The sequence below is a fragment of the Cetorhinus maximus genome, chromosome 18 (assembly GCF_964194155.1).
Source record: "Cetorhinus maximus chromosome 18, sCetMax3.hap1.1, whole genome shotgun sequence".
NCBI lineage: Eukaryota > Metazoa > Chordata > Chondrichthyes > Lamniformes > Cetorhinidae > Cetorhinus > Cetorhinus maximus.
Window position 1 is genome coordinate 86,284,996 of NC_135896.1, and position 60,948 is coordinate 86,345,943.

The following is a 60,948-nucleotide window of genomic DNA, read 5'->3' on the forward strand; positions in this document are numbered from 1 at the left end:
GCCTCCCTGGTGCCAGGGTCAAGGATGTCACCGAGTGGCTGCAGGACATTCTTCTGGGGGACGGTGATCAAAAGAGGTCATGGTCCACATTGGTACCAATGACTTAGTGTCATGAAGCTATTAATGTATATAATGTTATTGGAAATTATTTTTTTAAATAGAGGTTTAGCCTGTGGGTGTGTCCGTGTGTGTTTTAATTGGATTAAAACCAGCTAGTCTGGGTGCTTTGATGTATTGAGATGTAAACAGAGAGGTAGAGGTAGAGGTAGAGGATGCACTGTTGGATCTGGTCCTTGGAAACCAGGTGGGCCAAGTAGATCAAGTGTCAATGGGGGAATATTTGGGAGACAGTGATCATTGTATCGTAAGGTTTAGGATAATGATAGAAAAGGACAATGTGCAATCCAGAGTAAGAATAATTAACTGGGGGAGAGCCAACTTTAATGGGGCAAGAACAGAACTAGGCCAGATAGACTGGAACCAAAGGTTGGCAGGAAAAATTGTAGCTGAACAATGGGTTACTGTAAAGAAGAAATGGTTCAGGCACAGTCAAGGTATATTCCCTAAAGAGGGAAAGGTAGGGCAAACAAATCCAGAGCTCCCTGGATGATAAAGGAGATAGAACTTAAGACAAAGAAGAAAAAGTGTGCTTATGACAGGTGTCAGGTAGAAAATACAATTGAGAAACAAGCGGAATGTAGAAGGCTCAGAGGGAAGGTGAAAAAGCAAATAAGAGAAGCAGAGAGAGATTTTGAGAAAAGACCGGCAGCCAACATAAAGGGCAATTCCAGAATCTTCTATTGGCACACAAACAGTAAGAGGGTGGTAAAAAGAGGAGTAGGTCAGGTTAGGGACCAAAAAGGGGTTTACACATGTAGGCAGGGGGCATGGCTGAGGTGTTAAATGAATATTTTGCATCTGTCTTTAACAAGGAAGCAGGTGCTACCCAGGGCATGGTGACAGAGGAGGAAACTCTGTCACTAGAAGGGTTCAAAATTGATAAGGAGGAAGTGTTGAATAGACTGTCGGTACTTAAAGTTGACAAGACCCTGGGACTGGCTGAGATGCATCCAAGGGTATTGAAGGAAGTAAGCAAGGCAATTGCAGGGGCACTGGCGATAAACTTTCACTCTTCAATAGGTTCAGGGGAGGTGCCAGAGGACTGGAGAATTACAAACGTTATGCCCTTGTTCAAAAAAGGTTGCAAGGATAAGCCTAGCAATTTCAGACCAGTCAGTTTAACTTCAGTGGTGGGGAAGCTTCTTGAAACAATTATTCGGGATAGAATTAATAGTTACATGGAAAAATGTGGATTGATTCGGAAGAGTGAGCATGGATTTCTAAATGGGAAATTGTGTTTAAATAACTCGCTGGAGTTTTTTGAAGAGGTAATAGAGAGGATTGATGAGGGAAATTCTGTTAATGCTGTGTACATGGACTTTCAAAAAGCATTTGATACAGTGTCACACAACAGCCTTGTGAGAGAAGTTATAGCTCATGGAATAAAAGGGACAGTAGCAATGTAGATACAAAATTGGCTGAGTAACAGGAAGCAGAGGGTAATGGTCAATGGATATTTTTCAGCCTGGAGGAAGGTTTGTAGTGGAGTTCCCCAGGGATCAGTATTGGGACCCTTGCTTTTCCTGATATATATTAATGATCTAGATCTTGGTGTGCAGGGTATAATTTCAAAGTTTGTGAATGATACGAAACTTGGAAGCATTGTAAACTGTGAGGAAGACAGTGTAGAGCTTCAAAAGGACATAGACAAGTTGGTGGAGTGGGCAGATAGGTGGCAGATGAAGTTCAGTGCGGAGAAGTGTGAGGTGATGCATTTTGGTAGGAGGAGCATAGAGAAACAAAATAAAATAAGGGGTACAATTCTTAAGAGAGTGCAGGACCAGAGGGATCTGGGTGTATATGTGCATAGATCATTGAAGGTGGCAAGACAGGTGGAGAGAGCAGTTAATAAAGCATCCAGTATCCAGGGCTTTATTAATGGGGGTATAGAGTACAAGAGCAGGGAGATTATCCTAAGCTTACATAAGACACTTCTTAGACCTCAGCTGGAGCATTGTGTACAGTTCTGGGCGCCACACTATAGAAAGGATGTGAACACGTTGGAGAGAGCGCAGCAGAGGTTTACAAGAATGGTTCCAGGGATGAGACACTTCAGTTACAAAGGTAGATTGGAGAGGTTGAATCTGTTCACCTTGGAGACGAGAAGGCTAAGAGGAGATTTGATACAGGTATTCAAAATCATGAGGGGGCTAGATAGAGTAGACAGGGAGAAGCTGTTCCTGCTCATAAAAGGATCAAGAATTAGAGGGCACAGATTTAAAGTGATTTGCAAAAGAAGCAAACGTGATGTGAGAGAAAACTTTTTCACACAGCGAGTGGTTCGAGTCTGTAATGTACTGCCTGGAAGTGTGGTGGAGGCAGGTTCAATCGAGACATTCAAGAAGGCATTAGATGATTATTTGAATAGAAGCAATGTGCAAGGGCACAGGGAAAAGGCAAGAGAATGGCACTAAGTCATAATGCTCATCTGGAGAGCCGGTGCAGACATGATGGGCCGAATAGCCTCCTGTGCTGTAATGTTCTGTGGTCTGTGATATTTCAGAGCTACTATGTACAACTAGCATTGAGCCAGTGAACGTTTTAGTCAGGATCATTTCATAGCCGAAAAGCCACAGTATTAACACCAAATTCATTTCCACATTGTAGGACTCATCTGTTTTTCCACTGGAAATTTAACTGAAGTTACCAAAGTCCTAAGGGATACCATTGGACGCACCACCTGACTCATTCCCACTCTTGCCCGTACTGTCAGGCTAAACAAAGGCACGTTTCACGCTGGGCAAGTCTTAACTGGCGACCAGCGTGAAATCGCATTGAGGGCACGACCTCACCTAGAAGCAGATTCCACATCCGCTTCCGGGCCCACCGACTTCGCGTGCACGCGAGAGTTTGTGTGTGTGTGAGAGAGAGTGAATGTGTGTGCGGCTCGCTCCCAGTGTCAGGATTCTCACTCACCCTCACCCCCACACACCAACACATACTTTCACCCACTCTCAGTGGGTGAGGGTGAGTGAGTGAGCAGCCTGAGATTGGGAGTTAGCTGGACACATACACTCTCACCATCTCATGATCATCTTTATAAATTACTCTTTTTAAAAAATTATCAACCCCAGCTATGCCTGTCTCTTTATGGGGTATGTGGAACATTCCTTGTTCCAGTCCTACTCCAGCCCCCTCCCACAACTCTTTCTCCGGTACATCGATGATTACTTCGGTGCTGCTTCATGCTCTCATCGGGATCTGGAAAAATTTATTAATTTTGCTTCTAATCTCCACCCCTCCATCATTTTCACATGGTCCATCTCTGACACTTTCCTTCCCTTCCTTGACCTCTCTGTATCCATTTCTGGTGATAGACTGTCCACCAATATCCATTACAAGCTTACCGACTCCCACAGCTACCTCGACTACAACTCCTCACACCCCGCTTCCTGTAAGGACTCCATCCCATTCTCTCAGTTCCTTCACCTCCATTGCATCTGTTCTAATGATGCTACCTTCAAAAACAGTTCCTCTGACATGTCCTCCTTCTTCCTTAACCAAGGTTTTCCACCCACGGTCGTTGACAGGGCCCTCAACCGTGTCCGGCCCATCTCCCACGCATCCGCCCTCACGCCTTCTCCTCCTTCCCAGAAACATGATAGGGTCCCCCTTGTCCTCACTTATCACCCCACCAGCCTCTGCATTCAAAGGATCATCCTCCGCCATTTCCGCCAACTCCAGCATGATGCCACCACCAAACACATCTTCCCTTCAACTCCCCTGGTCCACTCCTCCATCACCCCCTACTCCTCAACCCCCATCTATGGCACCTCCCCATGCCCACACAGAAGATGCAACACCTGCCCCTTCACTTCCTCTCTCCTCACCGTCCAAGGGCCCAAACATTCCTTTCAAGTGAAGCAGCATTTCACTTGCATTTCCCCTAACTTAGTCTACTGCATTCGTTGCTCCCAATGCGGTCTCCTCTACATTGGAGAGACCAAACGTAAACTGGGGCGACCGCTTTGCAGAACACCTGCGGTCTGTCCGCAAGAAAGACCCAAACCTCCCTGTCGCTTGCTATTTTAACACTCCACCCTGCTCTCTTGCCCACATGTCTGTCCTTGGCTTGCTGCATTGTTCCAGTGAAGCTCAATGCAAACTGGAGGAACAGCACCTCATCTTCTGACTAGGCACTTTACAGCCTTCCGGGCTGAATATTGAATCCAACAACTTTAGATCTTAAACTCCCTCCCCCATCCCCACCCCCATTTCCGATTCTTCCCCCTCCCTTTTGTTTTTTCCAATAATTTATATAGATTTTTCTTTTCCCACCTATTTCCATTATTTTTAAATCTATACCTGTAATGCCCTGTCAGTCTTTCCACCCCACCCCCACTAGAGCTGTACCTTGTGTGTCCTGCCATCCATTCTTAATTAGCACATTCTCTCAGATAATATCACCACCTTCAACACCTCTTTGTTCCTTTGTTTGTGACATCTTTTGATTATCTGCTCCTATCACTGCTTGCTTGTCCCTACTACCACCCCCCCCCACTCAACTTCTCTCCCCCCCACCCCACCCCCCACCTTAAACCAGCTTCACCCCTCTCCTAACTTTACTCAGTTCTGCTGAAGGGTCATGAGGACTCGAAACGTCAACTCTTTTCTTCTCCGCCGATGCTGCCAGACCTGCTGAGTTTTTCCAGGTAATTCTGTTTTTGTTTTGGATTTCCAGCATCCGCAGTAGTTTTTTGTTTTTATCAATTTATTGCTTTGACATTGCTTTACTTTTAGTCAGCGAGTTTTCTTTTGTTCAGACCTCAACTATTTTTTGAAATGCATGTTTAATGTTGTGCCAAACTTTATCTTTCTGAAATTTGGTCATTGGCCTCTTGAGTGAGAAAAAAATGGAAATGTGCCCCCCGCACAACCCGCGTAAAAAGCTTGGACAAACCTGCTCTAGAATATTCATCCAACTCAAGTATTCAACCCTTGCTATAGTAAAGTTAAATAACTTGAGTATAGTAAAAATAACCAACATAATATCGCAGTGTTTGATTAGTGCCATTGAACTCATTTCACCATCAATGTGATGTCAGCCTGGCCCAGCTCAGCTTATTTCATTACCGCCCCTCTGTGCCAGTGACAGCAACCTCCAATTAATGGAATTTCTGCTGATTGGGGATGGCTAAAGAGGTGTTGAGTGAAAATGCCTTGGCTCCTATTCAATTTACACAAAGGACTGGATTTTGCTATAATGATAACGATAAGGCTATCAGCGTTTGCCGTTATTACAGGAAAAATTTGATGGCAGCTTCTGGTATCTGCTCATAATTCCAGTTAAATCTGGAAATTAGAAGCTTCGGTAGAAATACCCTGCTACTCCGCTGGGTGCACTGTTGCAGTCTCACCAATAGACTTGGCATTAAAATGACCGTAATCACATGGATTTGTTCTCACAGCCCATTAGGTTCGCATTAATAATAGCTGAGAAAGTTAGGGCTGGTACATTTAGGAGCAAGTGAACTTTTAACTGTAATAAATGAGAACTTTGAACAACCTCTGTGGCCCTGAAAATTAATTTTAGAGTGTGGAATCTCATTCCTTCAGAATTAAACTAATGTTGCATTTTTAAAAATAATAAAAATTAAAATTATTTTCACAAAGGTTTTGCTATCTGTCTCTTATCTCTCTTTCTTGTTCCCTCTGTATTTCCTTATCTTTATTTTGCTTCCTGATTTAAATGTAATTTATACTTTCTGCTTTTTAAACTTGTTGGTTTAGACTGCGTGGCTCAGTGAGGTTGCTTCAATTTGATTGGTTGATAAGCTACTCTGTTGCTTGCCCTGTTTTCAGATGCCGCAGATCCCCTGTAAGAAGGTGTTGCACTGGGTCAGATACCAACAGACTGAAAGTCTCTGCTGACAAGCTGACAGAGAGTATGTGGGCAACTGCATATGAGCTGAATGGAGAAAGCCATTCCTCTGCAGAATAGTTTATGAAAAAATGTTGGGAGTTATTTTGGCCAAAGGTTGAAAACAAGTATCAACTGGCTCTATGCTAAGTCTGGATTTGGCAGACAATTTGGTCCTTTTGCTGATAGCCATCATTTGAACTTGCTTGGAGATGCTAAACAGACACCTGCAGGTTTAGAACTCGAACACTGATTAGATACTATTTTCACGGAGCAGTAGATGTAGACTCGTTACACCCATTTCCACTGAAAGTGTGGAGTGTTCTGGCCAGTGCACAGTGTCAGGCTGCAGGATAGCTCAGGGATTGAAAGGGAGGGCACACAGGTTATTAGATGTGACATAATAAGTCCTAGTGGAGGAGGTCCAGGAAGGGTCAACGTGTTGTACCCATAGGATAAGAAGGGCATCAACTTTTCAAACATTCTTAAAACCAATCACAGATCCCACAGACATTTTAAGGAAGTTACAAATTTTCCTTACTGTACTGCTTCCTGATCAAAGGTTCCCCCAATAACAAAAGCTAACATACAATTTGCCTTCCTAATTATTTGCTGTACCTGCATGTTAACAAAGATGCTCTGAATACGACCATTTCCCGGTCTCTGACTGTTCAAAGACTATTCTGCTTTTTAAAACGTGTTTCCTACCAAAGTGGAGAACTTTACACTTCACCACATTTTATTGCATCTGCCATGTTCTTGCCCACTCCCCAAACCTGTCTATATCCCTCTGCAGCCTCTTTGTGTCCTCCTCACTGCTTACTTTCCCACCTAACTTTGTATTATCAGCAAACCTGGTTATACTCAGTCCCCTCATCCAAGTCATTAATATAGACTGTAGAGCACTGAGGCCCAAGTACTGATCCTTGCAGCATCACATGAGTTACAGCCTGCCAATCTGAAAATGTTTTGTTTATTCCTACTCTGTTTTCTGTCCATTAACAAATTCTCAATCCATGCTACTATGTTACCCCCAATCCCATGAGACTTACATTTTTCAATAATCTCTTGCCTTATTGAATGCTTTTGGAAAATCCAAATTCACTGCATCCATTGGTTCCCCTTATCTAAACTGGTAGTTACATCTTCAAAAAATTCTAACAGATTTGTCAAACATGATTTTCCTTTTATAGATCAATTTTGACTCTGCTTAACCATATGATTTCCAAAGTGCCTTGTTGCCACATTCCTAGTATTCAATTATAGCATTGTGCCTGCTACTGACATTAGGTTAACTGGCCTGTATTTCCCAATTTTCTCTTTTCCTCTGTCAATCAATAGTCAGGCTATTGTTTGCTACCTTCCAAACCTTGAGAACTACTCCAGCATCTAAGGAATTCTGGAAGATCAAAACCAATGTAGGGTGTATCTTAAAGTATATTTGATGCAAATTCTGTATTAATTCTTTAAATGTTAGCCATTGCCTGTTTACCATAATTTTTTTAATGTAATTTCTATTTCTACCTTAGCCAACTCTCAAACTTGTGTAGTTTGCTTTGTTTAAATTTAAGATTCTAGACTTAACTAAAACATTTTCAATCTCAATATAAAATTATAACATATGGTCACTCTTCCCCAGAGGATCCTTTACTACAAAATTATAATTAACCCTTTCTCATTGCACAATGCTAGTTCCTAAATAGCCTGTTCCCTAGTTGGGTCCTTGACACATTGGTGTAGAAAACTATCTTCTATACATTCCATGAACTCATCCTTCACATGATTAGTGCAAATTTGATTTGCCCAGTCTATATGAAAATTAACGTCCCCCCATGATTAACCTACCCTTGTTACATGCACCTCTGATTTCCTGATTTACACTTTGCTTTCCAGCTACTGTAAAGGGGGCCTTATAAATGGCAATCAGCAGTATAACCAGGCTCTGGGTGGCTATTCCTAGCAGTACTTTGCTTTACCAAGATGCGCCATATGTGAAACACATTTAAACCAGTGTTGCAGCTTAAGATCCCATCTTGACTATCCCTTTACCGTTTTGACACCTACAGTATTTGGTGAAAATTTGCCCTGTAATATTTGGAGTACACTTATGATGAGCACAAGGCAAGCTATTGTACTGAAATTCATTTAATCACTTCAGTCAAAACAAAAACAACAGAAACTGCTGAACAAAAATATAGCTTCCAGGGCTAAGTTGGCAGTTTTCTGTCCAAGCTGATGTTCAGCTGCATGCTGACTACATTGTAAGATTTTTAACCTTTGAAAGGTACTCGAGTTAAACTTAGAAAATTACTTGAGAATCAGCCAGTCAGGATTCAAGTGCAACCAATATGGTGGATGTTGAATTTTAATCAAGAGTTCACGATGGGACATAACATTACTGGTTGTGCAGCAAAAACATGCCACCATGAGAAGCAATGAGTGCAGTCCAGATCGGGCAAAATGGCTGGCATGCTCAAACAGCTCTCTCTTTCTTTCACTTTTCTTCTTGGTGCTGAGGTCTTCTTGAGTTCTGGAAACCATCAGGAGGTTTGGCTGGAGTCTTTCTTCAGCCCTTAAACCAGCTTATATTTCACCTCTTTTCTATTTTTACTTAGTTCTGTTGAAGAGTCATACGGACTCGAAACGTTAACTGTCTTCCTCTCCGCAGATGCTGCCAGACCTGCTGAGTTTTTCCAGGTATTTTTATTTTTGTTTTAGATTTCCAGCATCTGCAGTTTTTTGCTTTTATCTTTCTTCAAAGTCCTGGTCCATCACCCACTGCAAAGAACCTACCCAAAATCTCTCATTTTATGCCCTTTTTCAGGGATGAATGTCTGGATGAATTATTGGTTGTAGAAAGATTTACTTTATTTCAAAATACCTTAAGGGGCATCAAATTCTTTGTCTAAACTTTGGGTTAAATGTCTCACCTTTTCATATCAGTCACTTGTCTTTACTCTTTTGTACCTTTGCATGTGTTATATGGCCTTATTCAGTCAATTTTACCTCATTTCTTCCTTATCATCTCTCAAGCTGTCCTTTTCAGACTAGTTCCACCCTCCCATTCATTTCACTATCAATTATTCATGAGACCTGCTAACAAGCAGTCACAATGACCATTCAGTGCAGTTGTTTTTATCCCTTATTAGGCTGGTGCACTGGGCTATTACTCACTGCAGATATGTCTAATGTTCCCACTTACTACTGGATATTTGTACTTCAGCAAGCAAGATTAATTGAAAAGTCTAACACAGCTTCATACTAATTGTTACCAGTTCCAATTGGCATTTTGTTCAAACTAGCCAACCTTATCTAAGGATAATGATTTCTCTAGCCTGGTTTCCATGACGGTAAATCATTATGTAACTTTATATATATATATATATGTATGTGCATACATACATATATGCATATACAAACTCTATTCCTAATTTCTAAATATTCTTGATTTCTAACAGCACGTAGCATGCCACTCACTCAGCATTATAACATTTCTACTCTTTTTCTGTATTTAGGCAGACTTCTGGGGTAAAGACTTCTATATTATGAGAATAAAGAGGATGAGGTTTGGCCCATTGGGACTCCAGATCGAGAGTGATTGGTTGGATCTGTTTTGTTTTTATTCTCGAGTTAAGTGTGAACAGCTTGGTTTATTGATGTCCTGTTTCATTGTGGTAAATCAATCTATTGGCTTTCTATTGAATTAACGTGAATTGGAATAGAAGGGTGTTCGTTGATGTACTAAATTGGGGTCAATAGAGAGAGAGAGATCTAATCATATTCTATTTAACTAAGGTGAATTGGAACATGTTAGTTTATTGATAGGCTATTGTATCGGGGTTAATAGGAAGGAGTTGACCTTTGATATCCTATTTAATTGAGGTTAATGGGAAGGGAGCTATCTATTCAAGTGCTACTTGCTTGAGCTGAATTGGTAGTGCATTGTTCTATTGGAAATCTATTTAATTGGGGTGAACGGGAAGAAAATTGGTACATTGGTATTCTGTTTATTTGGAGTGAATGGGAAGGAATTGATCTAGTGCTGGGCTATTTCATTAACTAGCTACGGACACAGACATAAGCAAGCGTGCTTTGTCCGCCATGTGTCATTAGATATGAGAAAGCCTCTAAGTCTATTTCATTGAAGAGAACCAGAAGGGGAATCAGTCTATTGGTATTCTATCAAATTGTAGCGAATGGGAAGGGAATTGATATATTAATGTTTAATTTCAGTGGGGTGAATCAGGATGAAATTATTTATTAATACACTATTTAATGACAGTGAACTGGAAGGGAGTAGGTTGATTGAGATTCGATTCAATTGGAATGAAATGGAAGGAATTGGTCTACTGGTATTCTATTGAGGCAAATTGGAAAGTACTTCATCTGTTGGATTTTTAAAAATATAAATGGGAGGGGATTGGCCTATTGATATTCCATTTAATTGAGGTGTATGGGGAAGATTGGTTTATTGATATTCTATTTAAGTGGAGTTAAATGGTAGGAGCTGGTTTACTGGCATTCTATTGAAACAAAGAAGGCAGTGCTTTATCAGTTAGAGTTCTTATATTGATGTGAATGGGAGGGGATGGATCTATTAACATTCCATTTAACTAAGGTGAGCAGCTGCTTTAGCTACTTATAACAGTGATATTGCTGCATATGTCTCATCCTTACAAGTACAGGTCGAGTAGCCATTATCCAAAACCCTCGGGACTGATTGTGTTTTGGATTTCAGATAATTTCGGTTTTCGGGTACAGCATATAGGTCTAGGCCTACTTACGTTACGATGGCTGTAGCCTAGGCTAACTATAGGCTAAAGTAAATAAAATGGCTAGAAAAGTAAGATGTACCACTGAATAATAAATACGGGGTACTTGTAATAAGTTCCCACCCATGGTGCCGCCTGCGATTCTGCTTGCAGGAGAGGGTAAACAATGCAGATAAAAATCACAAGGCAGACAAACAACTAGACTTCCCATGCTAAAGGTCGGGTGCGGTCTGTGAGGTTCATGTCGGCTCAGGTCAGAGACTTTGCGCGCTAAAGGTTGATCAGGTTTTTTAAAAAAGCGCTGTTTTTGGATGTGTTTGGTTTTCAGATTAACGGGTACTCAACTTGTACAAGCTGTACTTGGATGGAGGTCCTGCAACTGAGTGCAGATCTTTGTGCTGAAGCTAGAAGAAAATCATTGTCCAACTAGATGATTTAAACATATTTTCCTTACCTGGTAAGGAAATTGCTGGGATCCACAATTGCAGGGATCGCTGCTGTTCATAATTTACATGAACAATTTGGACTTTGGAATCAAAAGTACAATTTCTAAATGTGTGGATGACACCAAACTGGGGAGAAATAGTCAATACTGAGGAGGACCACAACAAATTACGGGAGGACATTAATAATCTTGCAGAATGGGTAAATAATTGGCAAATGAAATTCATCACATAAATGTGGGGCAGTACATTTTGGTAGGAAGAATAGGGAGGTCACACATTACTTGGAAGGTACAAGTATAGGTGGGGTAGAGGGACAATAGAATCTTGAACTACAAATACACCAATCACTAAAAGTCATGTTACAGGTTAGCAAGGCCATTAAAAAAAGCAAACCAAGCACTGGGCTTCATTTCTAGAGGGATAGAATTGAAAAGTAGGGAAGTTATGCTAAACCTGCATCTTTAGACCACATTTAGGGCACTGGGTGCAGTTCTGTTCACTATTATTAAAAGGATATCGAGGCACTGGAGAGGGTGCAGAGAAGATTTACAAGGATAACATCAGAAAGGTATGGGTGTACATATCAGGAAAGGATTGATAGGCTGGGTCCCTTTTCTCTTGAAAAAAGGCTGAGGGGGTGACCTGATAGAGGTCTTTAAAATTATGAAAAGTTCTGAGAGTGGATACAGAGAGAATGTTTTCTTTTTTTAGGGAAGAACCTAACTAGAGGCTATCAATCCAAGATAAAAAGGAATACAATAGGGAATGCAGAAAAAAAATTCTTCACCCATAGAGTGGTGAGAATGTGGAACTCATTACCACAGGGAATGACTGAAGTGAATGGTATAGATGCATTTAAGGGGAAATTAGTCAAGCATTTGAGGGGGGGAAAGAATAGGCTATGATGGTAGATTTAGATGAGAAAAGTTGGGAGCAGTCTCAAGTGGAGCATAAGCCCTAGCATGGACTGGTTGGGCTGAATGGTCTGTTTCTGTGCCATTTATCCTATACAATTCTTATCTTTGAGATTTAAATTCTGGGCTCTTTTGATTTCTCCCTGTCTCAGCAATGGTGGCTGTGCTTCAACCACTTCCGTCTTAAGTTCTATAATTTTCTTCTTAAGCCTCTTCGCCTCTCTCCACACCACCAAGCTGCTCCTTAAAACCTAACTCAATTTGTCTTAATGTCTCCCTCTGTGCTTCTCTGTTAAACTTTGTCTGATTACACTCCAGTGAAACACCCTGGGGCTTTTTAAGCTACCTTTAAAGGTGTTATTTCAATTTAAAAGTTGTTGTTTTTGAGTGAACAGGAGGGTCAGTTATCAGCGTACACTCTGCCATTCTGAACAGTGGACTGGTGTGAAGTCCAAATTCTAATTAGTCTTCAGGTTCTAGCAGTTCCGATCAATCACGAGGGATTCAAAGACCTCACAGAGGTCTAAGCTCCAATAGGACAGTGAGTCTTAGTAAGGAGATGCCAACCAATGAGATGAAAAGAAAGACTTGCACTTAAGTAGCATCTTCCATGGCTTCAGGATGTCCCAATGTTCTTTACAGCCAACTAAGCACTGCTGGAGTTTAGTTAATCTTGCGGGAAATTTAACATCCCAATTTATGCACAACAAGGCCCTCACAAACAGCAATGTGATAATGAACAGATTATCTGTTTTGGTGATATTGGTTGTGGGATAAATGTTGGTCAGGGAGAACTCCCCAGCTCTTCTTTGCAAGAGTGCCCTGGAATCTGAGTGGACAGGTTTAACATCTCTATCAAAAGACAGCAACTCCAACAGTCCCTCAATATTGCACTGGGAATATTAGTCTAGATTTTGTTCTCAAACCTCCAGATTTAAAACCACAGCCTTCTGATTCAGCTACTTGGGCCATGAATGGCACTTATAGTCGAGAGAGAGACTTTGAGATTTTTATGCAGGATTGCTATATTTAAAAGGGCAATATAAGTTGTGGATTTGTATAGATTTAGTTTTAAAAAGCCTTTCAAATATTTATTTACTTTCCCAAAAGATTTATCCTCTCAACCAATGGCCTATAACAGAAACATTCAAACCGTGACAGTCTAAATAGGAAACTCAACTTCAGGCAGGGAATTCCTCCAGCGATTTGGCACCATTCCCATAGATTCCCTGCTTAAAATGACAGCCAAAATCTTACTTTCCTTACCCTGCCTAACTCCTTCCTTCCTTCCTTGCATCACACCCCACCCACTCCTGACACACACACACACAAACACAAAGACCCTTCCAAATGTCAATCAAATTCACAGCATCTAATACTTGGGATTTCCAAACACGCACACAATAAATACCTCGGACCAGAACAACTTCGGACTTCGATCCGGGGGTTTGGAAGAAGAACATTAAAAGGAACAGCGAAACATTTTTTTTTATATATATAAAAAGAGACGTTTATCTTCAGGAGCATCCCGCATAAGTTTGGTGGCTGGGGGGACGGAAATTGCTGGCGTCGAGACTGTCTGGGTCACATTGTTTTTGTCAGTTTCAGGATGATTCTTGGAGTTTCTGGCTGGATGATGCTGTGCATTTTGGAACTGGTTTCTAGTGCGGACCAGGTAAGGGAGTTTGTACCTGGGGAAACAGCCTAAAGCTATTCTGAAATGTTTCCTTTTGCATATATGCACTGTGTTTTACTCTTAACCGGTGTAAGAAAAAGAACGTAGTTTTATTAATATTTAAGACTTACAAAAAAAATGTTTCACTGCTAATCTTGTCTCCTGGGATTGAAAGCATGTGGGGGATTTGCATGCTGGAGGTGTACTTGGCTGGTTTCTCAAGGAGAGGGAAGAAAGGACAATCGTATCTAATAAATTTGCAATTTAATGTGACAGGCTCTGCCACTAGCGGTGAAGTGCATTGATTTTTTTTTAAATTGTTAGCAAATTAGCAACCCTTTCTAGCCAGCCTCTGGACAAGCGGACGTGTCCCTGAATTAAGTGATTTATCTCAGTGAATGAGTTAAACTGGCAGTTTGCCATTGCATTGGATAAACTCGGTTATCCTAAGCAGGTTTTTGTCCCCCGCCCGCTTTCCATTAATTCAGGGTGATTTTCTCAGGTTTACATCATCAAATGGATACAGCAACTCAAAACACCTCCAGTACAGCGCCCCCTGTTTCACTCGCATAGCTGCAGAAATGCACTTTGATAACGCTCTCAGTTGGCTGCCTGGGATCTTCCTTCTGAAAGCTCAATTTTCATCTCTGCCGCCCTTATTTATCAGGTAACTAATACAGATGTGGACAATTTCAGTTCTGATTGCACAGCCATGTGATGTTAATACCCACATTCGCAAACTCTTTGCTATTATTGAAGGTGCTATTTAAGGTATAATAGGAATCATCCTTCTGAGTTTGAAATAAATGGGAAGTTACTGCATCTACATCTTCAAGATTTTCTGCCAAAGACGAAGATACAGGTTTACAGTCAGCTTCAATATTTGTGAACTTTAACCTATTTTGAGCGTTTGTTGGTAAGTTGAAAGAGTGTACACGTCTTATTTGATCATTTGTAGCTGCTTTAGTTACTGAATGGTTGGTGTATTAAATACACACGCGTGAAGTACACTTGTGTGTGAGATTTCTACTAAAGTTGGTGCATGTGCACGCTTAAACAGTATCATACTAACTGTGCCCATGGCCAATCACAGATTAGACGACACTATTCTGATCATACAAAAGAGCTTTCTGCCCTTTTTGACTCTTTGTTCATTGGCAGTTAGTTGCTGATGAATGGATGCTCACATGCATATGCAGAGCCAGCTCCCTAGTCCCAGCTCACTTTAAGCAGGTACCAGACTTGAGCCAGTACCTGCAATACAACCGTGCCCTGTGTCCTCAGTTGTGTAGAGTGGGTGTAGGTGCATACATGTGTATACAGTACAGGGGCTTGTCTAAAAAATCTCTAGGTAGTGCCGCATTCCGGAACATGCAAACACAAGAATGAGAGCATTGTGCCACAACTGAGTAATTAAAGAGTGTATGTTTATGTGGAGTTTAAGGCATCATTTACTTTGGCACATAGAGAAGACTGGAGATAAGGGACAGTCAGAAGCTGTGATAAACATATGCAATTGGGCTCATTGCATTCAGTTGTAAAAGGCAGAGAAAGAACTTGCATTTATATAGTGCCTTTCACAACCTCAGGACGTTTCAAAGTGCTTAACAACTTGTGTGGTACTTTTAAAGTGGAGTCACTGTGTAGGAAAACCCAGCAACCAATGTGCCTGTGGCAAAGTCCCACAAACAGCAAGAGAAACATGACCAGATCATCTGTTTCAGTGATGGTTGTTGAGGGACTGGCCAGGCAATCAGTGAGAACTCCCCTGCTCTTCTTTGAAATGGCACTTTGGGAGTCCCCCTGAAAGGAAAGGCAGGGTTAATGTTTCATCCACAGCACCTCCAACAGAGCAGGACTCCCTGTCTTGGAGTGTCAACTCAAATTATATGCTTTAGTCTCTACTGGAACTTGAACCCACAACCTTCATGACGAGATGGATTAAGTGCTACACACTGAGTCACACCTGACATCTGAAGAGATTGCTGGATAATTTTTAACTTCTTTCTTTTGATTAATACTTCGGATTAGCTTAGTTGATGTATCTCTGGAGAATGAGCAATTTTGTGTGTGTGTGTTGGTTGTTGGGGGGCAGGGGAAGGTGAAAAGAGAGTCAATTTCTGTGGTGCTTTTGATGGTAAATATAACATGTTTGTCACTGTTGCATCGATATATAATCTGTATCCATGCAAAGTAATTACCTGATAACAATAAGTTAAAGTGCCTAGTTGTGAATTGGATGAAATTTTGGGGACACATTTATGCAGGAAATTGTGACGTGTGGTAAGTGTAGGACGCTTGGGAGGGATAGGTAACTGTGAACCTATGGCTTTCCATCACCAGGCATTTTCCTCATCCTGGATGGAATTTAATGCCCTCCCCCAAAGTGAGTTTGGCAGGTAGGGGCATTTAGTCAGTTGGGAGGGAGCTGGGCGGGAACCTCCACTACCTTCCCACCTCTCCTCCGATTAAGCCAGGGGTGGAAAGGCTCATGGACAGCCTTCCCATCCAGATAATAATTGACACCCTTAAGTGGGCAATTAATGCCCACTTAGGGGCCTCATCCCACTGTCGGTGGTATTCAACCAGCACCAATGGGGTACTCACCATGCGGGACATCCAAAAAGCAAACCCTGTCAGGGTTGCTATTGGCTTCCTGGGTGGTGTGGTGGGGTCTCTTTTCCTCCCACCCCCCCCGATCAAAGGCACTTAGTACCTGATTGAGGGACCCAGCATCGGGAAGGGGAGCCTGTTGAGACTTCCAGCCCTTCCTTCCACTGCACCCCCCTCTCTCCCTCCAAGTCAGTGTCGTCTACTCCCTGCGATCCTCACCCACCGTTACTCACCTTTGGCCTTTAACCCTTGACGAGTATGTGTCGCTGGTGGGTGCATTTCTAACAGCTACCACCATTCATGGTGGTGGTGCTGCCTGCAGTGGAAAGCTGTTGGCCAATTAGAGGCCAACAGCTCTTGTTGGGGGTGTTGGGGCTGTGGGATTTCTGCCGCCGTGGTGCTTGATCTCACAAAGGCCTGCTGCTGGCCACTTAAATGCCTTCTCGGCACTTAATGTGGCAGGCCTTTCCCAATGGTAGTGGATTAAATTTCACCCCTCATATCTGGGCCTGTTACAGACTGATAGAGATTAAATACTATGATAAGTTAACCTCTCCGTTATTGTTGCATTGTAAACTACCGGGATGGTAGAAGGCAGACGGGATGGAACGTGGTTTTATTTTTGTCTAGTGATTCCTACGTTAGTTAGTGTTCCAATTTAAAGATCAAAGAATCAAAAACAAAAGAGTTGCTGGACCTTCTGTCTTTATTGACCTCCTGTACATTCTGTAAACTATAATATGGAAGGTCAGAAGTGGAGATTGTGCAATCATCAGCAAACATGTTCAGTACCATTCACAACTCCTCAGATATGGAAGCAGCCCCTGTGCAGCAAGACCAGCTCAACATTCGGGCTTGAGCTGATAATGGCAAGTGACATTCATGCCATGCAAGTGCCAGGCAGTGACCACCTCCAACAAGATAGAATCTAATTATTTTCCCTTAACGTTCAATGGCACTACCATTGCTGAATCTCCCATTATCAATGTCCTTGGGTTTACCATTGACCAAAAACTGAACTGGACTAGCCATATAAATACTGTGGCTACAAGAGCAGGTCAGAGGTTGGGCATTCTGAGGTGAGTAACTCACCTCCTGACTCCCCAAAGCCTGTCCACCATCTACAAGACACAAGTCAGGAGTGTGATGGAATACTATACACTTTCCTGGATGAGTGCGGGACCAACAACACTGAAGCTTGGCACTATCCAGGACAAAGCAGCCCACCAACTTAAACATTCACTCCCTCCACCACCGACGCACAGCATGCACTATATATAAGATACACTGCAGCAACTCACCAAGGCTCCTTCGACATCACCTTCCAAACCCACAGCCTCTCCCACCTAGAAGGACAAGGGCAGCAGACATATGGGAACAGCATCTCCTGCAAGTTCCGCTCCAAGCCACGCACCATTTTGTTTTGGCAATGTATCACTGTTCATTCACTGTCACAGGATCAAAATCCAGGAGCTCCCTCCCTAACAGCACCAGATGGACTGCAGTGGTTCAAGAAGGTGGCTCGTCACCACCCTCCTCAAGGGCAATTAGGAATGGGTAAAAACTGTTGGCCTTGCCAGCAATGCTAATTTCTCATGAAAGAATTTTAAAAGAACAAGAATTTGCTGACTGGCTTCGCTTCAGGATATGAATATTTTGGAACTAAAGACCTTGGCGGGGGGGTGGGGAGGGTGGTGGGGGGAAAGAATAACTAACAGGGCACAGCTGCACATCTTGTAATGTCTGGACTGAAATGAGGGGGAGAAAAATGTTTAATCGGACCTCATGTCACCAGGGATTCAGAGGAATGTGAGTTGCTGAATGACCTAAAAGAATGGTGGGAATCAAGAAGCAATGAAAACCAGGGGTGAAGGTGGCAAAGGTTGAAGTTGTGCCACGTTACAGAACTCCAACGCCAATGGAAGAAATCTGTCCATTAATTACTGCTGGGACAGGAGGTGATCATCCCTGTGACATCTTTGATTGTTGTAAGTTTCCTCCCAAATCCTGTATAGTGCCAGTCATTCAATGCAGATAGATCTTAGTCATGTTCAGTTTGATATGGTTGATATTTTACTCTACAGCATTTATCCGTGCAGAATTTGCATTTATATCCCAAACCACCACGCTTATTCAGGTACTTTTGCAGTGTAGCTAAACATGATGCAAACACTACAGCCACACCAATACAAAAGTAACTTTTATTAGCTGTCAGTCTTGGCTCAGTGGTAGTTCTCTTGCGTCTGAGTCAGAGGGTTGTGTACTCAATTTCCAACACCTTAAGACTTGAGCACAAAATCTAGGCTAACACTCCAGTGCAATACTGAAGGAGTGCTGCAATGTCAAAGTTGCAGTCTTTCGGATGAGATGCTAAACCAAGACATGTCTACAATCTCGGGTATATGTACAAGATACCATGGCACTATTCAAAGAAGAACAGAGGAGTCCTGGCCAATATTTATCCCTCAATTGACATTACTGAAACATATTATCTGATCATCAGTTCATTGCTGTTTGTGGGAGCTTGCCGTGTGCAAATCAGCTGTCACATATCCTACTTTATGATGGTGACTACCCTACAAAAGTACTTAATTGGCTGCAAAAACCCTTTGGGACCAGCCTGAGGTTATGAAAGGTGCTATATAAATGCAAGTTCTTTTCTTATTCCCCAGCAAGGAAAAAAAACAAGCAAGTGTGAAGTAGAGGCAATGATTCCATAGTCAGTGAAAGGGCTAAATTAAAAATGGAACCAATGGTCCTATAGTTTTATTTATATCTATCCCTTCAGAGAAGCGCCTGATTTCCGCTTGGCAACTGAAACGTTCTGCCACAGTTGAAATCAGGCACTCACTATGGGTACTGTTGATGTTGTGCAATAGTATAAAATTGACGATGGTGAATCAGTGGCCCATTTTGTGTATCTCCTTATTCACTTCACTTCATGGGAAATAAAATCGGTAGAGCTCATTCACGAGCCACCATTTTACATTATTGCACAAAGTCAAAGTGACTTCCAGTGAGTGAAGGACAGATCCACATCCTATCATCGTATTACATAATTCCTGAAATTCTCATTCTGGCAAGGTACAGATTGAAATTGATTTTCTGAGCAATTTAGACTTACCAGAATGGTACTATGGATGAGGAACTTCAGTTACTTGGAGAGGCTAGAGGAGATGGGACTGTTCTCCTTGTAGCAAAGAAAGTTAGGGGGCAATTTAATAGAGGTGTTCAAAATGAAGGGATATTGATAAAATAAACCAAGAGAAGCTGTTTCTAGTGGCAAAAACCTTGGTAACCAGAGGAGACAGGCTTGAAATAAATGACATAAGAACCAGGCAGGAGATGAGTTTTTTAATGTAGCGAGCTGATATGATTTGGAGTGCACTGCCTGGAAGAATGGTTGAAATAGATTCAGTAGCAGCTTTCAAAAGAGAATTTTGATATATACTTGAAACAGGAAAGATTGTAGGTTTATGGGGATAATTGGGCAATTCTTTCAAAGAGCCAGTACAGACATGATGGACTGAATGGCCTACCTTGCTGCATGATTCAATGAGACACTCACGTTGGATTCATGGAAGTATGTTCTGGCAATTTGGCATGTTATTGACATAAGCCCGTACTTGATGCAATGCAGGTGACCTCAAAAGATGGTGATGGGTGTGTACAAAGCTATTCTCTGCAGGGTCTTTGGTCCTATGTTAAACACAGAGGGCTGAATTTTATCACCATCAAAAGGCATTTCGATAGATTGAGCTGACCCCTTGCCAGCTGGTAGCAGGTCCTGGTGGGTGGATGGAGTGGTGGGTGACATTTTGCCTACAGCCTCCAATTAACAGGCCACCAGTGAGACTGCCAATCAATGGAGGATGGCAGCCCACCTCCCAGAACTGTTGGCCCAATCAGAGGGCGGGCTACTCTGGAGACTTCGGGACAAGGAAAAGGGCTCCACCATGCCGAGGCATCTTCGAAGATGAGGTAAGTTTCTTTTGCCAAGTCCCGGTGATCGGGTTGGGGGGATGGAGTCATGTTCCGGTCTTAGCTGCGGGGTATCCATTGCAATGAGGTGCTGGCACCTCCTGATGCTGGTAAAATGGCAGCAGAAGTGGAAAATTACCCCTCATTGAGCACTTAAGTGGCTCAATTGGCCACCCGGTGTAGAGTGGTTGTGTCACTGAGGACTCTGCCGCTGGTAATTATGCCATGGCAGCAGGGTGGTGTTGGGCTCTCTGCTGGCATCTTCCTCTACCATATTACAAGCCTTCCCATCTCGACAGGGTTGGTAAAATTCAGCCTTGAGTTCCAGTTGGTGTTCCTGCAACAAAACGGAGACTTGGATTAAGCAACCTTTATGGCCTGACAGGCTGGGCATGGCTCTTTTTGATCTTTCTGTAAACAGGAATAGATGCATGACTAAGTGGGATTAGGATTGAGAAACATGAGGGAGAGTAAAATTAATAATCGGTGTGTGGAATGCGTTGACACCGTGTGAATGTCATACCGAGGAACCAAGAAATTAGCTGATCCAGTTCCGCCCAGGCGGTAAGACCATGTTCCTCGGAATCAAACAGTTTGAACATAAGAACAGAGAAATTTTAGCAGTGTCCTGTAAGAAATTGCTTCTAATAGCCTTATGAAATTTTACATTTATTGAATATTACAGAAGTAGCTCACACTCCCTCTTCTGAAGAAAGCTTCCATAGCAGCTTGCTGGCTGAGAAACATAAGACTGGCCTGTTATCTCTGACAGACAGATGTCTCTAGCACCAGCACGGAAACCAGACATTTATAACCCTGATGAGATTGGATCTCGTGACCCATATGAGAACCAACTGTCTGAGTAAAGGTTTAAAAACAGCTCTCAAGAGGGGGAAAGGATAATTTCGGGCAGGTAAGAGTTTTTGGTGGTGACTCATGCTGGCTTCAGCCTAACACCAGCACCAGTAAACTGTTCTGAGGAGACTGCCGCCGCTTGCTGCGAAGATCAGCAACCCCCCCCACATCCGCTGACTCTCATTCTCGGGGACCGGTAAACGTTCTTGCCTGCCACAGGCCGTGATTGCTTTTTTTTTTCTGTCCATTTAACTCGTAAATCATATTTAAACTCTTAATAAGTTACTTTAATGTCACTAATGAGCTCACCCCCTCTTATTGGGTAATCTGCGACTCCCAGGTCAAAATCTTGCAAGCCACCACCATGAATTGTGTATGATTTAGAAAGATTGAAAATAGGAGCAGGAGTAGACCATTCAGCCCTTCAAGCCTGCTCCACCATTCAGTATGATCATGGCTGATCCTCTATGTCAACGCCGTGCTCTCTCCAGACCACTTGACACCTTTAGTGTCCAGAAATCTCTCTATTTCCCTCTTAAATATATTCAGTGACTTGGCCTCCACAGCCCTTCCACAGGTTCACCACCCTCTGAGTGAAGAAGGTTCTCCTAATTTCAGTCCTAAATGGCCTATCCCATATCCTGAGACTGTAACCTCTTGTTCTGGGCCCCCCCCAGCCAGAGGGAATATCATCCCTGCATCCAGCTGTTCATCCCTGTCAGAATTTTATACATTTCAATGAGATCCCCTCCCATTCTTCTAAACTCCAATGAATACAGGCCTGGTCAGCCTAATCTCTCCTCGTATGACAACCCTACCATCCCAACCAGCCTGGTGAACCTTTGCTGCACTCCCTCTATGGCAAGTATATCCTTTCTTAGGTAAGGAGACCAAAACTGCACACACTACTCCAGGTGTGGCCTCACCAAGTTGCAGTAAGACTTGTTCCTGTACTCAAGCCCTCTTGCAATAAAGGCTAACGTACCATTTGCCTCCTTGACTATTTGTTGGTTTATTGGAATGATGCAAGCTTACTAGTTTCCATTAATAGGAATTAATGATCCAACTGGGTTCAAATCCCATTGTGACAGTTTTGAGAATTCTGTTTTGAAATTAAAAGCTAATATCAGAAAGTGACCAAGAATTTGTTGAATGTCGTTTTAAAAACCTAATTTAACTGTTTTTGCTTCCTGTATCCATTTGTGGTGGTGGTAAGTGCAGAGAGATGGGTGGAGGAAAACTCTGTAAACCACTATCCCACAGCCTATCATTTACTTTCCTTAATTATAAATAGCTTGTTGACAAAAAAATCATTCTTGGAATATGGATTTTGCTGGCAACTTTTGGTGTGTAATTGCCTGCCACATTTCCTACAATACAACAGTCTGTAAACTTCAGAAAGTGCATCATTGGCTGTAAAACACTTGGGTTGGAGCGGTAGTGATAGGAGTTATATAAACATAAGGTCTTCCTATCTTTCTTTTCAGAGGTTTACACTGACTACATATTGATACGTCTCTTGTATACGATGCTTGGATAACACTGGCAGGATCATGTAGTGATACAGCAACATTTAGTTACATTTCTGTGTGATTATATAGAACACCAATTAACAATTTTCAGAAATCCTGGGGTGTGCAGACTGCAATTTAGTTTAGCGTTGGACTAAAAATAGCATCTACAAGGATCACTGTTAGCAGGGTTGTACCTAGACTGGTATAATAACATTAGAAACTTCAGAGCCCAGGTGGGGTCTATCTACTAACAAAGGTTGTGGCACATTGTGACTGCTCTAGCCTGTCTATGGTTGCCTTTGGGTTATATCACTGTTCCTGGGAGTAACGTGAATGGGTGAGATGTGTAATCCTATCCTCTAATTCTCTCTCTCTGTGTGTGGTGTATGCAGGTGTTGGAGGGGTTCCTGTCATATAGGCATCAGGAATGTGGTCCAAAGTGTACGGTATATTTCCAGCTTTAGAAGGTGTTCTATGCTCTGATAAAGATGTGCCTCAATTATATGTTCCACTGGAGACATGGGGATGAGGGAGCGAGAACTTAAATCAAAATTTAGTTTGTTTTACTGTAAGTGCCTCATGTGTTTGAACTTATGCTAATGTTCTAATGTGCATTTAAGGTAACTTGTCTAGAAATACGCCTTGTAATGAATATTGAGCAATTTTTAAAAATCTTTCATGGGATGTGGGTGTATCACTGGCAAAACCAGTATTTGTTGCCCATTCCTAATTACCCTTGAACTTAATGGTTTGCTGGGTCATTTCAGAGGGCAGTTAAGAGTCAACAATATTGCCTTGGGTCTGGAGTCACATGTAGGTCAGATCAGGTAAGGACAGCAGATTCCCTTCCCGAGAGGACATGAGTGAACCAGATGGGTTTTTACAATGATCAAGGATGGTTGTCATGGTCACCATCACTGAGACAGGCTTTATATTCCAGATTTATTAATTTAATTTAAGTTCCACCAGCTGCCTTGGTGGGATTTGAACTCATATCCCCAGAGCATTAGCCTGGGCTTCTGGGTTACTAGTCCAGCAACATTACCACAAGGCCACCATCTCCCTAGTGTGGCCATTATTGCTTGGGGCAGTCAACGTGCGAATCTGGGTGTGAGACTTCATGACCGATCAACAGTAGGTGTCAGCTGTAGCTCATTTGGTAGCACTCTCACCTCTGAGTCAGAAGGTCATGGGTTTAAGTCCAACTCCAGAGACTTGAGCCCAGAATCTAGTCTGGCACTCCAGTGCAGTTCTGAGGGATTGCTGCCTGGTTAGAGATGCTGTCTTTTGGATGAGATATGAAATCAAGGCACTGCCTGCAATCCCAGGTAGATATTAAAGATCCAGTGGCACTATTGGAATAAGAGCAAATAAGTTCTTCTTGGTAAAAGCAAAATGCTGTGGATGCTAGAATTTTTTTTATTCATTCATGGGATGTGGGTGTTGCTGGCTAGGCCCAGCATTTATTGCCCACCCCTAATTGCCCTTGTTCAGAGGGCATTTAAGAGTCAGCTACATTGCTGTGGGTCTGGGGTCACATGTCAGTCAGACCAGGTGAGGATGGCAGATTTCCTTCCCTAAAGGGCATTAGTGAACCAATTGGGTTTTTACAACAATTGTTTCATGGACATCATTAGACTTTTAATTCCAGATTTTTTTATTGAATTCAAATTCCACCATCTGCCATGGTGGGATTCAAACCCAGGACGCCAGAGCATTTCCCTGGGTCTCTGGATTACTAGTCCAGTGACAATACCACTACGCCATCGGCTCCCCTCTCTAGTACATGTAGAGAGAGAAACTGAGCAAATGTTTTGAGTATGTATGACTTTTCTACAGAGCTCATACTGACTCGAAATGTTAACTCTGTCTCTGTCTGCACAGATGCTGCCAGGCCTGCTGAGATTTTCCAGCATTTTCCGTTTTTACTTGTGCTTCCTGGTGTCCTGGCTAATATTTATTGCTCAACCAACGTCACAAAAAAAAACCAGGTTATCTAATTATTATCATGTTGCTGTTTGTGAGAGCTTGCTGTGCAGAGAGTGTTTGTGGTTTCTAAATTGCAACCTTGATGACACTTCAAAAAGTATTTTGTTGATTGTAAAAAGCTTTGGAATGTCCTGAGGTTGTGAAAGGCGCTACATAAATGGAAGTACTGCTGCTTTCTGTAAGGTCTCAAACAGGTTGAGAGATTGCCTCATGTGCTATTGACAGCCAGGCCTGATACAGTCTGTATGTGGTCTGTGTGCCAGTGGAATCCATATGGGGTGGGTGCTTCAAGCCAACCAAGAAAACCCACAAAGGGCTCTTTCTAAAGCTTCCAATGTAAATATTTAGCTTCACGGCTGCGCCATTTTGTACACAAAATTAAATGATTCACTTTGTCATTTGTTACAATTAGGGCATAAAATTTGAAGGTCAGATTGTCTGTTGGTTCTTCAGTGGGAAGTGTTGGGGAGACGAGTGTTCAATGTTTTTAATTATGGTTTTTGTTATAGGGTCTAGGCACGTTAGCCAAAGCAAGGGCTGACAGCAAAACCTTTTTTTTTCTATTCTGAGCATTCCATTTAGTCTGTTTTGCTTAAGGATGTGCTTGACGGAGTCGTTTGGGAATCTCTTCAAACCCCACTCAAGTCATGTTTTACACACCTCAGCAGATCTGCCATGTGCTCTGCAGTGTGCTCAGACTACGTTGGAAACGTCCTGGAAATCTCTCTACCTAACAACAAGGGAGTTGCAGGTTGTTAAAGCTTTCAGGTGAAAGTTGCCACGAGTCAAGGAGATGGTGCACACTAGTTGTTTGATGGGCCCAGCATGGCACTCTTTGCAGATGTGCACGTTCACAGTCCATAGGGCGAATTTTACAGGGGATGTATTCGTTGCACCGCCCCCGCCTCCCCCACCAGTCGAAAAATCAGTCACCACCTCGCGTTCCTTCAATCAGACTGTCGTGCAGGGATAATATGCTGGGGGCAGCCTGAGTGAGGTGAGATTAGGACTTCTGACCCTCAGGGACAGGGAAGTCACACCCTCAAGAGCTGCTGGCCAACCAGATTGGCCAGCAGCTCTGTAGCCCCAGCAGCACCAAAAGCCAGTAGTGGCCACTGCTGTCACTGCACACAGGCCCCAGGAAGGAAGAACGAACACGGATATTGGACTTTAACGTAATTGTGTCGGAGAGGCATTGGAGATCCCAGTGGGTTAGGTAGGGGGAGAGGGTTGGGTTTTACAGGCAAGTGGGGGAGGCACAAAGCGGAGGTACTGTCTTGTAGGGGGGGGTGTCCCTGATGGGCACAGGGGTTCCACCCTGCCCAAAAGGTGGTATGCCCCCCTCCTTCAAGCCTTTACCCGTGCAGTAAAACCTGCTGGGCTAGCCACCTTCCTTCCCCAGACATTGTGGCTGAGCTGGATGAGATCCTTAAGTGGTTATTAATCAGCCACATAAGATCCTTAATCGGCCTAAGCGCGGGTGGGCTGGCTGATGCCTGGCTCATGCCCCCTGTAATATGGGGGTCAGCTTGGGCATAAACTGGATGGCAGCGGGCTGGCTACCAGCTTTACTTTACTTGCTCCCACCAACTCACCCACCCCTCACCCGATTTCAAATACACCAATGTTGGGGGGTGCTTAAAATTCACCCCATATTTGTAATTTGTACAGCTGTATAATGCTACTGGGGCTTTTTTAATAATGTGTATAATACATGTATCTTAGTGATTTCAATTCTCTTGAGTTGAGTGTTCGAGCATTCTCACCTGAGTTGCAAGTTCATAGTATCCAGGTTGGCGCTCCCAGTACGGTACTGAGGGAATGCTGCACTGTCGGAGGTGCCATCTTTCGAATAATACATTAAACAAAGCACCTGTCTGGCCTCTCGGGTGGATGTAAGAGATCCAATTGCACTATTTTGTAACAGAGCAGGGGCATTCTCCCTGGTGTCCTGCTCAAAACTGATCCCTCAACTAACGTCACTAAAACAAATTATCTGGTCATTATCACGTTGCTGTTTGTGCGAGCTTGCTGTGTGCACATTAGTTATCACGTTTCCTTGCATTGCAACAGTGACTATGCTTCAAAAATACTTCATTGGCTGGAAAGCTGAAGTTTGAAATGTGTTATGAGGGCATTTGTGGCATCTCATTTTAAAGAGCTGAACTTTGTACTGGAGGGCATTTGTAGGCCTCATGTCATAAATGGGGTCAGCAATCTGCTTAGTTTTTGTGTTTGCACAACTTTATGAATCAGTTTTTCTGACAAAGGGTCTTGAATCTGAAGAATGTTGGAAAAGATGTCATGTCTGAGGTACCCATAGATATTTTGAGGTTTGAGATATTACTATGAAGATTTGGAGAGCTGATCCATTACTGGGTGAGCTAAAGCCTTGGACAAGCACCATTGGAAACAGAGCATTCAATTCAGTTGGATTTTCAGACATCCCTTTCCCTGCCGTTGTGGTCCCCATGCCATGCAATTTGGTAGACGTATACCATCTTGAAGGAAGAGGAGTCGGCTATTTAGCACCTCAAGCATGTTTCGATATTCAATATAAATATAGAATACAATTTGTCCAAAAAAATTGAGCAAAATCTTAAGAAAGAAAACCATTGCTACATATATGTAGTGCCTTTCATACACCCAGGCTAACACACAGTACTTCAAATCCAATGAAATACAAGAAACATTCAGAATCGTCTCACTAAGGTAATGTTATCCAGGCAGGGGAGAGCTTGAAACTATGTCTAGAGAATTTTTTTATTCTTTCATGAATGAGATGTGAGCTTCACTGCAAGGCTAGTACTTATTACCCACCCCTAATTGTCCTTGAAGGTGATGGTGAGCTGCCTCCTTGAGCCACTCCAGTCCATCTGGTGTAGGAACCCCCACCCCAGTGCTGTTACAAAGGGAGTTCCAGTATTTTGACCCAGGAGCAGTGATATCATTCCAAGCCAGGATGGTGTGAGGCTTGGAGGGGAACTTGGTGGCGTTCCCATGCGTTTGCTGCCTTTGCCCTTCTAGGCGGTAGAGTCGCGGGTCTGGTGATGCTAATCTATCCTTAGTGTCATTAACACCCGTTGGTGCACTCTCCTCACACACCCATGCTTCACCTTCAAAACACACTTTCAGATCTTCAGGGCTGTGTCAAGCAGGACACCACTGCTCTGAGGTACCCATAGATAGCCAGCAGTGAGGAGTCAGATCTTCACAGCTGCTTTCAAGCCCACTTTGCTTCGAGTCTGCTCCCTTTGCAGCACTTTCCTTACTTTACTCCTGGAAGTTCCTGGGACCTTTCTCCTGACCCCCTTGCTATGTGCTGCTCAGTAGGCCGTCTCCTCTATAACGTCGCTCCTGCTCAGGTCACCTGACCTGTAGTTTTGTGCCATTTGGCTGGGGTTTGGGCCCTTTAAGGCCTTTTATTTTCTCTGTGCACGTGCGCATGGCCATCCCCCAGCCGAAGGAATGATAGAAGACAAACCACGCATATGGTGGCCAGTTCCCGGCAGGCGCATGCGCAAAGGATCTTTAGAGAGGCTGCAGCCTGCCGAGAACTTTAGTTCCACGGCAGCGGCAGTGGTGGCGAGTTCCTCTGGCTCGGGGGTGGGAGGGAGTGGTGGGCCGGGGCTGTTTGGGGGGAGTTGCAGGGTTGTTGCTGGTTAGAGGAGGTGCTGGAGCAGTGCTCTGGCTCACTTCGGCAGCACTACACCACTGCCCATCATCTACCATTATAATATGTAACCTTGAGAGAAGCAGATAAAAATGTAGGTGACTAAACAACTCACTCAAGTGAGTTAAATTTGAGGGGAGGGGGACCAAGTGAATTCCTTCAAAACAAGCTTTCAAACTTTGGTTTATTTTAAAGCTCTCCTTTTTCAATGTCTGGCCCATACAATTCATATTCTTCAGCTGTTTACTACGAGGCCTTGGCCAAATAGCCAGTCATCATAAGTGTTTAATTTTCAGCAATACAGCCAAGCTTGGTTCTATTCTCCTGACACTTTCATAGCTGCATTTTTTCAGCAGGAGTTGCTCGATGATGGTCAGGTGTAGCAATGTTAGGTTTTTTAACTCTTCCCTAAAATAGGTGCCAATTTATAGTCCATTTGCCTTGGCTGAGATCGGGAAATGCGGTCCAACAACAACTTTCATTTATATCGTGGCTTTATTGTAGTAAACCACTCCAAGGTGTGTAACAGGAGCAGTATCAGACATCATTGACACCGAGTCACAAAAGTAGATATTAGGACAAGGGTGGGTTTTAAGGGGAGAGTAAGTAACATTGAAAGAGGGAATCTTTTTTTTGTCATGAGATGTGGGTTTTACTGATGAGGCCAGCATTTGTTGCCCATCCCTAATTGCCTTTGAAATGAGTAGCTTGCTTGGCCATTGCATGGGACAGTTAAGAGTCAACCACATTGCTTAGGGTCTGGAGTCACATGTAGGCCAGACCAGGTAAGTATGGCAGATTTATTCCCCTAAAGGATGTTAGTGATGGATTTTGACAACACCCAATGATGGTTGTCATGGTCACCATTACTGAGACCAGCTTTATTAATTGAATTTAGATTCCACTAGCTGCCTTAGTGGGATTTGAACCCATGTCCCCAGAGTATTAGACTGGGTCTCTGGATTACTAATCCAGTGACATTATCGCTATGCCACCACCTCCCTCCAATTCCAGAGCCTAGGACCTAAAAAGTTGAAGGCACAGCCCCCTTTGGTGGGGTGAAGGAAATCAGGGGTTTGCAAGAATTGCAGTGACTCAGATTTTTAAATTCTCACCCTTGTGCTCATGTCCCTCCATGGCCTTGCCCCTCCCTATCTTTGTAACCTCCGTCAGCACGACAACCCTCCAGGGTCTCCGCGTTTCTCCAACTGCCATGAATTCAAGCCCCTTCCTGTTCAATGGAATTCTGTTCAATACCAGACTGTACATGTAAGCAATATATCATTGGAGCCTTGCCTGACCTTTACTGGATGCCTTCCTTTTGCTGGTACAAGCCAAGAATGGGAGGTCAACACTACGTGACTGTATGTTAGTGAGATTTTTAAACGTCTGTATAAATTTAACAAATGCCTGCTCAGTAAAAACTTTGTTCAAATTTTGCAGAATGTTATTTTATTTAAGATGTTTCTCCGAGAGTGGGAGGAGGTGTGTTTGAACCTACTCAAATGCCAGTGCCGACTTGACTCAGGGATAATGACACCTTAGCTTAGTTGGAAATGCTATAAGCTTAATGCCAAAAGCTAATGGGTTTGTGCAATCGTACCAGGGCCTAAGCACAAATCCAAGCCAAAGCCGGACTGAGGGGCTTGTTGCTGCTGTCCTTCAGGTGAGAGCAGGCTAGGCCGAGATCACCTTGGATACGTTGGTACCTGGTAACATTAATTAATTGGAGGTTATTCTCCTGGACTAATTTTGGTCACATGAGGGGGGTCAGAGAGAAATTTTAAAGATTTTATTTCCCTTCCATAATTGCATGAGTTTTGACCTTTTTTTTATTTCGTCGCTTCCAGAAGATTGCATGGATTGGTGGAGAGTCTTTACATTTTGATGTATAGGATATCACAGCTGTGTGGGACAGGCTGGATGACCTGTGTGTCATAACAGGGAAATATGTTAGACAGAGGCCCCACTCGTATGTAATGACATATGTAATGAGAAGCTATTAGTATTGGAATGAAGTCAGATGGGCTGAATAGCCTGCTGTTTCACTCATTAACTTAAAGGACAACACCTATTGTAATGATTTCAGAATCGATGGCATTGTACAGTCAAACAGTCTATCACAGTGAACTTGTAGACTCTGCAGCCCTGTGCGCTCACCTTGAGTACAGTAAAACACAATTTACAAAGGATTTAGATTTAAGTACAAATACCTGGGTTTTTTGAAAGATTGGAAGCATTCCATTTCCAAAGTAAACCAATCCCCCCTCTCCTGTATAATTTTCAGATCTAATTCCACACTAATTGTGCGCTTGCATTAAAATAGTTTTGTCTTTTAAGTTCTTGAAGAGCATTGTTGTCAAGCCTTTAATTAAATAAGAATTGAGTAAAGTTAGTGTGGGTGTTTGTTTGCATGTATATTGCATTATACATATTCTACTATTATTGTATCGTATTGTGTGTCTATTTATGCATATGTTTAAATTGCTACTCTGTTAACATTACTGATGGTAAGTCAAAGGATTCGCAAAATTTTTAGGCTTTTGTTTTATTTTCAGGAAGAAATGTGTGCGTCTAGGCTCCAGATATCAATAAGAGTGACTTTGACTAGTTTCCCCCCATCAGAGGAATGACTCTGTTGCCTCTATAGGGGTCCCTCTGTGAAGAGTTTGGGCAGTGTCATTGTAGTGAGCAAGAGTCACAATGCAGAAATATCCTATGCATTTGGCCAAAATTGACATTCTTTCAGAGGAGCCACAAGATTAGTTGTTGCGGGAATTGAAAGTATTCCATTGGTGCAGTAGAACACGTGGCACGTTACAGTCCTGGTGCAATAGGACGAGTGGCAGTGTTGGAATAGGAAGAATAGGACTTGAATGAATTGTTAGGATGGAATGGAAGGAGTTATATTCCACACTGTTTCCTGAGTTAAGGGTGTTTGATGTAGCTGAAAAAGGAATTTGTTCTATTTTTTTACAGTATTTACAACCCTCAACTTGATGACAGTGGCAAGGTGATAATGACCAGTGTTTTAGTGACATTGGTTAAGGGATAAATATTGGTCAAAACACTGTGGGGGAGGGGGGAAAATTCCCCTGCTCTTCGCGGAAATAGTGCTGTGGCTTCTTTTGCATCCACCTGAGACGGCACGTGGAGCCTAGGTCTAACATCTTATCTGAAAGATGACACCACCATTAGTGCATCGCCTCCTCAGGGCCACATTGGGTGTTGGTCCACATTTTGTGCTCGGGCCTCCAGAATGGAACCTGAACCCCAGCCTTCCCAACCAAGCCATGACTGACACCTAATTAACACAATCATGTGCATGTCAATTAAGTGATAATTTGCTAGACATGCCAGCAAGAATCTTCATGATGGTCCCTTTAAGCAAGTGGCTTATTGTTCAATATTGGCAGAAATTGAATATTTTGATTCTCTTTAGATTCGGTGTTTGGGAATTCATCACACTTCACAAGTCCAGCAAACTCCTTTTGAAAGGGCCTCTTCTTTGTCTATTTGTGTACAAAGGGGATGTGGCAGAAATTACGTATGGTACCTATACTATGCTTTCTTTTTGCAGGGCTGTCCCAGCAAGCAGCAGGTATTAAGTGCCATCCGCCAGATGCAGAAACTGCTCTCTGCTCAGGAAGCCCAGTACACGCAAGGGATTCGCATGATGAAGAGGAAGCTCAGTCTCCTGCAGAACACAGTGAACAAGCAGGCTTCCAAGCACAATGGTAAATTACACAAAACATGACCAGACATCAGAGCGAGGCAATCCTTGCTCTCTGCCTCAGGCCCTCCCCATAGGAATGTAGGAAAAGAGGGGCCACATAGCCCCTCAAGTCTGTTCCACCATTCAATAAGACCATGGTTTTATCTTAACTCCATTACTTGCCTTGGTTTTGTAACCCTTAATATCCTTGCCTAACAAAAATCCATCAATCTCAGTTTGAAATATTCCATTGACAAAGCCTCACCAGCTTTGTTGAGGAGGAAGTTCCAGATTCCAACTACCATTTTGTGTGAGGAAGTGTTTCCTGACATCACCCCTTAACAGGCTACGTTTAATTTTAAGGTTTTGCCACTTTTTTCTGGACTCCCCTACCAGAGGACGTAGTTTTACCCCATCTCTATTTATCATATCAATTCCTTTAATCAAGTTAAACACCTCAATTAATTTTAATCTCCTGTACTCGAGGGAATACAGCCTAGGGCAGAATTGTCCCAGATTCGCACAAAGTGCGGTAGCAGGCCGGAGAAAGGACATTTTACCCGCCGGCCGCAATGGCGGCTTTTCACGCCGTATTGTCCCCTTCCCACCTCATTAATTACGCAGCCTCAGGAAACATGGCGTCTCACTGGCGGGCGGCCTCTGATTTGCCCGCCACGCTGTTACCTCACTGCTTCCTCACACAGAGCACCATATGTAAGCTGCAGCTGTGACTGCAGCCCAGGACTGCTCCAGTGAAGACATGGCCCCAAAGGCCAAGAAGAATGCAGGCTCCAATTAACTGACACACGCACACACACACAGCCCACATAGCCCCCCCATAGGGCTGATGTTTCAAGTCAAATACCTTTCGCCAGACCTGGAAAATGTTTGAGGTGAATGGTTTAAAAGCAGGTCCAGAGCCTGTAGTAACTATGGTTTTATTTAGTGTCTAATGTACCTTTTAGGAATAATACTTGTTAGGAAAGATCACATGTGATCTGTAACCGATAAGAGTGTAGTGCAGACTACCTCAGCAGTCAGTGTAGAGATAAAAGCACACGTGTAGTTGCTGATGAGTATATTGTAAATAAACTTAATGTTTCCACTTAAAGGTCTGTAGTTCAACTCTATTACTAATAGTGCAACTCGGCCACCCTACAACCGAGCCAGAGAGAAAAGGGGGCATGAAAAGTAGAGAGAAATATCAAATTATCTAATGGAGCTGAAATTTATCACAAGAGATGTTTTTGCTAGTAACCTCTTATTAAAATCTTGTCAAACGTCTTTTGGAAGTCCAGATGCACAACATTCCTATGGCCATGCTAGTGACCTCTTAAAAATAATCAGTTAGATATGGCCTTGACTTCACAAATCCATACTGACTTGCTTTGACCAATTGATACTTGTCCAGATGCTCTGTCACTCTGTCTCTGATAACTGATTCTAGTAATTTCCCACAATTGATGTTAAGCTGATAGGTCTGTAGTTAGCTGGTTTCCTTCCCTCCCATCTTAAATAATGGAGTGGTAATTTTCCAGTCCAAAGGCCTAATCTCTTGAATCTGTTGAAAAGTTGTCTAAAGCCTATCTGCATTTTCCCCTCTTTTTTAATACTCTGTGGTAGAAAGAATCAGGTCTCGGAAGTTTGTGTCTCTTGGGTCCCTTTACTTTCTCCGTTATCCTTTTTTTGTTTATTCATAGTAAATTCACCTAAGTTCCCCTCCTTGGCTTATTTTTATCTTGTTACTTTGTCACCTTCTTTCACTGTAAAAACAAATGCAAAGTATTTGTTTAACAAGGCTGCTGTTTTCTTATCTATTAGAGTCTCATCTACACTTGTCTTTAATGAGTCTCTGCACAACTTTCTGATTCAGGATGACAGGACTACCAGCAAACCAAGTCCGACACCTTCAGATCATCTTTCTGTAGCAACTTCATGATACAGCCACAGTATTTCTGAAACAAAAACAGAATTACCTGGAAAAACTCAGCAGGTCTGGCAACATCGGCAGAGAAGAAAAGAGTTGACGTTTCGAGTCCTCATGACCTTTCAACAGAACTGAGTAAAATTAGGAGAGGGGTGAAATATAAACTGGTTTAAGGTTGGGGGGGTGGGGGGAGAGAAGTTGGGGGGGGGGGGTGGGGTAGTAGGGACAAGCAAGCAGTGATAGGAACAGATAATCAAAAGATGTCACAGACAAAGGAACAAAGAGGTGTTGAAGGTGGTGATATTATCTAAGAGAATGTGCTAATTAAGAATGGATGGCAGGACACTCAAGGTACAGCTATAGTGGGGGTGGGGTGGAAAGACTGACAGGGCATTACAGGTATAGATTTAAAAATAATGGAAATAGGTAGGAAAAGAAAAATCTATATAAATTATTGGAAAAAACAAAAGGGAGGGGGAAGAAACGGAAAGGGGGTGGGGATGGAGGAGGGAGTTCAAGATCTAAAGTTGTTGAATTCAATATTCAGTCCGGAAGGCTGTAAAGTGCCTAGTCGGAAGATGAGGTGCTGTTCCTCCAGTTTGCGTGGAAACGTCAACTCTTTTCTTCTCCGCCGATGCTGCCAGACCTGCTGAGTTTTTCCAGGTAATTCTGTTTTTGTTTTGGATTTCCAGCATCCGCAGTAGTTTTTTGTTTTTATCACAGTATTTCTGTGATGTTTCTAAATCTCCTTTCGTAGTTTCCGGTGGTATAACTGATTATCATTGATTAAGGAAAAATAAGCCGATTTGTGCATAACAATCACCAATTGATCCACAGCGTGTTAGACAGTACTTTGTATTCCATAACGCACCAATGTGAAGCATCTTCCTGTTTCACTCTTTGAGGAGGGGGAGCATGAGCCATAGGATCACCTGGTAAAGCCACCAGATAGAGCAACAGAAGGTTAAGAAGTTGCTTGTTATAACACAGCTAATGAGCAGAGTTGATTAGGAGTCAGCACAGATCTTCTTACATTGGGAATTTGCTTAAATTGTGAATAGGCCAGACCAGGTAAGGCCAGCAGTTTTCCTTCCCTCAAAGGCAGCAATGAACCAGATGTGATTTTATGACGATTCAACATCTGCATGTTCACTTTTACTGTTACTAATTGCCGATAAGTGGCTTTCAGAAAGCTTTGAATTAAAGAGAATAAGTGGCATAGCAAGCTAGACATGTGCCTTTTGCCTCCGGCATATGAATTTAAATGTCACCCAGACTGATGACCAGCCTTTCCAGTTGGTTAAGAAACACACAAACAATGACAGACCAAGGGAAGAATTAACCTTGGGTCCATCCAGCCTGACCCCCACAATTGCAATTCCTTGTGTAGCACAATATATACAATCGCCACGCCCTCCAGAGCCCACATGATCTCCTGAGAAAGGCAGGGAAACAGGTTTTTTTTTAAAAAAGGCCAGTTTAGGAAAATATTTGGGAAATTCCTCTCTGCCAGCTCACTGAGGCAATCAAAGCTGGTCCAGAAGACCACCCTGGCCCTGAATTCATAAGAGGCAGATACATGAGGTAAGCTTAAGACCATCTCAATACAGCTCCTTTTATTTTAATTAATTCTTTAGATGTAGATGTCACTGGCAAGGCTGGCCACTCCTAGTTGCCAAGTGGTATAAGCCAACTGAGTGGCTTTCTAGGTTACCTCAGAGGACAATTAAGAGTCAACCACGTTGGTGTGGGACTGGAGCCACATATAGTCCAGACCATGCAAGGCCGACAGCTTTCCTTTCCTAGAGGACACCAATGAACCAGATGGGCTTTTATGACAATTCAAAATCTGAATGCTCACTTTTGCTGTTACCAACTCTCATTTCCACATTTTATTAACTGAATTCAAATCGTCAAACGACAATAGCGGAATTTAAACTAAAGAACATAAGAAAGAGGAGCAGGAGTAGATCACGTGATCCACTGAGCCTGCTTCACCATTCAATACCATCATGGCTGATCTTGGGCTTTAACTTCACTTCATTTCCCTGCCCATTCCCCGTATTCCTCAATTCCCTGAGAGACCAAAAATCCCTCTATCGTGAAGTCATAATCTCTGGATTATTCATGCTTGGCTTGTAGCCTCTTGAGTTTAGAAAGATACATGAGTGATCTAACTGATGTTTTAAAAAGCTAAAGGAATTGGATAGGTTAGATACCGAGGAACAATCTAGAATAAAAGGGCATAATCTCAAAATTTGAGCTGGGCCTTTTTAGAAATGACAACTGTTTCCTTCAGTAGGCCATTCAGGCCCTCGAACCTGATTTGTGTTTCAGTTCGGTTACGATTAACAATGTTTATTGTTCAACCAACATCATTAAAGCAGATTGCCTAGTCATTTATCTCATTGTTTATTGGATCTTGCTGTGTGCAAATGGGTTGTCACAATTCCTACATCACAGCAGGGAGTAAACTGCAAAAAATAAAACCACTTAATTGGCTGTAAAGCACTTTGAGATATGGGGAGGTTGTGAAAGTTGTTATTTGATGTTCTTCCTATTTCTTTCTAAGGCCGTCACACTGACCAGGAACTAGCTTTCACTAACTGTGGTACCATGTGGTTTCAACTCTTTCTATGTTTTGTTTCCACAGAAACATGTCCCAAACTCCACGCGCCGAATAATGGGAAAAAATTTGGGAGCAGATACTTAGTTGGCCATGAGGTGCACTTTGCCTGCGATCCTGGGTTTGTATTGGTGGGATCAAATAGCAGGGTGTGCCTCAAAGACAAGAGTTGGAGTGGACAGCTTCCATTCTGTAAAAGTAAGTGTTCTGCACCGAGTGAGGTAAAGGGTAAATATTTATATTGCAAGCCAGAAGCATTGCAAGATTCTACTGGTTTTAAAGTATTAAGCACTGGGGTATTCCTGATGTTCTGCTGCATCAGCAATGGAATTATATATATTATTCCTGCTCCATTACCACAACCTCCTAGGGCAGTAATTCCTTTACAACCACAGGGAACCTCGTTTTAACACCACCCAGTTTGAAGGCCGCCTTTGAACTAAAGTAACCCATTTTATTATACTGACTGGCAAGCATAGACCAGTTTCATAATTATAACTGCAGCTTCTGAAGTGTTCAATCTTCTTGAATTACTTTGTGATATTTTGGTAAGCTCTTGCCTCCCATTACAGTGTCTCTCTTCAGTAACACCTTAATTACAGTAACCACCTTTATAACATTGTCTAGCTATTTTTTTATCCTCTCACGGGGCAAGAGCATTGCCAACAAGACCAGCATTGCCCATCCTTTAATGCCCTTGAACTGAGTGCCTTGCTAGGCCATTTCAGAGTGCAGTTAAGAATCAACTTAGGAGTCACTTAGGCCAGACCAGGTAAGAATGGGAGATGTTCCTTTCCTAAAGGACATTAATGAACCAGATGGGTTTTTTTTTTACAACAATCGATGATAGTTTCATGGTTACATTACTGAGACTAGCTTTATATTCCAGATTTTAGGAATTGAATTTAAATTCCACTAGCTGCCATGGTGGGATTTGAAACCTCTGTCACCAGAGCATTTGCCTGGGCTGCTGGATTGTTAGTCCAATGACATTACTCCTATACCACCATCTACCCTAAAGGAGCAGAAACACATATGCTAATATTCATGTGGGAATTGTCCCCTGTTGCACTGTCCATGTACAGGAGTTGACATTGAGACAAACACATGTATACACATGGGGTGATGGTGGCATACTGGTAATGTCACTGGACTAGTGATCCAGAGGCCCAAACTAATCCTCTAGGGATGTGGGTTCAAATCCCACCACAGCAGCTGGTGGAATTTAAATTCAATTAATACATCTGGAATATAAAGCTAACCATCAGTAATAATGACAATCATAGAAGGCTGTGGAGGCCAAGTCACTGAATATATTTAAGAAGGAAATGGATTTCTAGACACTAAAGGTGTCAAGGGATATGATATGAGAGAGAGTGGGAGTATAGCATTGAGTTAGATCAGCCATGATCATATTGAATGGTGGAGTAGGCTTGAGGGGCCAAATGGCCTATTCCTGCTCCTATTTTTTACATGTTTCTATGACATCTTGCTATGTTTATATCCACTGCCACTCTTCCTTATACTACAACAGCTAGAAGTACTGTTGTACTAGCACAACATACTAGTCATTGGCTGTATCATGCTTTGGGACACCCTGAGGTTGTGAAAGGCACTATAGAAGCAACAGCTTTTTAATTGAGTTGCTGAGGCTTCAGGGACTGGATTGCAGCAGACTTCCTTCATGCTCACCCACCCCTGCCCTGAGTTACTGCTGGCACACTACCTTGTTCAACACTGTCAGTCCTAACATTGACCACAAAATCATGGTTGGCAATTTTCTTAGTGCCGATTCTGCTCCATCACCGGTAATGTCATTAATGTGAGAAAGTCCTCGATCACATACGTGTAATGGAAGGAGCGTGAGCAGGCTTGGCAGGTTCCTGGCCTATGTCTTAGGCTGAACCATCACCTCTTATTTCCTGCTGTCTTGTTGAGCCTGCATGGGCTCTGTTGCTCATGATGTACCCCACCTACTCTCTGGGCCATCCAGAGGTGCATAACTGCCCCCCACCGTTGGTTCCACATGAGGGGAAGGTGATGGCATATTGGCTTTGCCACTGGACTAGTAACCCAGAGACCCAGAGCAATGCACTGGGGACAGGGGTTCAAATCCCACCACAGCAGATGGTGGAATTTGAATTCAATAAAAAAAATCTGGAATTAAAGGTCAAATGATGACCATGAAACCATTGTCGTAAAAACCTGTCTGGTTCACTAATGTCCTTTAGGGAAGGAAACCTGCCATTTCTGACCTACATGTGACTCCAGACCCACAGCAATGTGGTTGACTTAAAATGCCCTCTGAACTAGGGATGGGCAATAAATGCTGGCCTGGCCAATGACACCCACATCCCATGAATGAATTTTTAAAAAAATTGGGCCTATTCTTTCCAGCTGTGGTGCTGAATGAATTTTGTTGAGGACCACACATCCATCCAGCCCTGTTCGCCTATCAGCTCCTGTGCTTGCTTATCTACATTAGCTACATTTACAATTCTTGTGCTAATGTTCAGGTCCCTCCATGGCAACTGCCTGTCTATCTCTGTAATTGCCTGCAACCTTCCTGGATCTCTGTGCTCTTCTAATCCTGACCTCTTAGAGCCATAGAAAAGTTACAGCACAGAAAGAGGCCATTCAGCCCATCGTGCCTGTGTCAGCTGAAAAAGAACTTTTAAAAAAACTAGCTGTCCCTTTTAATCCCACTTTCCAGCACCTGGTCCGAAGCCTTGCAGGTTACAGTGCTTCAGGTGCAGATCCAGGTACCTTTTTAAATGAGTTGAGGGTTTCTGCCTCCACCACCAAACCAGGCAGTGAATTCCAAACACCCACCACCCTCTGGGTGAAGAAGTTTTTTCCTCAAGTCCTCCCCTAAGCTTTCTACCAATCACCTTAAGTTTGTGCCCCCTGGTGATTGACTCTCCACTAGGGGAAACAGGGCGTCCCTGCCTACTCTATCTAGGCCCCTCATACTCTTGTGCAACTCAATTAAGTCATCCCTCAGCCTCCTCAGATCTTGTACATCCCTTTCTTCCACCATTACCAATTGCACCTTTAGCTATCTGGCCCCTAAACAAAGGAAATGCCTCTTTTAAACCTCTCTCACCCCTCTCTCTCCTATTAACATGATACTTAAAACCGATCTCGTCATCCACCCTGATGCATCCTTATGTGACTCAGTGTCAAATTTTCTCCTGTGATGTGCCTTGGGGACTTTTTACTATGTTAAGGGAGCTGCATAAATGTAAGTTGTTGTTTACCAGTTCAAGGGTACAGTGCCAGCTTCAATTCTAATGGTGCCCATTGCTTACACTCTCTTCCCTCAGATGTAAATGAGTGTGCCAGTAATCCTTGTCTCAATGGTGGGATCTGCGTGGATGATGTAAACCGATATGCCTGTCTCTGCCATGCTGGTTGGGCTGGCTATAACTGCCACCTTGCCTCAAACTCACGTAAGTCTTCGAGATTGTTTAACCTCGGCACAGTCCCAATCCTATGGGCTTGTGAGGAGTGAAGCTGAATGCGAACTCCGGGCCATAGCCCAGTGCGGTACTGAGGGAGTGCTGCACCCTCGGAGCTGCTGTCTTTCAGCTTAAATGTTAAACTGGCTTCCCATCTGTCCCCTCAACTGGACGTAAAAGAAGAGCAGGGGAATTCTCTTGACCAAAACGTTTTCCTCAACCAACATCAGCAAAACCCGATGAAGGTTGTTTCTTTGTGGGAGCTTGCTGTGGGCAAATTGGCTGCTGCATTTCCTACATTACAACAGGGAACTACATTTCTAAAGCACTTCATTGGATGTAAAGTGCTTCGGGATTCCCTGTGGTCGTGAAAGGTGCTTTAGAAATGTCAATGTTTTTTTTTCCTTACCCTCAGGCACTTTGCTCCTAAATCACTCCCTCTCTCTACCACTGTCTCAACTCCAGAATATTACCATGGGCTGGATCTCAGTGGGGTGAGGGAGGCAGAATGCAAACTGAGGGGGTCTGCTATCTCCATCCCCCACCATCTCTGCGTGTCCAATCAAGCATCACATGACCAATTGGTGACTGTCCAGTGTGAAAAGGAGGTCAATCATTGGTGCATAGGAAGCTTGCTTCCCAATCACAAACCCTTCCCCTTGCTCTCTTCGAAACTTGCAGTTATTATCAGGGCCAGTTTCCCATGCCTCCTTTTAGGTGCCACAGTATAGTCCGCTCTTTTGACATTGAGTTAATATAAAAATAATATGGTGATTTTTTTTTTTGTTCCTGCTCCATTCACAGTGGAATATGAATCACAGCTTGGTGTGAATACATAACTTGTGGGTTCTGAGAATCAGCACTGTAAGTCGGGACATCATATGGCAGAGGGGTAATGCCACAGTCATGGCTAGAATTGTAAAGGCTCCCTGCTCTCAGAATCAATCATTGAAGGTGCAAAAAGGACTTTTAAAAATGTTGTTACGGACAGAAGGGGGTTTAATTTAAACAGACCTGATTTCTCCTCTCTCTACCCATCCGTAAACAGAAAGGTATTTTGATTTTGAGGTCCCTCTTTATAACAGTGGTGCATTTACCAACCCCTCAGTTTTGGTGTGATCCAAATAATCCCACAGCAATCTCAAGATTGGGTAATCTCACAGGGCTAGTTTATTCGCACACACTCAAAACATGGGAAGGGGATGTTGCAATGTAGTCCCTGGTGCATTCATACAATAAAAGAGGGACAGAGAGAGAGAGAGATTTTGCAGGGAAAAGAATTATTGTTTCACGCAAGTTCAGAATCGAAATCCAATGGTGCATTCCTTCACAGAGGTTGGCAGGTTGAAGACTGATGCTGGATGATTCACTTTTCCGGTAGAGGTGACTTCCATGATAAGAAAGGTGCACAGAGATGAATTAGCCTTGTAGGCAATGATATAGAAGTTCAGAAGTCCCAGTAGAAAGAGTGTGGGTCAGGGGGGCAGGCATTCAAACCTGGACCCTTTTTCTGAGCTGCTGCTTGCTAGATGGAAGATGGCAGACAGCTTTGCAGCTCTACAAGGTAATATTACAGGTTCCTTCAGCTAGGGGTCATGTCACAGCCCAAGTGGAGAGGTGGCAAAGGGTACCTATTCCTTTGTTGGGTTCCGGATATTAATGTTCCCAACATTAAGAATTACAAAGGAAGGTTGCAAGGCTACTTGTCCTAGCAGACTAGTAGGCTCCAGTGGCCAGGCCTGGCTTATGAGATGTAGATGGCCTTTGTATAATTCCCTTTGAATCCGGTCTCTGTAGCCCACAGGATCGTTGGCATCTCTTCAGAGATAACAAGGTGCAAATTTCTTCGATAGTGCTATGTTAGCTCCTATTGTTTGAAGGTCACAGCAAGATATGGCTTCAGTCATTTTAAAAGGTCATTGTCCAGTTTTAGAATTTTAGGAAGTAGCCACGATGATATATATATTTCCCCAGCAGAATCTGCTGGTAAATTCAGCCGTGGTCCAGGTGGTAGGCCTTTTCTACCATCCTTGTGCCGCCTTATTTTAGCTGGCGTAAAAGACTCCCAAACCTTTTTTTTACGTCTGACACCCAAAAAACACAGTGGGCAAGGAAAAATTGCGGACGATTCGGTTGTTAAGAGCTTAATAGCTTGTTAGTTAATGGTTTCAAAATGGCGGATGGGCTTCCAATTTTGGCATCCCCAGGCCTTCCTCATTACCAGAGATTGGCGCGATGACGACCCGATGTCATCAAGCCGAATATTTCACCAACACGGGGTGGATGGGCGGGGAGCATACCCAATTTGGGAATGTAAAACCCGGCCCTATGTTGCAATAGTATGAGAGGGATGACTTGACAGGCCACTTTGGGATGACTGCTGTAAGGAGCTGGTTACTCAAGCAGATGGTCGATATCAATAAGAATTTAAATCACATCCATAAAACCTCAGCCTCTATATGTAGTAGTTTCCCCTTTGCTTCCTTGGACAGATAGTTCTGGGTCTGTACATGGGACTCTTCGTGCCTGACTGCACGCACTTGTGAGGCTGAACCATGATATCGCTTTTCGTCTTTCAATGGCTGACCGACCTTCTCCATGTTTCCATCATTTTCTTGTTTTTTTTTAAATTTAAGAAAGAAAGGAGCAGGGAAAGAGGGGGTCGGCAACCCTCCCAAGATTCACCTGCAGTCTCCGGCAATTGAAGATTAATCTCCAGGATGCTATTGCGAGCAATAAACAGAGAAAAAAAAAACAAATTATGGCATTCCTTTTTTCCCCTATTTTCTTAATGTATTTCTGTTTATTAGCTTTATAAGTATTGGAGATGAGGAGAAAAGGCTGTGAGACTGATGGTCAAGAATTGTTGAGGAGTCTCCAATTCATATGAGAAGGTGGTGCACCGTGAGAATGAACATGTTGGCCAACCAAGAGGGGAAGTGTGGGGCAGTTGGAGGCAAGAGACCATGTGATGAAACATCTAGGGATATATTGAACCAGAGTTGACAATCCTAATGCGAGAGGAATGGCAATAAGAGCCAAGAAGAGGGTGTAACGTGTTATGAAGGGAAAGAGGGACTTGGGAGAAGCTGAACAGAGACTCAGACAGTACATATAACAGGGCGAGTTTGTGCAAATGCGATTCATCTGTGATACATTCTGGCCAGTAAATGTGAAGGTATGAGTATGGCAGGCAGGAAAAGAGCAGATCGTCCACCAACATTGCCACAACATTTATGATGGCTGAAGCATCTCGACTAGACACTTCCACAAGCTTGAGCTCAAAATCCAGGCTGGTGCTCTGGTTCAGTACTGAGGGAATGCTGCACTGTCTTTTGGATGAGATGTTAAACCAAGGCCCAACTTGCCCTCGTAGATCCCACGGCACTATTTGAAGGAGAGCCAACCTCTCCCTGGTATCTTGGCCGATTATTTATTTTTTTAACCAACATCACTAGAAACAGATCGCTTGGCCATTATCACATTGATGTTTGTGGGATCTTGCTGTGTGCAAATTAACTGCCGTATTTCCTACATTGCAGGAGTGACAGCCTTTCAAAAGTGCTTTATCTGCTGTGTAGCGCTTTGGGATGCCCTGAGATTGTGAAAGATGCTATTTAAATCCAAGTCTCTATCACTTTCTCCCACTTGCGCTCGCCCTCCCTCAGCCATGTAATTCCCTGGGAGAGACGAGAAAAGTCTCCACTTTCCGATTTGCCTCCTGGAGTTGTTAATGATTTGAGCTGCTGATAGGAAGTGTTTAAAAGCTTGGCTTTGCCTGAAATCTCTGGAGGTTTTAAATCTAAGCTAAGTGCTGAGCTTCCCATAAGTAGCTGCTGCATGTAATACATTTTAGTGCCACCCTTGTGATTGACACCCAATGGTGATTGCAGACAGTTGGCAATGTTTGCCCTGTATGGGTGGTTGGCCCTGCTAAGTGCAGACAGTGTAAGTGATGGGGACTGTAACATGATCTGGGGCAGAGCTGAGAGGGGAGTGACTTGAACTATCTTCATAGGTAATAGAAGGTATTTAACTCATAGTGATGTGCAATAATCATTAAACAATTGGTATAAATCAGCTAGCTTAAACCAGGCTGTAAGTCTGGCAGACGGTGCAAAATTTTGGATAGAAAACGTTGGCTCTTGCCGCTTTTAGCAGCGTGCTCTGTGGGAATCGGGGAAGGTTGCCAGGCTGATTTCTATTCGGGAATGCGAGTCTCGTCTAATGCTAGCTATCTCAATCACTTGGGATTGATCTCAAGGTATCTCCAGTGACAATGGGACCCCTGTTTCCTTCAAAAAAAAATAGAACACGCTTGCTGCTCAGGGGCAGAGATCAGTTACAACAACAAAGGATGGAACTTAGCGATTGAAAAGCACAGCGGAGAGATAAATAGCTTCCAGCCTCTCCGTCATCTCATTCTCTCATTGATCAGTCATACATTATGTGGGAGGCAGCCAGTCATGGAGTTTAATCATGACTCCCAGTGACCAGGCCAGTTCTGTGAAGGTTCTGCTTCTCCAGTGATTGGAGAGACTCTGTGCACAAAAAAAAATCAGGAAAAAGAAAGACAGACAAATGGATCAGAGCAGCTTGCATATATATTATGCCTTTCATGCCCTTGGGGCACTCCAAAGGCACTTTACAACCAATTAAATACTTTCTAAAGCACACTCACTGTAATGTAAGAAAGCTGGCAGCCAATTTGAGCACAGCAAGGCCCCAGAAACAGCAATAAAATAATGACTAGATCAGGTGTAACTATCGACCAGGACACCAGGGGGAACTCTCCTGCTTTTCTCCAAAAAAAAAGCCATTGGATCTTTTATGTTCACCTGAGAATGCAGGCAGGGTCTTGGTTTACTGTTTCATCCAAAACATGGCACATCCAACAGTTCAGCACTCCCTCAGCATAGGACTCAGACACCAGCCCAAGTTATGTCCTCAAGCCTCTAGAGTGGGTCTTGAACCTGCAACCTTCAGATGTGGAAGAGAGAGTGCTACCACTGAGCCATATCTAACTGTCGGTATTGTATACTATCTGAAATACATAGATATCACACCTGGGACACAACCAAGTCTGTAATTTAGCTAATTGCATCTAACACGTTGAGAGAGAGCTGTTCAGCATCCGGAATTTGTAATTTTGAAAAATCAATTCAAATGGCTTGTGTCGCTATGTCAGCTCCTGAGCATGTACAATGCACAGGAAGTAAGGGGATTATCCCAAGGACATCAATGACTTGTGTGTGCCTCAGTGTCAAGTCATTTACATTGACAGTCCCCACCAGAGAGTACTTTGCTTCTGGGCGGTTCGGTTATAGTTTTGTGTCAGTGTTAGCTCCTGTATGTGCAAATGAGGGAAGAGGGAACAATCTACTGCATCATGGTACTATAGAGCTCATGGGTTCCTTTGTGTATGAAAAGAAGGAAAAAAAGAATTTGCATTTATATAGTGCCTTTTACAACCTCGGGATGTCTCAAAACACTTTACAGCCAATGAAGCGTAGTCTCTGTTGTAATGTAGGAAACACAGCTGCTGATCTGCACATGACTAACTCCCACAAACAGCAACATGATAGTGACCAGATAATCTGTTTTTAGTGATGCTGGTCAAGGGATGAATATTGCCAAGGACATCAGAAGAATTCCCTTGCTCTTCTTCAAATAGTGCCGTGGGATCTTTTGCGTCCGCCTGAGATTTATTTTGCCTACCCCTAGTTGCCTTTGCGAAAGCGGCAGTAAGCCTTTATCTTATGTGGTTATGGTGCTTCCACAGCGCTGAGTGAAAGTTTTTGACTAAGCAACTGTGAAGGAATTGACACTTCCGTCCAAGCCTGGACGGTAACCTGGAGGAGGTGGTGTTACGAACGTACGAGCTTACGAATTAGGAGCAGGAGTAGGTCATTTGGCCCCTCGAGCCTGCTCCGCCATCTGATAAGATCATGGCTGATCTGATTGTGGCCTCAACTCCACTTTCCTGCCTACCCCCTGTAACCTATGATTCCCTTGTCAATCAAGACTCCATCTAACTCAGCCTTAAAATATTCAATGTCCCAGCCTCCACTGCTCTCTGGGAAGAGAATTCCACAGACCAACGACCCACAGAGAAAAAAATTTCTCCTCATCTCCGTCTTAAATGGGAGACCCTTTATTTTTAAACTGAATCCCCTGGTTCTAGTCTCTCTTACAAGGGGAAACATCCTCTCAGCATCCACCCTGTCAAGTCCCCTCAGGATCTTATATGTTTCAATGAGATCACCTCTTATTCTAAACTCCAACCTGTGCAACCTTTCCTCAAAAGGTAACAACCCCTTCATCCCAGGAATCAGTCGAGTGAACCTTCTCTGAACTGTTTCTAATACCTTTTCTCAACTAAGGAGATAAGAACTGTTCACAGTACTCCAGATATAGTCTCACTAATGCTCTATACAGTTGTAGTAAAACTTCCCTACTTTTATATTGCATTCTGCTTGCAATAAAGGCCAACATTCCATTCGTCTTCCTAATCACTTGCTGCATCTGCATATTAACTTTTTGTGATTCATGTACCAAGATACCCAGATCCCTCTGTACTGCAGAGTTTTACAATCTTTCTCCATTTAAATAACATACTACTTTTCTATTCTTGCCAAAGTAGACGAGTTCACATTTTCCCACATTATACTCAATTTGCCTCTTTTGTGTCCATTCACTTAACCTATCTAACTCCCTTTGTAGACCCTCTTTATGTCCTCCTCACAACTTATTTTGCTGATAACACAAAGATAGGAAAGTTAGTAACTATACATTTGATCCCTTCATCCAGGTCATTTATCTAAATATGCAATAGTTGATGCTAAAGCACTGTTCCCTGTGGCACTCTGCTGGTTACAGCTTGCCAACCCAAATATGACCTATTTGTCCCTACTCTCTGCTTCCAGTTAGCCAACCAATCCCCTATCCATGATGTGTTTCCATATACTTGCTGTCCTTGGCCTTCAAGGACCTAGTATCTAGGTGGTGGAAGTCGCAGGTTTTGGGAGATTTTGCGAAGAAGCCTTGGCGAGTTGTTCATTGTTTCTTTCTCTCTTTTCTTACTTTTTGTCTTGCTTCTTTGGTTTGCTCTCCTGCTCGCTATCTTTCTAATTGTCACTCTAACTTTCTCGCCCTCTCTTGCTATTTACTATTAGTTCTTTCCGATGAACTGGTTTTTTATTCCAGAATTTTTGTGTTTATGTCATGTGCAAGTGTGTGTATGTATATACGGGTGTGCTCTTAGAAGCACCGCACTGTGTATTCACTCACAATACCATAGAAAAACGTGGCACAAAAGGAGGCCATTCAGTCCATTGTGCCAGTTGCCAAGGGTCAGATGCAATATTGTGCCAGTCATTTCTCCTGTAAGCAATAGCATTTTTTGCAGCTAGGTTTTATTGCTAACTATGGAATAACACTCGGTAAGGTGCCAAACCTTTGAGGTGACTGGTCCAAAAGCCCACCTTGTCAGGAGGGTGTCCTGGATGTGACGCACATCTTGCTGGTGTCCACCTTCAGAGCCACTGTCCTGTTGCGATGATCACTTGCCTCTTCCTCTTCCTCATTCCAGACTTCGAACACTCAGAGGGCTGATGTCCTCTATCTCCACCAGACAAAGCTGATGATCCCCTCACATAGCTTAGTTCATCAGCCCATAGATTTGCAAATTTTTCCTTCTCAAATATCTATCCAATTCCCTTTTTGAGAATTATTCTTGAATCGGCTTTCATCACCCTTTTAGATAGTGCATTCCAGGCCATAACTCATTGCGTTTGTTGAAAACAAAAGTCTCCTCATCTCCATCCTGGTTCTTTTCACAGATTTTTAAAATTTGTGGCACCTGGTTACTGATGCTCTTGCCTGTGGAAACAATTTCTCCCTATATACGCTATCAAAGCCCCTCATAATTCTGAACCTTTCTTTTAAATCTCTCTTTAACCTCCTCTCCTTCACGGAGAACAATTGTACCTCCTCTACTCTCTCCACATAACTAAAATCAGTTATCCCTGATATCAAAAACAGAATTACCTGGAAAAACTCAGCAGGTCTGGCAGCATCGGTGGAGAAGAAAAGAGTCGATGTTTCGAGTCCACATGACCCTTCAACAGAACTGAGTGTAGTTAGGAGAGGGGTGAAATATAAGCTGGTTTAAGGTGGGGGGCGGGGGGAGAGAAGTTGAAGGTGGGGTGGTTGTAGGGACAAGCAAGCAGTGATAGGAGCAGATAATCAAAAGATGTCACAGACAAAGGAACAAAGAGGTGTTGAAGGTGGTGATATTATCTAAGAAAAGTGCTAATTAAGAATGGATGGCAGGACACTCAAGGTACAGCTCTAGTGGGGGTGGGGTGGAAAGACTGACAAGGTATAAGTTGTACCACCCCCACCCCAACTAGAGCTGTACCTTGAGTGTCCTGCCATCCATTCTTAATTAGCACTTTTCTTAGATAATATCACCACCTTCAACACCTCTTTGATCCTTTTGTCTGTGACATCTTTTGATTATCTGCTCCTATCACTGCTTGCTTGTCCCTACAACCACCCCACCCTCAACTTCACTCCCCCAGCCCCCCACCTTAAACCAGCTTATATTTCACCCCTCTCCTAATTACACTCAGTTCTGTTGAAGGGTCATGTGGACTCGAAACGTCAACTCTTTTCTCCACCGATGCTGCCAGACCTGCTGAGTTTTTCCAGGTAATTCTGTTTTTGTTTTGGATTTCCAGCATCCGCAGTAGTTTTTTGTTTTTATCCCTGATATCATGCTGTTAAATCTCCTTCTGCACCCTCCACAAGGCCTTAGAATCCTTCTTAAAGTGTGCTGCATAGAATGGAACACAGTACTCCAGCTGAGGCCTTTCCAGTAATTTATAAAGGCTTAGCATCACTTCCATGCTTTTGTACACTTGGCTGTTACTTATACAAATCTCCTCTTACTGACGACAGAGTGGACTACATCACAGAGTGACCCATCCTTCAGTCGCCAGCCACGGTGCACAGATGTCCAAGGCTCACAACATTGCAGCTGCGAGTCAGGCTTCCGCCTCAGTGGGAAGGATATTAGACAGTGTCGAGGTAAGGTGGCATCTATTGCAATTGCAACTGAAGCTGTCAATGCAACCCATTTCACAAGGCAAGAATGGTTCTTTGCGCGAATTTCAAACTGGTCACAATCATCCAGCTCACTTTTGAACTAGGCGAAAACCTGAATTTACACAGCGCCTTCAATGTGGTAAAACAACCCAAACTGCATTATCAAAAATAATATGACACTGAGCCACATAAGGAGATGTTAAGAATAGGTGAGCAAATGCTTTATCAATGTGCTAGGTTTTAAGGGGAGACTGAGAGGTTTAAGGAGGGAGTTCCAGAGCTGAAGACACTGTCACCACTATTGGAGTGATGAAAATTAGAGATGTGCAAGAGGTCAGCATTGGAGGGGTGTAGTGATCCTAAAGGGTAGTGAGGAAGGAGGAGATTACAGATACAGGGAGGGGCAAGGACCTGGAGGAATTTGAAAACAAGGCTGAGAACTTTTAAATCAACACATTACCAGAGCAGGATCCAATCTAGGTCAGTGAGCACAGAGGAGATGAGTGAGCAGGACTTGCCTTGAGTCTGCCCTCTACTCTGAATGGTGGAGCAGACTCAAGGGGCCAAATGGCTTACTCCTGCTTCTATTTGCTGTGATCTTTGGTAAGATGCAGGTGATTGATTACTACAGAGTTATATTGATAAAGTGATGCCCACTTTTCAGTATTTTTACTTAATATCAGAATTCTTTGAAAAAAGACCATTTAGGCTCAAAGATTTGATCCCTTTTTAAAGGTCTTTTCCACCTACCCTCCTCCAGACTTGGATTAGGCCATTCAGCCACTCAATCCTACTCCACTGTTCAATTTGATCATGGCTGATCAGTAGCTTAACTCCATTTACCACCTTTGCTCCATATTCCTCAAAACCCTAACTGTTGTAGGATGGCCGAGTTGTACTATTAATGATAGGAGTTGATCAGCAAACACCTTTTTGGTGGAAACATTAAGTTTATTTACAATATACTTAGCAGCAACTACACGTGTGCTTTCAACTCCAACTCTAACTCTACACTGACTGCTGAGGTAGCCCCTGCTTTTCTCCTGTTGATTACTACAGATCGTGTGATCTTGCCTAACAAGTATTATTCTTAAAGGTACATTATATACTAAATAAAACCATAATTACTACACTAACAAAAATCTATTGATCTTGCCTTTAAACTCCAATTAACCCAGTACCCACTACTGTTTGGGAGAGAGAGTTCCAGATTTCTATCCTTTAGGTGAGAAGCAGTTAACAGACGCTCTTGCGCACTCGCTCTCTCTCTCCCGTGCGCTCTCTCCCCCTCCCTCCCTCCCTCCTTCCAAAAATGCCCTGAATTGTTTCCTGAACTCTTCTAAGCTGTCCACATTTCATGGTCTTCCCCCATAACAGGTTTCAGAAGCCCACTCTTGTATAATGGTGGCTCTTGCCTGTTCTTCCTGTTACAATCACTCCCCAAAATCTAACAAATACACTGCTCAGCAGCACACTGACAACACTCCCAGTGTTCCCCAAATTGTCACCTGTCACTCTATCTCTCTCTCTTTCAGATGTGGATGAGTGTGAGCTGTTTCAGACAGGCCGATTAGCTCGCCTCTGTGTACATTCTTGTGTGAACACACCTGGTTCATATCATTGTGCATGTCCCCCTGGATACAACTTACTGGAGGATTCACGGGCCTGTGAAGGTAAGCACACCTGATCCTCCTATCCTGCCATCTGTTTTTGTCTACATACCTCACTACTGCCTATCTTATACCCCATTATACTCGCTGTAACTCGCTACTGCTATCTTATCCTCAATGTGATTGGGCAAGCTGTGCACTGTCATCTATTTTATCATTATTATTATCTTACTTCTACAGATATTAATGAGTGTACAAGCAATCAACACAACTGTACCAGAGAGGAGATTTGCATTAATGTACATGGTGGATTCCACTGTGTCCGCCCGGAGTGTCCCAAGTCTCGCCTCAATGCTAGCTACGTAAAAACATCACAATTGTAAGTGCTGGTGCTCATAAAAGTCTCTATTGGGTATAAAGAGGGATTGGTATCTCATTATTGTGTTTCAGTAAGCAAAACTCGATGCAAGAAAGTATTGAAGTATAGGGCAGCACAGTGAGGAACCAATTAACTGATCCCTTGTTGCTGAGATATAAGAAATGAGAAAACTGGACCTGCAGTCTCAAAAATGGCACCTGAGCGGTGATATCATCGTTGTGGGTCTTCATTTAGGTTGGTCAGGATCGATAGAGACTACTGGAGGAAAGGCTGTTGATAAACTTTATCTTTTATTAAACATTCTTCTAATTATATACAGGATAAAGCTCAGCACAAGGTTTCACATAGAACTATTTCTCGTTATGCTCTGTTGTCATGTGGTCTTATATCACTGATGATGTAGACTGTCCAGTTACATATTTAACGTTAGGCCTTTACACTACATCTCCCCCCAAGTCTCTGACTCTATTCAACATATTATTTACATTATCCTACATCTTCCCCCCCACCTCCTGAAGTCTCTGCCTTCATCCTAGGTTCACAGAGGTAACCATCGTGGTGAAATCACCACATCTCCTGGACCTTGTTCTCGGCTCCCTTGGAAGATGTATAGGATTCAAGTTCTCCTTGTGCTGTCTCAAACTCGGTAGAATAGTATGTGAATCATCAGAGACCACCAGCTTGCCGTTTCAGGTCAATTTCCTGATCGTCTGGGTAACTGGTCCCTTCCGTTGAACGTCTTGTCGATACGAGTGCGATTCTGTTTCCTTTCGCTATTCCATTTTCAGTTTCCATAAGATATGATCGTGGATGTAGTGTTTTTTTCCAAAACACGGCCTTCGTGATTTTGGTCATGAATCCGGACTGACTCCCTTGCCTGGGGTTCTGGTAAATGATATACTCTATGGCATTGACTATAGTTTCTGGTTTGATTTGCACAATATTCGCCCTGTGTCTCTCTCACTTTCTCTATATCTTCTGCCTTAAGACATGGCATAAGCGTGTGTGGAAGAACAAGAAGTTGAGTCTACAGTTGTCTCCCATTAGAAGTTTGCACGGAGCCAAACCATTCTGGCGCAGTTTGGAATGGTAGCTCGATAGTGCCAGGCTGATATTGTCATTTTTCTTCAAGAAAGCCTTAACTGTCCTCACTCCTTTCAGCCTCCCCATTAGCTTGCAGGTATCTGGCTGAGCTAGCCATGTGGGTCTGTGAACTGCTTAAAACATTCAACATTCATTGGCAAACTGTGAGCCATTGTCTGAAATGACTAGGTGTGGAATGCCGTGTGTGGCAAAAATTTCTTTTGGTAGCGTAATGACAGCTTCCAAGGTGGAACTATGCAGACGTTTAACCTCAATACATCTGGAGTAATAGTCAACAACTCTGAGGAATGTCTTCCCGACCCATTCTGAGACGTTCCCATGGTCTGGGTGGAAATGAAGATACCATCAATGGTTCTCTTTGCTCCTGGCGATGGATTGCACAGGTGATGAAGTTTGAAATCATTTCTTCGAATGATTTTGAGACTCTTGGCTGCCAAACAAAGTTATGCACCCTGACACTGTCCCTGGTGTAATCCCTGAAGGATCTTGAGTTTGAGGACTCCAGGTATGGCCAATCTCTCATCATAAATCAGCAAGTCATCCACAACACTGGGATGTCTTTGTTACTGAAAGCATTACTTCAGGTGAGATTATTTTGAACGCATTCTGGCTATTCTTTGATGCAGAATCCCTGAATTTTAGCCCATCCTTCATCATTTTGTGCCTTTTGAATTTCGTTTAGCCCCCGTGTGGCTGCTGGTAGAAATTTTGTGATCAGTGAAGTATAGGGCTCCACATCTTCAACAAAATTTTACACCCTTTTGTCCAAGCTTTTCAACAGGAATACATGACAAAGCATCCGCTGTAGTTCTTTGTTTTCTTTGGACGTGTGTGGCTGTTTTCAGCTTCCCAAGGCCTCTAAATAAGTTTGGAAATTCTGCCCTGAATTCTTTGTCTTGGCTTCCCAATTCTTCTGCTTTACAGATAAGTTTTAGACCTGTGCAAAGCTTTTGGCCTAAAAGTGAACACTCTCTCTTGGGGCAGAATTTTCTGCCTGTCGGGCGGGCGGGCTCAACCCAATCTCTGGCGGGCGGGGAGCAGATCCCTGCCGGAGAAGCGGGCCCCGCCGCCATTTTATGTGGGCGGACCAATTAAGGCCCGCCCAGCGTGATGTCCCCAAAAGCGAGAGTGCACTCTTTTGCACATGCGCACGGAAGAGCGCACATCTCCCTGAGGCTAAGTGCTGCCTCAGGGAGAGCGCTGACACTTAAAAAATATATTAAAAATAGAACAAAAAAATCCTTAACATGTCCCCCTCATGGGACATGTTCATAAATTACAGTAAAACTTTATTAAACTGTTTAAAACCCTGCATGAAACCTCATCCCACCGCGGGATGAGGTTTCATGTTTTTTCTAGTTGCCGCCAGGGCTTCTGGCCTGCCCGCCAGCCTTAAGGTTGGACGGGCAGGTCCTTTAATTGTTTAAATGATCCTGTCAATGGCCTCAATTGGCCATTGACAGGTCGGCGGGCGTACAGCTGATTTTGCTGCGCCCCCTCCTTCCTGAAAATTTAAATGGGGCGCGATGATGTGGGGGGGGTTCCTCCCAACGTCATCCCACGTCATTTTACGCATCGGTAAGCGGGCCCCGCCCCCTGCTCGCTGACGGCAAAATTCTGCCCTTGATTTTTGGATCACATACAAAGTTTCTGTACTTTCTCTTTCTTTGTACTGAAGTGTAGCAGTCAATTGTCCCTTGACCTTCAGTTGAATGCCTCCTGGGCCGTGGAGTTGTATGGTTGATGGCTAGAGGAAGTCTTGCTTTAGCCGCTGTTCTGTGTCTGAAGGAACTAAAACTCCTGCTCCGGTGTCTAATTTGAAGTTAATTTTATGTCCATTGACCATAATGCCTGTGCTCCAATTGTTCCCTTTAGATCCTGAAGGAAGGCACTCTTGTCTTTTGCATCTTCAATTTCTTGAATGCTACTTACTTTAATTGGTTTTTCTTTAAGTTCCTGAGTTGGGAGCTTTTTGCTGCAGCATACAGCTTTAAAGTGTCCCCTCCTCGTACAGGAACGGCACTCCACATTTTTTGGCGGGACATTCTTCGCACCAATGCAGCCTTTTCCCGTCACAGCGAGAACACTGATTAATGGCATCGACTGCAGCTTCTTTGCTCTTTCCCTGTTTTTGAGTAGATGCACTGCTACGTCTGTGTCCTACAACTGCACTGTCATTCGATTTTCTCTATGAAATCTCCCTGTTATCTCAAATAAATACACAATTTTTGCTTTCTCACTTCTGTCTGTCTTGTTATCTGCACAGCCTTTGATAGCGTTAAATCCTCCCTCGACTGTAGAAAATCTGATAAAGTCTCCTTTAAGACTCCTACATGAGTGCAATCCTGAATTGATTCATCTTTCGGGGCTCCATATTTGCAATTCTTATCTAGTCAATATAAATCATTAATGAAGGAATCTTACCCTCTCTCCCAGTCTTTGGTACATCTATTGAACTTCATCCTTTCTATGATTATGTTCTTTCTAAGGCTGAAATATATATCGAAAGCTTTTGTAACGTCTTCATATGTCACCATTCCTTCTTTTATGCCCTTTCTGACCATTACCTTGTCTGTGCTACCGCCTATGGCATAGAGAAAGGTACTGGCCTGTTCCTTGATAGGCTTCTCTGCTAGTCCCGAAGTGATTCTGTACCTGGAAAACCTATGAGGCCAGTTCTGTCACTCCTTGGCTTGACCCAGGCCTTCCACGTGGTCAAAGCACTCTGGTAAGGGTAAGATTTTCTCCTTGGCTTTTCTTCACTCTAGCCTTTTTCCGAGTTCTGTTGATGATTTTTCCATGTTGTTCTTTCCTCACAGTTGTTTTACTTGCTGCTTTGGCAGTTGCTGGGCTCTTTTTTTCTGCCCTCAGACTTGGGATTTTTCCTTGGTGCTTTTTCTGTTGTTTTTACCACTACCATCATGTGTTATCATCGTTGTGCATCTTGGCTTAGGTTGTCCTTGGTCAGGATCGATAGAGATTGCTGGAGGCAAGGATCTTGATAAACTTTATCTTCTATTAAACATTCTTTTAACTATATACAGGACAAGGCTTAGCATGAGGCTTCACACAGCCATCCCTCAGTACTCTGTCATGTGTCTTTACATCACTGATGATGTAGAAAGTCTATTTATATATTTAACATTGCCTATATTGTGGTATAAAGGGTCCATCTGAAAAGTTATCTTACTTGCTGAGTAAGATAATTTACTGAGGCGTTGAGTTGTTTGCAAGGTGATCTTATAAATAATTAGTAAACAGTATGAGTTAGGCAAAGCTGGGTAATTACTTTCTAGTAAGTGTCCTTGTCTTGTAAAAGGGACTGAGGTTCGAACACTTGACAGATCATTTTGGGACTGATATCAGGAATTTGTTCTCCACACTGGTTGGCCTTGACTTTGTGTGAAGTGTAAAACAAGTGATAGCAAAACAACAGCCCAATATCTCTAGGTTGAATTCGACAGATATATAGAGATGGACAGAGATGTAAAATGGGTTAGCGTTATGCATTTTGTACTGTTGCACAAATCAAGATCTAGCCAATCGAGTGATCATCACATAGAATGGTTCCCTGAGATAGTAGTGGAGGCAGAAACCCTCGGTCACTCGACACAATTGGAAACTGCAATGGGTTGGAGTGGGAGGAGGGGGAGAGGAAAGGAACTGAGATGAGCCAATTAGCTTACTCTATCCATAATTATTATGCAAATATCTGGCTGCTTCTCTAAAGAGCACACCGTGTACAGCAGTATAAGCTGAAATACAATGTAAACAGGATCTCATCATTCACTGTGTGTTAAAACTGACAGCCTAAATATGCAGATACTGATATACCTGAATAGCCACCAATACTCAGCTCAGTTTTTACTGCAGGCAACCACCAGCTCTTTCAGTAATATCCCTTCTCAATAAGATCCTGCAGGTTCACCATGTCTATCCCTCTGACAAGTTCCCAACCCAATTCCTTTCTAAAAACAAAAAACTACTGCGGATGCTAGAAATCCAAAACAAAAACAGAAATACCTGGAAAAACTCAGCAGGTCTGGCAGCATCGGCAGAGAAGAAAAGAGTTGACGTTTCGAGTCCTCATGACCCTTCAACAGAACTGAGTAGAGTTAGGAGAGGGGTGAAATATAAGCTGGTTTAAGGTGGGGGGGGGCGGTGGGGGGAGAGAAGTTGGGCGGGGTGGGGGGTGGTTGTAAGGACAAGCAAGCAGTGATAGGATGATAGGAGCAGATAATCAAAAGATGTCACAGACAAAGGAACAAAGAGCTGTTAAAGGTGGTGATATTATCTAAGAGAATGTGCCAACTAAGAATGGATGGCAGGACACTCAAGGTATAGCTCTAGTGGGGGTGGGGGTGGAAAGACTAACAGGGCATTACAGGTATAGATTTAAAAATAATGGAAATAGGTGGGAAAAGAAAAATCTATATAAATTATTGGAATTATTGTTTTTATAACCTTTCTTTGTTCCTAGCTCTGACAATTTTCCCTTTTCTCCCCAGCAAATGTGAGAGAAATCCATGTCCAATGGAAAACAAACAGTGCGCAAATGCTGCGTACTCCATTACCTTTCATTACCTAACCTTAACCTCCAACCTGCGAACCCCAAGGGCCCTGTTCCGGATGACGAGCAGCCGATTCACAGGTGACACCATGCGCTTCAGCATCGTGGGGGGCACCGGGCAGAACCATTTCTCCATCCAGCGCTCGGACAGGCAGACGGGGGAGCTGGTGCTGGTACACCCTATCCAAGGCCCTGCCACCTTGGAGGTTGAGATGGAAATGACAGAACTCTCTAGAAAAACAGTCCTGACAAAGCACATCTCCAAGGTCATCATCTTCGTCTCACGATACAACTTCTAGACAACATCCATCTTCCGGTGTGACTCCTGCTTCTGTTTTCTTTTTAAAGAGAGCCAGGATAAATTGTGTGTGTAACCAATAGAGAGTTAAAGTGCTTTTAAAAACAAAACGATTAGAATATCAAGCTACACAACTACAAACATATGCGCTACTGCTTCACCAGAAGGAAGGGAGAAGCCCACAAAGGAACAAGGCTGAAGAACTGGATAATGGAGAGAGAGAGAGGCTGATAGTTGTAATATTTTAATGGCGGCTGAACTAACTATGTATAAGGACCCTGCATGTGTGATAAGACAGGGTCTTCACTGCTCACAAAGACCCCCTCCCCTCAGCTCAACATTAGTTATCGCTAGCCTAGTATGGCGATGTTATTAAAGTGGGTGGCATTAGCCAATGGTATAACATTCAGAGTTATAACAGCAGCAGTTATGAGTTTCCATTCCCTCTCCTCTGTCTCCCTCCCCTACCCGCCATAAGGAGATGTGTGGATGGGGCCACAGTGCGTAACTAAATAACTCCTCCAGGGTGACCAACCGTCCCATATTTTACGGCCTCGTCCTGTCATTTTCCGGATTGGTTGTTGCCGTTTGTCCTGGGACTGTGATTGGGAGACTGCTGCAGAGTCCGACTATCTTTGATTTCTGTGCATGGGCAGTGAACACCTGCACATGTGCATTGCGCTCTCCTGTTGGCCCACTCACCTGGCCACGAGGAGGAGGAGGAGGAGGAGGAGATGGACTGGCCAGGCTGAGGAGAGAAGGGAAGAAGAAGCAAAATTCATTTTTCAACTAATTTTTGAAACAGCTAATTCTAAACATTTAGCACTGACTTACAGAAACATAAATTTAGTTGACTCACCTTTTTACTCGCGTTGAAATCGTGGCGTTGTGTCAGCACGAAGGCAGCAGTCCACCTTGCTCCTGGCGGCCTCCGAGTTCACTTCAGATTGCGCCACGCCCTTGGTTCTCTCCCTCTTCTTTCCCACCCCCCTCTGGCACCGGCCAGCCCGCCTGCCCTCCAAGCCCAGCCCTGGTCCCCTGGCTCCCCTCACTGTGCACCCCGAACCTGTGTCACTGGCCTCCCCATCCACCCTCCCTCCAAGCCTGGTCTCAGCCCCCTTTCTCCCTTCCCCCAGCCTCACTGTCCTTCCTCTAAGCTCAGCCCTAGGCCCCTGGTGACCCACTCCCCTCCCCCTGAGTGCGGCCTTCCTCCCTCCCTTCCCCTGACCCCAGGTCAAAGTGTCCCTTATTCTTTTTCCTCCGAGTTGGTCATCCCAAACTTCACCCCTTGGTTATTGTTATTATCACAGCTACGTTCTCATACAGGAAGTGCAATAGGTGCCAATGCATGCTGGGAGAATTTTTAAATGCCTTGTTTTATCTCGGTATGTGTGTCCCCTCCTCCCCTTTCCATCAGAGCTGTTAAGAAGGACACGGGTTTTCAGTATCTAGAGGAGAAATGTGACTAAACTCGAACAATCAGTGTTTGTGAGCTTGGTTTCACCAGCTCAGTTTAGGACTGTGTTGTGTATGGAGGTAAACATGTCTTATACTCACTGGAGATAGGGATGGGTGTTAAACCCCGAGGAAACTACAGCACTTGTGATATTAAGTGAATAATAATTATTCTTTTAGTGAAATATTTATTAGGATTTATTATTCAAAAATATTTATAGCTTTTCGACATCACTTAAATGCTATCCCCACCTCCCCTTCCTGCTCGAATCCATGTCAGTGTACCATACAGTAATTGTTTCACATGTATTCAACTATCCAGGTCTGTTTTGACAGTGAGTGATTTGAACTAAAAGTCGTGTCAAATTTACACGTCTGGATAAACTGTTTTGTATACCATCTAGTTGTCTTATTGTATTGTTAAAATAGTTCTATTTTAACTTGTGTGCATTTAAGAAATTGCACAGTGAATGGGGGCTTCATCTCTATTATCTCTATTCCTGTGGTGGCTGATACCTTTTCCCCATCTCTACTGCTGCCACATTCACTCCCTTAATCTCATCTCCGAAATTTCAGCTGCATGATGATCATCATTGTCATCTCATTATCATTATTATCTCATTATCATTCCATCGCCATTATCGTGTCATTATCATTACACCATGCTATCATCATCAAGAAAGCTGAGGTATAAAATGCTCCTCTTGCTTTGAAGATCAGTTGATTTCTCAAAGGCCAGGAAATGAAAATATGACACTCATATGGGCAATATGTGAACTTTTTCTCGTGCCAACTGATAACCAAAATGAGCTCGTGTAATGGGGCAGGGCTTGGGGTTATGTGTGGCCAGGGAGTTTGACATTTTCCTATGTCTGCTGAACATGTGATTTCCCCATGACTGATCAAACTTTGCCAAAGCAGTATGTGCCAGATGTAAATCGTGTAGCTATTTTATGTCATCATAATCATTTCAACAATGTTATCTTTACCGTCAATGTCAACATCCCACCATCTTCATCATAAGCACCTCTATCATATCCTCCATCTTCATCACCTCCATCTCATCGTTATGTCTATCTCATCATCTTCACATCAACACTCCATCCCATCTCATTCTTCATCCCATCACCAACTTTATGCCATTGTTTTCAACTAACACTCCATCACCATTCTATCACCATCACCTCCATCACAACAGTTTAATTTCCATCCTATAATCTCAATCTCATAATTTATTCTATCAAAATTTCCACCTCTTCAGCTCATCTCATATCCCATCATCATTATCTGTTTCAATTTCCTCATGATCTTTACTACCATCGACTTTAATTGTCCCTCTTATCTCAATCATGTATAACATTATCTTCATTATCGTTATTTCTCCTCTCTTTATACTGCCCTCCTTCCCTCCATCACCGCCATCTCCATGGTTAGGAAACAATAAGTTGAAGCTGTTCAGGCCACTGAGGATTTACCTTCCTGAAAGCACTCCATTTGAGTTTATGTCATGCTGCATTATCACCATAAATTTTCATGGCGTTGTCCCAATTTTCCACTAACTTAAGGTGAAGATCTGAGAAAACGCCTGAACAGCTCTTATTCCTGCATTTCCATTAAATTACAGCAAAAGACTAGGACAATCTTCATGGAAACTCTATCCCCTATGCCTCTTAAGCCTCACAGAAACTGTGACTAAAGTACATTAGAATTGCGAAATGTCCACAAAGCCTTTTAAATCGCTACAGTACATAAAGGTATATTTTTACTTCAAAGTCTTTATCTGTTGAGTTTTGGATCCTTCTGTTAAATAATGGGTCAATATGCACAGAGAAAGAATGAAGTTAAGTGCTCCAAAATGGCTTTATTGAAGGTAATGGGCATCAGGTTGGCCCAGCCTGTTGAAGGATTGCTGGGGTGGTGAGGTCCTGGTCTTTGCCATGTTTATGTTGGCTACTAGTATGTGGAGGTCCAGCCATCTTCTCACGAGGGAAGAGGGCAAATGGGAGAGAGCCAATGTCAATCTTCTCTAGTGGAAGAACTCCACACAGAGTTGGTATACTCCTGGGAGCAGGACATTCACTTTGCCTCAAGGGCATGGTTGGTTAAAATAGGAAGGGAGGGATGTTTAAAATGCTGAGACAGTGCCTGAAACACACTTCCATTATATTGTTCACCCTTTTCTTATTCGGGCTATTTCACTGGATACCATGAATTGAGCAGGCAATGTGATTTGGACTCTGGCACCCTCAGTCCATTGAGAGCAGAAGACACAAAATAGCA

General features: G+C 43.2%; 1 protein-coding gene across 3 annotated transcripts; it reads left to right on the top strand.

The window, feature by feature from the left end:
• Window positions 1–13,431: 13,431 nt before the first annotated feature.
• LOC144693322 (fibulin-7-like) lies at window positions 13,432–59,838 on the top strand. 3 transcript variants are annotated; one of them, XM_078563116.1, is made up of 8 exons: window positions 13,432–13,787; window positions 31,993–32,149; window positions 36,708–36,878; window positions 40,007–40,132; window positions 49,106–49,234; window positions 50,788–50,925; window positions 51,103–51,241; window positions 56,854–59,838. In XM_078563116.1, exons 1-8 carry the CDS (start codon window positions 13,722–13,724, stop codon window positions 57,212–57,214), a joined length of 1,287 nt encoding a protein of 428 aa, XP_078419242.1. In that variant the 5' UTR covers window positions 13,432–13,721; the 3' UTR covers window positions 57,215–59,838. The 3 variants fall into 3 exon arrangements, with proteins under 3 accessions (XP_078419242.1, XP_078419244.1, XP_078419245.1); XM_078563118.1 differs by lacking the exon at window positions 40,007–40,132; XM_078563119.1 differs by lacking the exons at window positions 40,007–40,132; window positions 49,106–49,234.
• The last annotated feature ends 1,110 nt before the right edge of the window (window positions 59,839–60,948 follow it).

Bases quoted from the DNA above. Each gene is read 5' to 3' on its own strand.
- LOC144693322 (XM_078563116.1), top strand. From the start codon at position 13,722: ATGATTCTTGGAGTTTCTGGCTGGATGATGCTGTGCATTTTGGAACTG. The intron at 32,150-36,707 runs GTAAATTACACA...TTGTTTCCACAG, and splicing joins GCAGGCTTCCAAGCACAATG to AAACATGTCCCAAACTCCAC. The intron at 50,926-51,102 runs GTAAGCACACCT...TTACTTCTACAG, and splicing joins GGATTCACGGGCCTGTGAAG to ATATTAATGAGTGTACAAGC.